This window comes from Triticum dicoccoides, chromosome 4A (assembly GCF_002162155.2).
Source record: "Triticum dicoccoides isolate Atlit2015 ecotype Zavitan chromosome 4A, WEW_v2.0, whole genome shotgun sequence".
Lineage (NCBI taxonomy): Eukaryota > Viridiplantae > Streptophyta > Magnoliopsida > Poales > Poaceae > Triticum > Triticum dicoccoides.
The window spans coordinates 71459437-71530344 of NC_041386.1; the positions used below are offsets into that span (position 1 = coordinate 71459437).

Here is a 70908-nt window from a genome sequence, read left to right on the forward strand (position 1 = left end):
AACACGAACTCCAACTGATCCCCGGCAAGCTGTCGCATTATGATAAGATGGATAAACTTCAGGGATCTGTCAACTATTTTGCTCGGGGCCTCAGAATTACTCCACATGTGCTCAAAGAGAGCCTCATCCTCCCTGAGTTCCTTCGGAGGCAGCAGAATGACGGTACCTGCCAATGGTTCCCCGAGCTTGAGTTTCCCTGATGGTTCCGGTTCGGATACTGCAATCTCTGCTGATGAAACTCAAACTGGTTAGCCTTTTCATGATTTGCTCAGCAGGGACAGAGGTTCACAGATATTGATTCCTTCTTTCTCTTTGAATACGACAGCAGGTGTTCCTTTTAGTCTGTGCACTTATCCCCTGTTATGTTTCAGTAAGTACACTGTATGTTGGAAATTTCCATTACATGAATTGTGAACGAAATGCATGTGTTCGGAACATGATTTCGAATGGTTTGGGCATCATATCGGACGATATGCCTGCAGGTCATGATGGTTGTTATTGAACTTGTTTGTGATACGGATACCACTGCTATGTACTGTTTTCATTGTTGGAATTTAGGGTATCATCATTATGCTCTGAAGTATTTTTTTAGTGGTTGCAGTTTGGTTGTAGATTTTGATCTGGAGCTGATGCTACTATGTTGTTTTTGTCCCATTGTCGAGGTGATTGTTCTATAAGCTGCTCCTAATTTTTGTCTATGGTTACTGTTACATTCAAAGAAAAGCAGAAATGCATATTCTTGATTACATGTTTGGTGATCCATCTTCTATATTTCTGAATTTATGTCTGCTGGGTTATCTTGCTGATGCTTGCATGAAAATTGTCTTGTATCAAAAGATTTTAGGCTTGTTTCCTACAATATGCAAATGAACATAATTATGGTAATATTTACTTATAGCTGAGAAGTGAGAACATAGTTTTATAGCATGTTCAATGACAGTAGCTTAGTGCTGGATTTGGAGAAAGGGCGCTATACATTTGGAAGAGATGCCCAACTATTGAACTTAAATTGTCGCTTACAAATACCATGCATCTTCACACAATTGATGAAGTTACTAGTTACTGTGGAGTGAAACTGTGGCAGTGTTACTTACCATGACTAGTATTCATGCGCTGGAATATGGACTAGTATTCTGTGTTGTAGTGTTGTTAACTGTTGATTATTATTTTTGTCTTTAAGTTCCCCCTCATGGATCAGTCGATCGATGAAAAAATATTTCTCAAGTGGATTTGAACCTTTTTAATGTGCTTTTCCCTCGATGAAAGATTTTAGGCATGTTGTCTGCAATAGGTAAAAAACATTAGTTATAGTAGTATTTACTTGCAACTGAGAACATAGTATTATATTATGTTCAATGATTAGTAGCTTAGTGCTGGATTTGGAGAAAGGTCGCTATACGCCTATACATTTGGAAGTGATGCCCGACTGTTGAACTTAAATTTGCTTACATAATGCCATGCATCTTCAGACCATTTATGTAGTTACTAGTTACAGTGGAGTGAAACTGTGGCAGTGTTACTTACCATGACTAGTATTCATACACCAGAAATATGAAGTTGTTATCTTAAACTATAACTCCTTGGACTCAAATCTGAACACATTTTTGGGAAATGATGATGATGACTTTTAGTATATTGCGCTTGTTTGTGATACCTGCAGGTCATGATGGTTGTTATTGAACTTGTTTGTGATACGGATACCATTGCTATGTACTGTTTTCACTGCTGGAATTTAGGGTATCATAATTATGCTCTGAAGTATTTTTTTAGTGGTTGCAGTTGTAGACTTTGATTTGGAGCCGATGCTACTATGTTGTTTTTGTACCATTGTTGAGGTGATTGTTCTATAAGCTGCTCCTAATTTTTTCTACTGTTAGAGTTACATTCAGAGAAAAGCAGATATGCATCTTCGTGATTACATGCTGGTGATTCATCTTCTATATTTCTGAATTTTTGTCTGGTGAGTTATCTTGCTGATGTTTGCACCAGATTCATTCATGCTTTGTTGGCATCATAGGCGTTGTTGAAAACTGAACACTGTCATGCATGAAAATTGTGTTGTATGAAAAGATTTTAGGCATGTTGACTGCAATAGACAAAAAAACATTAGTTATGGTAGTATTTACTTACAGCTGAGAACATAGGAGTATTATATTGTGTTCAGTGATCAGCAGCTTAGTGCTGGATTTGGAGAAAGATCGCTATACATTTGGAAGTGATGCCCAACTGTTGAACTTAAACTGTTGCTTACATAATGCCATGCATCTTCGCACCATTGATGTAGTTACTAGTTACAGTGGAGCGAAACTGTGGCAGTGTTACATAGTTAGTACAGTATAAAGTTGGGTCATCTATTTTGGAACGGAGGGAGTAGTACCATGAGTCCATGACTAGTATTCATGGACTGGAATATGGTGTTGTTATCTAAAACTATAACTCCTTGCACTCAAATCTGAACATGTTTTGGGAAATGATGATGGAGACTTTTAGTATAGTGTGCGTGTTTTAGAGTCGTTGAGTCGAAATACGAATTTGGCATGATTTAGAGTCGTTGAGTCGAAATATGGATTTGGCATGATTTAGAGTCGTTGAGTCGAAATACGGATTTGGCATGAGGGAAGCTAGAGGCCAACTCTGCCAGCACAGTGCCTGGATGATGTCGAGCTTGGGATTTTGATCTCATGGCTGTGAAGGAAAGCACGGTTGAATTTATATTCTTTTCAGGGGATTTATGTCTTCAATGTGAGTTCGATTTGATGATTTGATCACATGCGGTCGCACGTCTGTGCTGCTAGTGTTTTTAACTCCTGATTATTTTTTTGCCTTCATGTTCCCCCTCATGAATCAGTTGATCAATAATAAATATTTGTCCAATGGAGTTGAACCTTTTTACTGTGCTTTTCCCTCACAAAAAACCTTTTACTTCATGAGAATGGTGCTTTCACTTAAGAAATGAATATTCTTTTGATGATATGTATTGATAAATGGTTCTGAGGACCCATCTGTTAAAAGGATCAAATGGATGCCAATGTTAAGGTATATGTATGAAGAACTAGCGGCTGAAATTTGTTGATGGCAGATGCTAAGGTACAAGGAGATCTAGCTTACACGATGACGTAAGTCGAAACAGTGGTATATTCTCCTTCATGTGAGGTTAAGGGTTTATTTTGACCAAGGAATTTTATTCTCTTGTTTACATCCCCTTTGCCACATATGCCATGTGGTTGGAATTTCTTATCTAATTCGTGAACATGTGTGCTGGAATAGACTAGCCAACAAGGATGTGTTCGTTCTAATAAAATATCGAGGATATATCTTTAGTTGTGACAACACGATTGAAAATGTTTTCTTGATAAATCCCTCTAGAGATCTTCTATTGTCCAGTAGTAACACATATGAAAGCATGTATTCAATTATGATATGTGACGCTGCATTAAAGTTTCACCAGTCGGAATAGAGTTTTTGCTAGCCTTCATGCAAAGTTTTTGACCTTTGTTTCATAAATTTTGCCATTGTTTCTGAACCGCTGTTGTGTCCGACATGCTTCCACAATGCTCCAACAGGCATTCCTCTTCCGTTTCGTATCAACCAAACGACGGTAGGATGACCTAAACGAAAAAATGCCTGACCGCTCATAGTACCATGCCCACCCCAATCGCTAGATGTCATGGTACTGAGCGAAATATTCATAACAACGTCCACATCAATGGGATTCATATGCTGATAAACGGCAGCCTGGCTCCACTGTTTAGATGTATTGTCGATCTATTTCGTGACAAGAACAGGGGAGTTGTCCGAATTCCTTGTTTTGATTCCAAACGTGTCTTGGTTCCCCATCTAGAGGGCCTGCATGAGCAGTCCCCGTTTCAAAACTTCTAGGCCTGCATGAACAACTCACCACACTTGAGATGGTTGGGATCCAAGCTCCGATTCCAGCAAGTCAGAAGATGGGAAGTACTTTGCTTTGAGAATCCACGCACTCAACGATCTCGACTCATGAAGGATCCTCCAACCTTGCTTTTCGAACATGACAAGGTTCAAAATATCCGTATCCAGGAACCACAAACCCCCATGTGTACTTAGGCATGGTCAGATCATTCCAAGACACCCACGTCGTCTTTCTCTTTCCATCTTTACAGCCCCCAATTTTTTTCTTCCAAACCATGGTATTTAGTTGATTGCATAGCCCACGAGGTAGCAAACAACATGACATACAATAAGTCAGGATTGCCGGTGCAATAGACTCTCCTTCCGAGAAGAGGCGATACATCTTTCAATCCAACACTGAACTTTTGACCAAAGCCTATCCAAATATCCGTTATTTACTCTTCTTCATATTTGACGGCAAGCCAATGTATCGTTTATTCAAGGATTTACTGGGGACAGTAAGAACAGCTTTGATACAATTCCTTCACGACTCCGGGCAGCCCTTATAAAAAAATTTACGGAACTTTGATGGGTTAATTTTCTAGTCATAAGCATCACAACACTTTTGCACTGTGTCTCTAATGATTGTAGCAACTTCCTCATCTGCTTTGAACATAAGTAAAGCTATCATCCACAAACAAAGATATGATTAACCGGAAGTGCTGAGGGAAAAAAAATGTTTTAGGATACTCTCATCGGTGTTTTTTTTTTGTGACATGGATACTCTCATTGTTTTTTTAAGAGTACCCAATGGATGCTCTCATTGGGTGGAATCTGACCGTTGGTTGTAGTAGCTTTGACATGCTCTCGATCCAATTTGCAAAGTGGTCGTGGCCAGGCCCAGATGAAAAGGCCCAGAGAAAAAGAGAAAAAACCCAGAAGAGCAGGAACCCTCTAGAATCCCCAATCCGGCAATTCCCGCACGGCAGCGTTTCCATCCCCCCTTTCTTCTTCTTCCAACGGCCGAAAGGGTCGTTTCGCAAGTTCTTGAGCCGAGCGGGTCGAGTCCGCGGCCAGAGAGACCAACGGAAATCAAAGAACAGTTGAGTCCGCTCGCACCCGCCATTCCCGACTCGATTGCGGCTTCACGTACTGGGGTTCCAAGTTCCAACTATCCCTCGCTTGCTCATCCGGATCTGGGGAATTTTTGCAGGTTCGCGAACCCCTCCGACCTCGCCCCCTCCCGTCCCGTCCCATGGCGACGGGGGAGACCGAGCGAGGCTCCTCCGACGGCCTCCCCGAGGACATGATCCCGGAGATCCTCGCCCGCCTGCCGCCCAAGCACCTCCTCCGCTCCCGCGCCGCCTGCAAGGCCTGGCGCGACCTCGCCACCGACCCCGCCTTCATCCGCAGGCACCACTCCTTCCAGCCACGGCAGGCCCTCGTCTTCACCTACGGCGTCGGCGGCTGCCTCCAGGCCGTCGACCTCGCCACCAACAAGCGCTGGACGGTCCTGCGGGTCATCCAGAGGGTGCCCCCGCCCCGCCCCTTCGCCGACGGCGCACTCATGGTCCACGGCTCGTGCGACGGCCTGCTCCTCCTCAGCTTCCACAGGTCCTTCTTCGTCTGCAACCCTGCCACGCGCTAAGGCGCTCGCCTGCCGCTGCTGCTTCAGGATGGCCGAGATGTCCTGGGGTTCTACCAGCACGCCGCTTCCGGGGAGTACCGGGTGCTGTACCACGAGGCTGGGGGCCTGGGCCTCCAGATGTCGCACACCTACTACGTCCTCACGGTGGGATCCCCGCAGCCCAGGAGCATCGACCTTCGCACGTCGTCGGCTGAAGTGGGCGCCGGGCTGATGGGAGGGCTGGAGCGCTCTTGCACATCGCCGCCCGTCCTTCTCCATGGCAGCCTGCACTGGTCGCCGCAACTGAGCCAAGGGGGCCACATACTGGTGTTCGACCAGGCTGCTGAGTCATTCAGGCGGATCTCTCCTCCCGCGCAGGCGATGCTGACCAAGGACGACCACACGCAGCTGTTTGAGATGGAGGGCAAGCTTGCCATGTTCTGCTCGCCCCAATTCGCAAAGAACTTGGCGGTTTGGTTCATGGATGACTACAAGGAGATGCGCTGGGTCTGGAAGTACTGGGTTAAGCTGTCCTTCAAGCTTGCTTATCAACCTATACCGTTGCCACCTTGTCCGATTGTCCTGTACCAGGAGGGGGATATGCTGGTGCCGGAGGAAGTCTCTGACAAGGTGTTGCATTGTGATAAGACGGGTAAATCGCTGGGGCCTGTTGACTGCTCTGCTGGGGGCACCAGAGTTACTCCACATATGCTCAAAGAAAGCCTTGTCCTCCATGACTTCCTTCAGACGCAGCGGAATGATGGTGCCTGTGAATGGTTCTCCGAGGTCGAGTTCGCTGATGGCTCGGATACTGCAATCGCTGGTGATGAAACCCAAACTGATTAGCTTCTTCTGATCAGTTTGACCTATTTGAACAGTTTGCCCCATTCATGATTCGCGCAGCGGTTACAGAGGTTCACAGATATTGATTCCTTCTTTCTCTTTTAATACGACAGCAGGGGTTTCTTGTAGTCTGTGCAATTATCTCGTGTTATGTCTCAGTACAATGTATGTTGGATATTGCATGTTTTCCATAACATGGATTTTGAACGAATTGGATGTGTTCTGAACATGATTTCGAATGGCTTGGGCATCATATCGGATGATATACCTGCATGTCATGATTGTTGTTATCGAACTTGTTTGTGATACGGATACCGTTGCTATGTACTGTTTTCACTGCTGGAATTTAGGGTATCATAATTATGCTCTGAAGTATTTTTTTAGTGGTTGCAGTTGTAGATTTTGATCTGGAGCCGATGCTACTATGTTGTTTTTGTACTATTGTTGAGGTGATTGTTCTATAAGCTGCTCCTAATTGTGTCTACCGTTAGTGTTACATTCGGAGAAAAGCATATATGCACCTTGTTGATTACATGGTGGTTATTCATCTTCTATATTTTTGAATTTTTGTCTGGTGAGTTATCTTGCTGATGTTTGCACCAGATTCATTCATGCTTTGTTGGCATCGTAGGCATTGTTGAAAACTGAACACTGTCATGCATGAAAATTGTGTTGTATGAAAAGATTTTAGGCATGTTGACTGCAATAGACAAAAGAACATTAGTTATGGTACTCCCTCCGTCCGGAAATACTTGTCATCAAAATGGATAAACGGAGATGTATCTAGACATATTTTAGTTCTAGATACATCCCTATTTATACATTTTGATGACAAGTATTTTCGGACGGAGGGAGTAGTATTTACTTACAGCTGAGAACATAGAAGTATTATATTGTGTTCAATGATCAGTAGCTTAGTGCTGGATTTGGAGAAAGATCGCTATACATTTGGAAGTGATGCCCAACTGTTGAACTTAAACTGTTGCTTACATAATGCTGTGCATCTTCGCACCATTGATGTAGTTACTAGTTACAGTGGAGTGGAACTGTGGCAGTGTTACATACCATGAGTCCATGACTAGTATTCATGAACTGGAATATGGGGTTGTTATCTTAAACTATAACTCCTTGGACTCAAATCTTAACACATTTTTGGGAAATGATGATGGTGAGTTCTATTATGCTTCAGTACACTATATGTTGGAAATTACAAAATTTCCATTGCATGAATTGTGAACGAATTGCATGTGGTCTGGACATGGTTTCGAAAGGCTTGTGCATCATATTGGATGGTTGCAGGCCATGATGGCTTTTATTGAACTTGTTTCTGGTATGAAAAGATTTTAGGCATGTTGACTGCAATATCCAAAAGAACATTAGTTATGGTAGTATTTACTTACAGCTGAGAACATAGTAACTATTATATAATCATTATTGCTATGTACTGTTTTCGTTGCCGGAATTTAGGGTATCATCATTATGCTCTGAAGAAAAAAAAATCAGTCGTGCAGTGTTGTTTTTGTCTCATTGTTGAGGTGATTGTCCTATAAGCTGCTCCTAATTTTGTGTACCGTTAGTGTTATATGCAGAGAAAGGCATATACGCTCCTTCTTGACCACATGTTGGTGATTCATCTTCTATAGTTTTGATTTTTTTTTTTGTATGCCGAGTTATCTTGCTGATGTTTGCACCAGATTCATTCATGCATTGTTGGCATCATAGGCATTGTTGAAAACTGAACACTGGCATGCATGAAAGTTGTCTTGTATGAAAAGATTTCAGGCATGTTGACTGCAGTTTGCAAAAGAACAATAGTAATGGTAGTATCTACTTACAGCTGAGAACATAGTACTCCCTCTGTATCAAAATATAAGACGTTTTTTGATACAAAGAGAGTATCAAAAAACGTTTTATATTTTGATACAAAGGGAGTATTATATTGTGTTCAATGATCAGTAGCTTAGTGCTGGATTTGGAGAAATGCCGCTATGCATTTGGAAGTGATGCCCTAACTGTTGAACTTAACTTGTCGCTTCCATAATGCCATGCATCTTCACACCATTGATGTACTCCGTAGTTACTAGTTACAGTGGAGTGAAATTGTGGCAGTGTTACTTACCATGACTAGTATTCATGCACTGGAATATCGAGTTGTTATCTTAAATTGTAACTCCTTGGACTCAAATCTGAACACATTTTCGGATATGTTGATGGAGACTATTAGTATATTGCGTGTGTTTCAGAGTCGTTTGAGTCAAAATACGAATTTGGCATGAGGGAAGCTAGAGGCCAACTCTGCCAGCACAGTGCCTGGACGATGTCGAGCTTTGGATTTTGATCTCATGGCTGTGAAGGAAAGCATGGTTGAATTTTTGTTCTTTTCAGAGGATTTTTGTCTGTAATGTGAGTTTGATTTGATGATTTGATCACATGCCGTAGCTTGTCTGTGCTGCTAGTGTTTTTAACTCTTGATTATTTTTTTGGTCTTCATGTTTTCCATGATGGATCAGTTGATCAATAAAAATATATTTCTACAATGGATTTAAACTTTCTTACTATGCTTTTTTCCCTTGCAAAAACTTTGTACTTCATGAGAATGGTGCTTTCACTTAAGAAATGAATATTCTTTTGCAATATGTAATGATATAAACGGTTGTGAGGGTCCATTTGTTAGAAAGATCAAATGGATGGCCGATGTTAAGGTACATGTATGAAGATCTTGCGGCTGAAATCTGTCGATGGCCTATGCTAAAGTACACGATGTCTATTGAGAACCGAAACAGTGGTACATTCTCCTTCCTGTGAGGTTAAGGGTTTTTCCTAACCAAGGGATTTCTTAACCGAAATAGTGGTAGGATTATTTTTTCTAATTCGTGAACATGTGTGTTGAAATAGATGAAACCAACAAGGATATGTTTAGTTCTAATAAAACAGTGACCATATATATATTTGGAAATGCTAAAAAACTGACGTTAGACTTTTGAGCATGGCAAACAAAATGTTTTTTTATGACAAATTATGTGTCGCGAGCATTTTTAAGCATGAAAAATCAGACGTTTTTTAGGCGGATTACACTCAATTTGCCATAAAAAATGTTTGGTTTGCCATGCTTAATAAGCTGACGTCCTTCATCCGTGCTTCGACGGTGCTTCGGTGGGCTGGCTTGGTGATTTAGCATGACTTAATTTCCATGCCAAAAGCTTATACGCTAAATAATCCGAAGGAGGAGTACATTTCCCCTTTCCCTTTATATATTGACGGTTATTGTGTGTTTGGATTGTGTCCTCGTTGAAAAATGCCTGGCCTGGAGCGTGCCTGAAAAGTGCCTGGCTTGTGTTTGGTTGCTACCCTGGAGAATTCTCTTTTTTAGGAAATTCGCTAGGTTGCTTAAGAAAACAAAGAACTACTCTCCCCACAGCTCCCATCCCTGGTTCCACCGGCCCCGACCTCGACCTCGACCACACTCTTCTGCTTCCCCAGGTCTTCCAATCCACCAGCCTCTCCGCCGCGAAACCCTAGCCCCCCTGAGCCACCCCCCGTCGAGGCCGCTGGCGGATGGCGAAGGCGTGACCGGCGCGGACAGCACCCCGTTCCCGCCCTCAGCCCCGCATCTGATGTTCCTCTCCCGCATCGTCCTGCGCGACCTGGACTCCATCGACTCCCCCGCCTCCATGGCGACCTCCAAGAAGGTGGTGACGCGCGACGAGTGGGAGCGCAAGCTCCGCGACGTCAAGATCCGCAAGGAGGACATGAACCGCCTCGTCATGAACTTCCTCGTCACCGAGGGCTTCGTCGACGCCGCCGACAAGTTCCGCGTCGAGTCCGGCACCCAACGTACCGTCCCACGAGTCGAGAATCATTCATCTCTCGTGATGCTCGGGGTATGTGGACACTGAATCGGCGTTTCTGCGGTTTTGTTTGCAGCGGACATCGACCTGGCCACCATCACGGATCGGATGGAGGTGAAAAAGGCGGTTCAGTCAGGGAATGTCCAGGAGGCAATCGAGAAGATCAACGATCTTAACCCCACGGTTCGGTTCTGTCGCCTCGCAATTTTAGTTTGGATTTGGAAATTGGACTGTCAGGAAAGTTAGGATGGATGAGGACGATAATGGTCCTGCTGTCCTGATATTTCGCTGTATATATGAGGACCTTGTGGTAGCTGACAATGCGAACAATATGGAAATATGCCAGGCAATTTGAATTAACTAATATATTTTGAACTAGAAACTTATTGCTCTTCAGATTACCAGTCTTTGTTTGGATTTTTGGATACAACTAATTGTACAAAGAAGAGAAGGGAGCTTCCAACTGAACGGATTGCACAATTTTCTCATATAACCCTAAAACTGTATGCCAGTTTCATGGTTGGAACTTAGAACCTGGTACTTTAACAACAACAACAACAACAAAGCCTTTAGTCCCAAACAAGTCGGGGTAGGCTAGAGGTGAAACCCACAAGATCTCGCAACCAACTCATGGCTCTGGCACATGGATATCAAGCTTCCACGCACCCCTGTCCATAGCTAGCTCTTTGGTGATACTCCAATCCTTCAGGTCTCTCTTAACGGACTCCTCCCATGTCAAATTCGGTCTACCCCGCCCCCTCTTGACACTTTCCGCACGTTTTAGCCGTCCGCTATGCACTGGAGCTTCTGGAGGCCTGCGCTGAATATGCCCAAACCATCTCAGACGATGTTGGACAAGCTTCTCTTCAATTGGTGCTACCCCAACTCTATCTCGTATATCATCATTCCGGACTCGATCCTTCCTCGTGTGGCCACACATCCATCTCAACATACACATCTCAGCCACACCTAACTGTTAAACATGTCGCCTTTTAGTCGGCTAACACTCAGCGCCAACATTGTGGGTCGAACCGCTGTCCTGTAGAAGTTGCCTTTTAGCTTTTGTGGCACTCTCTTGCCACAGAGAATGCCAAAAGCTTGGCGCCACTTCATCCATCCGGCTTTGATTCGATAGTTGACATCTTCATCAATACCCCCATCCTCCTGCAACATTGACCCCAAATATCAAAAGGTGTCCTTCCGAGGTACCATCTGGCCATTAAGGCTAACCTCCTCCTCCTCACACCTACTAGTACTGAAACCGCACATCATGTACTTGGTTTTAGTTCTACTAAGCCTAAACCCTTTCAATTCCAAGGTTTGTCTCCATAACTCTAACTTCCTATTTACCCCCGTCCGACTATCGTCAACTAGCACCATATCATCCGCAAAGAGCATACACCATGGGATATCTCCTTGTATATCCCTTGTGACCTCATCCATCACCAATGCAAAAAGATAAGGGCTCAAAGCCGACCCCTGATGCAGTCCTATCTTAATCGGGAAGTCATCAGTGTCAACATCATTTGTTCGAACACTTGTCACAACATTATCGTACATGTCCTTATGAGAGTAATGTACTTTGCTAGGACTTTGTGTTTCTCCAAGGCCCACCACATGACATTCTGCGGTATCTTATCATAGGCCTTCTCCAAGTCAATGAACACCATATGCAAGTCCTTCTTTTGCTCCCTATATCTCTCCATAAGTTGTCGTACCAAGAAAATGGCTTCCATGGTCGACCTCCCAGGCATGAAACCAAACTGATTTTTGGTCACGCTTGTCATTCTTCTTAAGAGGTGCCCAATGACTCTCTCCCATAGCTTCATTGTATGGCTCATCAGCTTAATTCCACGGTAATTAGTACAACTCTGAACATCCTCCTTGTTCTTGAAGATTGGTACTAATATACTCCGTCTCCATTCTTCTGGCATCTTGTTTGCCCGAAAAATGAGGTTGAAAAGCTTGGTTAGCCATAGTATCGCTATGTCCCCAAGACCTTTCCACACCTCAATGGGGATACAATCAGGGCCCATCGCCTTGCCTCCTGTCATCCTTTTTAAAGCCTCCTTGACCTCAGACTCCTGGATTCGCCGCACAAAACGCATGCTGGTCTCATCAAAGGAGTCGTCCAGTTCAATGGTAGAACTCTCATTCTCCCCATTGAACAACTTGTCAAAATACTCCCGCCATCTATGCTTAATCTCCTCGTCCTTCACCAAGAGTTGGCCTGCTTCGTCCTTGATGCATTTGACTTGGCCAATATCCCTCGTCTTCCTCTCTCGGATCTTGGCCATCTTATAGATGTCCCTTTCGCCTTCCTTCGTGCCTAACCGTTGTAGAGGTCCTCATATGCCCGACCCCTTGCTTCACTAACAGCTCGCTTTGCGGCCTTCTTTGCCATCTTGTACTTCTCTATGTTGTCTGCACTCTATCCAAGTATAGGCGTCTGAAGCAATCTTTCTTCTCTTTAATCGCCTTGTGGACATCATCATTCCACCACCGAGTATCCTTATCTTCGCTTCTCCTTCCCCTGGACACTCCAAACTCCTCCGAGGCCACCTTACGAATGCAAGTCGCCATCTTCATCCACACATTGTCCGCATCCCCTCCTTCCTCCCAAGGGCCCTCCTTAATGACCCTCTCCTTGAACGCCTGAGCTACCCCCCCACCCCCCCCTTGAGCTTCCACCACTTCGTTCTAGCGACTTTGGCGCGCTTATCCCGCTGGACACGAATCCGAAAGCGGAAGTCAGCAACCACCAACTTATGCTGGGGTACAACACTCTCTCCAGGTATCACCTTACAGTCTAGGCACACACGCCTATTTTCTCTTCTCGAGAGGATGAAATCAATCTGGCTAGAGTGTTGGCCACTACTAAAAGTCACCAGATGTGATTCTCTCTTTCTAAAGGGGGTGTTAGCTACAATCATGTCGTAGGCTAGAGCAAAGCTTAGAACCTGGTACTTTAAGCAGAACAATTGCAATCAGACTAGCATATGGCATGGCATTGATTAGTTGTAAACTTTGGGTTCACCATTGTTTAACCCAATGCTGGTGATTGATGAGGTGGCAGCTGATTTCTCATCTTCTCATAAATACCCTGTAGTACAGTGGAGCAGAGTGTTAACCCAATAATGTGTGAGTTATGAGGTTTCTCTTTGAACCATGTTTGTTTTTCTCATTAGAAGTTAGCTCTTTTGTACCAGAAATTAAATCTTTGGTTGGTAGCTAGAAGACCACTCCTGCTCTGTTTTTTTTATCCAATAGGATGCTATCTTGTGTATACTTCTAAGGGAAGTTCTGTGGTAATATAAAACCGGTGTAGGTTTTTTTTTGAGAAAACCCAAATGGCCTTTGCGTTTCATTGCATTGGAAAGAAAGGGAATTTACATCCTCCTAGGAGGCAGGTTTACACAGTTGTCAGATGATCAGTGGACATCCCAGGATGATGGCAAAACGACCCTGAGCCCTTGAGCCCCGGCCTTTGCCCAACATCGGGCCTCGTCCTTGATCCTGTCGACAAGCTCATTGAGCGATGGGCTCACATGGTCAAAAACGCACGCGTTCCTATGCTTCCAGATCATCCACGGCACCAAAAGCGCCATGGATTTCAGCGCCTTGCGGAGCTCTGGCGGTGTAGGGTTTTTATTGTGCATTTTTCACAATTGGGTGTGGCCGCACCCATGTGTATATTTTGAAGTGATTACTCTATAAAGCTTGCCTTAATTAGATTTTGACTTCTTGTCCTGGTTTCAATTTTGATATGCAGATTCTGGATACAAATCCCGAATTATACTTCCATCTCCAGCAGCAAAAATTAATAGAGTTGATTCGTGCGGGGAAGATAAATGAAGCTTTGGAGTTTGCTCAAGAAGAACTTGCACCAAGAGGCGAAGAAAATGTGAGTTGTAGTGTCTCTATTACTTTAGTTAGGACTCAAGAGTTCAAACCAATCTATATTAATCACTACGCACTAATATTTCTTGGCAATACCACTGATATTAAGACCATGTCGTGACATTATTTTTCGTTATTGAAATGTTGCAGCAAACCTTTCTGGAGGAAATAGAGAAAACTGTAGCACTGTTGGTTTTTGAAGATGTAAAAAATTGCCCATATGGTGAACTGTTGGACGTTTCTCAACGCTTAAAGACGGCAAGTGAAGTTAACGCTGCCATTCTCACAAGCCAAAGTCACGAGAAAGGTCAGTAGCATGAGGATGTGAATGTTGTGTACTTGTGATGCCTAATATTTATCCGTTTGTCTATTTCATGATTTAGTGAGACTGAGGTGTACCTGCATCCATGTGACATATGAACAACTGATATCAAATATCTTATTTTAGAATATGCTGCCTTTTGGTAAAAGAATCTGAAACTAACAAATTGTCAGATGCTTGGGAATTAGGAGCGTTGGGAGTTGATCGTAGGTTGTAGCTGTGCTCTACGGGAGGACGAGGCTTGAAGCCTCGTCGCCCCGTGGCAGGGAAGAGGAGAGGCGCACAAGGCGCAGGGTAACCAAGTTGCGTTTTTTCTTGCTTGATTCGTTCCTCCACAGGGAGGCAATATAAATAGTCAAGTTACATGACGGCTCCTAGTAGAAATAGAAACAGACTCCTACTTGTTTTAGGAACAGTAGGGAAAACCTTCTTTGGGACAAAAAACCCTTCCGTTTCCAAACCTGATACTAATTGATACTAATTTGGACACCCCCTGTCCGCTGGCCTCCTCTCTCTGGTTGTACGTCTCCTATACGTACGCCCCCACATGACATCTCCCCCTCCATTCTGAAACAGCTCGTCCTCGAGCTGGAAGCTTGGATAGCGTTCTTTGAAGGCTGGAACATCCTTCCATGAAGCATCAGACGCCGGTTGGCCCTCCCAATGGATGAGAACCTGTTGCATACCCCTGAACAGTCGTGCACACAGCGCCTTGGTAGGTGTTGGCTGAACACGGCCTTGGAAGATGGCTGGCAGCACCGGTGGAGCATCTGGAGGAGGGCCTTGGTATTTCTTCAGAACACCCACATGGAAAACATCATGGATGCGGGCGCGGGGTGGAAGCTCCAAACGGTAGGCAACGGAATCAATTTTGGCGAGGACTTTGTAGGGACCAAAGTACTTAGGTGCGAGCTTTCCCTTGGCAGCAGATCCAAGGAACGCTGCTGGACGGCGCTGCAAACGCAACCAAGCCCATTCGCCGACCTCAAACGAAAGTTCCCGATGCTTGCCATCATAGTAATGCTTGTAATGTTGCACAGCCGTCAGATGCCAAATTGTCAGATGCTTGGGAATTAGGAGAGTTGGGAGTTGATCGTAGGTTGTAGCTGTGCTCTACGGGAGGACGAGGCTTGAAGCCTCGTCGCCCCGTGGCAGGGAAGAGGAGAGGCGCACAAGGCGCAGGGTAACCAAGTTGTGATTTTTCTTGCTTGATTCGTTCCTCCACAGGGAGGCAATATAAATAGTCAAGTTACATGACGACTCCTAGTAGAAATAGAAACAGACTCCTACTTGTTTTAGGAACAGTAGGGAAAACCTTCTTTGGGACAAAAAACCCTTCCGTTTCCAAACCTGATACTAAAAAGGGCAGCCCAGTGCATGTAGCTCCTGCTTGCGCAGGGTCCGGGGAAGGGTCCGACCACTTTGGGTCTATAGTACGCAGCCTTTCCCTACATTTCTGTAAGAGGCTGTTTCCCTGATACTAATTGATACTAATTTGGACACCCCCTGTCCGCTGGCCTCCTCTCTCTGGTTGTACGTCTCCTATACGTACGCCCCCACATGACATCTCCCCCTCCATTCTGAAACAGCTCGTCCTCGAGCTGGAAGCTTGGATAGCGTTCTTTGAAGGCTGGAACATCCTCCCATGAAGCATCAGACGCCGGTTGGCCCTCCCAATGGATGAGAACCTGTTGCATACCCCTGAACAGTCGTGCACGCAGCGCCTTGGTAGGTGTTGGCTGAACACGGCCTTGGAAGATGGCTGGCAGCACCGGTGGAGCATCTGGAGGAGGGCCTTGGTATTTCTTCAGAACACCCACATGGAAAACATCATGGATGCGGGCGCAGGGTGGAAGCTCCAAACGGTAGGCAACGGAATCAATTTTGGCGAGGACTTTGTAGGGACCAAAGTACTTAGGTGCGAGCTTTCCCTTGGCAGCAGATCCAAGGAACGCTGCTGGACGGCGCTGCAAACGCAACCAAGCCCATTCGCCGACCTCAAACGAAAGTTCCCGATGCTTGCCATCATAGTAATGCTTGTAATGTTGCACAGCCGTCAGATGCCAAATTGTCAGATGCTTGGGAATTAGGAGCGTTGGGAGTTGATCGTAGGTTGTAGCTGTGCTCTACGGGAGGACGAGGCTTGAAGCCTCGTCGCCCCGTGGCAGGGAAGAGGAGAGGCGCACAAGGCGCAGGGTAACCAAGTTGTGTTTTTTCTTGCTTGATTCGTTCCTCCACAGGGAGGCAATATAAATAGTCAAGTTACATGACGACTCCTAGTAGAAATAGAAACAGACTCCTACTTGTTTTAGGAACAGTAGGGAAAACCTTCTTTGGGACAAAAAACCCTTCCGTTTCCAAACCTGATACTAATTGATACTAATTTGGACACCCCCTGTCCGCTGGCCTCCTCTCTCTGGTTGTACGTCTCCTATACGTACGCCCCCACATGACACAAGTGTATACCCTATCTAGAACAATGGATAGAAACATGATGCATTTATTCTCATTTTGTACCTCAAAGCAAAGCTAATACTGAATTTTGCCAGAATGTCACATAACTACATATAAATATAAGCAGACATGGCCATGCTCAATACTGGTAACGCTTAAGCTGATCATATGTGATTGGTGATATAAGTAAGAAATACTGATAAGCATGAGTCAAATTATTGCATAGGGCTGCTGCTTGATAATCATTTTGAGAATGTGCCATTGAAAAAAACATGAATTTCAAGGTTAACAGAATGAAAGTTTTGCCTTTTGTGTCTGCTCTTTCAAACTTGCTTCAATCGAAAGTCCTTGATCCTTATGTTTGTTGCATATAACAGATCCAAAGCTCCCCAGTCTGTTGAAGATGTTGATTTGGACTCAAAACCAGCTGAACGAAAAGGCGGCATATCCTCGAATCAACAACTTATCCACCGCCGCACTGGAAGATCCAGCAATATGAGCTGCTGTCCAAAGTGTTGGAGTGTTGACTATGGAGCTTAGGCACCAGCAGCAGCCATGTCTGCATGTACACTATCTGTCGTAGGTCTGTTGTTCGTTTCATCAATGTTCTAGCTTAATGCAAAAAAAAAAAAACCAGATAGATAATCCTGCTCTCTCCTGTCGTATAGGTTGTTCTTGTCATTTTTTTTTGAAAACAGAGATAAATGTTGCATTTGATTGTTGTTTACAAACTATGTGTTGTTGAATTATTGGCGATAATGTGTTGCACACCATTCATGTGTTCTGCTGGAATGATGCAAAGCAAGGCATCAAGTTCAGCTTGCCTACTGTACAGAAGAATGCTAGTGTTATTAATTTTACTGGTTTCATAGGAATACCATAAGTGAAAAATCATACTAATATTCGAATCTGTACCAAAAACCGTTGAAAGTCAGACGTCGCACATTTTCAAACCGAGGGAGTATCTTATTTGAAGGACCCTGATAAGTGCAACACGTGTGGCATGAAGAAATTTTGACCACGTTTTTTTATGACAAGTTTAGTTACCTGAGGATGACAACTTTAGTTGAAGCACGGCAACTTTTGGTTTTGAATGGCAAGTTTTAGTTTTTTTGGTTTTTTATGACAATTTTAATTCTAAAAACGTCACTTGTGCCATACTTGTGATCCTTATCATTTGGGTATATTTGAAACAAGTTTTGGATAGTTCGTAGGGCGCTGTGCCACACTTGTGACTCTTATCATTTATCATTTGGGTATATTTGAAACAAGTTTTGGACAGTTGGTAGGGCGCTGCGATCCTCACTGCCGTCCTCTACGGAGAGCTAGACGCAACTGCAGTGCAGTCTCGCTGCCGCCACCATGCATGCCGACGCCATTGCCACTACTCATCCATGAGGACCAAGCCCCCGACCTTCTCGGTCACCACCGCGTCGCAGCTCCACGACGCCATCGACCGCCTCCTCCCGCTGCTCCGCGCCGACGCCGCCCACGCCCCGGCCGCGCGCGCGCTCGCCGCGGCCGCCGCCTCGCTCCCGCCCTCCACGCTGCTCTCCAACCGCCTCCTCCACCTCCTCTCCTCCAACGCCGCCTCCCTCCCCGACGCCCTCGCCCTCCTCTCCTCCGCCCCGAGCCCCGACCGCTGCTCCTACAACACCCTCGTCGCCGCGCTCTGCCGCTCGCCGCGCCACCTCGCCTCCGCGCGCGCGCTGTTCGACCGAATGCCCCACAGGGACCACTTCTCCTGGTCCGCCATCGTCTCCGCCTACTCCCGCCACGGCCGGCCCCTCGACGCGCTCGCGCTCTACCGCCGGATGCAGGGGGAGCCCGGGAGCGCCGACGCCGACAACCAGTTCACCGCGTCCAGCGCGCTCGCTGCCGCCACCGCCGCCCGGTGCGCCCGCGCGGGCAGGGAGCTGCACTGCCACGTGGCCAGGAGAGGGATCGGCGCGGGCGATGCCGTCATGTGGAGCGCGCTGGTGGACATGTACGCCAAGTGCGGCCGGTTGGACGATGCCAGGAGGGTGTTCGATGGGATGCTGGTCCGGGACGTCGTCTCCTGGACGGCGATGGTGGAGAGGTACTTTGACGCCGGGCGCGCCGGGGAAGGATTCAGGCTGTTCCTCCAGATGCTGAGAGCCAGAGGTGTTCGACCGAATGAGTTCACGTACGCGGGGGTTCTGCGTGCTTGCGCAGAGCTTGCCGTCGAGAGCCTCGGGAGGCAGGTGCATGGCCGAATGTCAAAGAGCAGCGTCGGCGACTCGTGCTTTGCAGAGAGCGCGCTCCTGCACATGTACTCCAAGTGCGGGGACATGGCCAGTGTGGTGCTTGTATTCGAGGGGATGCCAAAGGCAGACCTGGTGTCGTGGACGGCAATGATCTCTGGCTATGCGCAGAATGGTCAGCCAGAGGAGGCGTTTCGCTACTTCGACATGTTCTTGAGGTCAGGAATTAGGCCTGATCATGTCACGTTCGTTGGTGTTCTCTCTGCTTGTGCTCATGCTGGTCTGGTCGACAAAGGTCTGGAGGTCTTCCATTTGATAAAGGATACGTATGGCATTGCACACACCGCTGATCATTATGCTTGCGTGATCGATCTACTCAGCCGATCAGGTCAGTTTGAACGGGCAGAGGAGATGATCAACAAGATGGCTGTCAAGCCTAACAAGTTCCTGTGGGCATCCTTGCTTGGTGGCTGCAGGATTCACAAGAATGTCCGCTTAGCTAGGCGGGCAGCGGAAGCATTGTTCGAAATAGAACCTGAAAATCCTGCGACCTATGTTACTCTAGCTAATACTTATGCATCGGTCGGTCTGTTTGATGAAGTTGAGGGTGTAAGAAAGATCATGGATGCAAAGGGCATAACGAAAATGCCGGCGTCAAGTTGGATTGAAGTTGGAAGAAGGGTGCACGTATTTCTGGTCGGTGATAAGTCACATCCTCGAACTGAAGAAATCTATGCCCTTCTGAAAAAGCTTTATGGGAAAATGAGGGAAGAAGGGTATGTAGCGGACACCGGATTTGTTCTCCATGATGTTGAAGATGAGCAGAAGGAGCATGACATTGGCTACCACAGCGAACGACTTGCTGTTGCATTTGGGATCATTGCCACTCCTGAGGGTTCCCCTATCAAGGTTTTCAAGAATCTGCGGATATGTGGGGACTGTCACACTGCTATTAAGCTCATATCGCAGATTGCTCAGAGAGAGATCATCGTAAGGGACTCGAATATATTTCATCACTTCAAGAACGGGGTTTGTTCTTGCAGAGACTATTGGTAATCTATGCTGCATATGTGGGTAGGTTTGACTTCTGATATATGGGCAACTATTATCCATTTTTTCATGGCTAAAGTCGATGTGCATCATCTATTGATTTAGCAGCTGGTGTCACATGAGGTTATTTTTTCGAGAAAACCCAAATGGCCTTTACGTTTCATAGCATTGGAAAGAGAGGGAATTTACATCCTCCTAGGAGGCAGGTTTACCTCCTAGGCTCATGAGACTTCTGGTGTCACATGAGGTTATTGCAATCCAGGCTCCAAGACTCCTTATGAAGCTGCTATTAGGAAAATGGCCTCCAAAGTTTGTAGCTCCGATACCTTGGACAATTTTTCTGCTCTGTTCAAAGGCTAAGTTATATACGTACATGTTTGCTTTCTTGTATTATAACATATCTTGTAAAGATGAGCATTTTGTACAACTGGTTTGCTAGAAATGATCAACCAACAATAACCCTGTCTTTGTTTGGCAAATCAGAAGGAAATTATACTTCATAAAGTTGGGTTTAATTTCAGAATTGTGGATGCTCTAAATTTCCGATATGCAAAGTTTCCCTCTTACACGAGCACGCTACCCACAATTATCAGTACATCAGTGAATAACGTGATGCTTTGAAAGGTATAACTCTCATGGTACTCATTTCATACAAAACCGAACCACCAAAGTATAAAAAAATCACTAGAAGAATTGCAAGAGAAACCCAATTGTAAGTCTTTTCTTGAAAACTTGCTGAGGAGGGTAGCTCTCAGTTTAGTCTATACAATGCATTGCCTCCATGAATATGGAATCTGAAAGTGCAGAAAGCTGATTTTTACAGTAACTATAACCATCACGAATTCTTATATTTGTATCTCATTGCGCAACCAATGTAAACCAGCAAATTTACAAAGCTGATCCCTGCCATCAACCAAAAGAACCGGTCAAGATGGCCTTCGTTCAAATTATCCGGGATCCATCCTGCATCTCCTCCTTGAGTTGTAAGGTATGACACCAAGGTCAATATGATTGAGCTTAAATAGCTTCCCACCGTGACCGTAACAAGTGCTAATGCAGCACATAAGCTCCTCATGGCATCTGGGGCCTGACTGTAGAAGAACTCGACTTGACCTATAGCGGTGAAAACCTCGGCAGCACCAGCAAAGCAATACTGTGGTATTTGCCAAAGAATGCTCATTGGAACAGCAACATTCTCATGGATGAGACCCTCAGTCCTGGCAATCTCTAAGCGCTTCAACTCAACAAGAGCTGCAGATACCATTGTCGCAATGGACAGGGCTAATCCAATGCCCATTCGCTGTAGCTCAGAGAAACCCTTTTCCCTTCCAGTGAACTTTCTAGCTATGGGTATGAGGACGCGGTCATAAATTGCAATCCAGATCATGACACTGATTCCGTTGAAAGTAAACAGGGATGCCGGAGGAATATCGAAAGATCCAACCCGTTTGTCAAGAACCATTCCCTGCTCCACGAATACGGAGCTCTGAGCAAATACCGCGCTGAATATGATAGTAGTAGCCCAAACCGGGAACATTCTTACAAGGATCTTCAGTTCTTCCACTTGGGTGACAGTGCATAGCCTCCATGGGTTTGCAGAAAAGTCACTCTTGGCATCAGTAGATGAGATGATGGCAGCCTTGTCAAGGAATCTGTACAAAAGGGAAATCGATTGAATTTTTTAACAGTCATACAGCAAAGTAGTTTTGCACTAACACGAAATCTACCTACAAAAGTAATACACCGGGAGAAAGACAAGTATCACATTGAAAAGCAATAGTCCATCCTTATCCTGAAGTTATATCAGATTGAGCCCTACCACACCAGTAGCACTCATTATACTCCTATTGTATTATGTACCCAGTACCCACCATGAACTAAGGCCATACATTTTGGCATGGACGCCTCCTATCCATATTCCTTTTGTTGCATTTAGGTATTCATTTTCTGCAAACCTCAAATTGAAACCTTACTAAAGGTTGTGTCATACTTCAGTGTCTACATTGGTAGTGTAAGTAACCTGTGTTGTTTCATAAATACATCGACAGATGACACTAAAAGTAAAGCAAAGATGCAGGATAAGGATCATTACTCAAGTTCACTTGTGTGCTCCAGCTTCCGGCTTCCCTCTATTGCTGAATTTTGACTATCAACCTCATACAGAAGAGATGCATCGAGTGGCAACTCGATATGCCACTTACGGAATGCTGCGACAACAACCTGGCACACTCTTGTAATTGGACTCCCACCGGGTTTCTGAAATCTGTACATATTTGAGGCTGAAAAGAAGCTTGCAATAGCCAATGCCATAAATACAGTAGGAATGGCAAATCCTATTCCCCAACCTGAGTTATCTTGTATCCAAACAATAACAGTGCCTGATAAGAGTGCACCGACATTTATGCAGAAATAGAACCAGTTGAAGAAGGAACCCTGCTTTACTCTCTCTGTCGGATCACTGTCATCAAATTGATCCGCTCCAAAGGATGACACACAAGGTTTAATGCCTCCAGTTCCTAGGGCAATCATATAGAGACCCAGGAAAAATGTGCCATTCTGAAGTAGGCTTGGTTCTGGACAGACAGATCCTAAACATGAAGGTGGTTGAAGTGCTGGAAGTGATGCTGAAATCGTTAAACCAGCCAGACCCTTCAGCAAAAAGGGCGACACATGATTAAAATGGATGATTGAAGATATTGAGATGGACGGATAGATGGATCATTAGAATAAACCTGAATATAACAAAACCCACATGCTCATTATAGTTGTTCAAAAGTAAAAGATCTTTTGATTCAAGTACATGGATTCATATACCAGGATGGAGCATTATGGAACAAAGGAAGAAGAGAAAAGTTTGGGTTGCTTTATCTTATACTTACAATGAAATAAATCGATGAGAAAACAGCAATAGTCCAGTACTTTCCCCAATAAGAATCTGCTAGGATGGCTCCAACGAGGGTAGTCAGATAGCATGTCCCTTGCCAAGTGATAACATTTCTTGCAGCTTCAAGATTGCCTTGATGAAGCTTTATTTTCAGATAAGTAACTAGGTTTGTTGCAATTCCATAGTAGGCCAGACGCTCACAACACTCAGTTCCTGTCACCAGACTAGCATCATTGGAAATTGCCAAACATCATGCACAAAAGCCTCAAAAATGTTTTATGCCATATGATCAATAGTTTTTAGGCTAGTTAAAATTGTCTGGTACCATTTAGCTCTAAATAAAGGCTTCTTGAAGCTGCAAGATATAAACTGGCATACTATTATTACTAACAAGCAGTACCCAATAGGTCAAATGTTTAACCATTCATTAAAAATGGATTGAGGGATGTGCTAACTAAGCAAAATAGCTCACCACTACAGTAATGATCTGCTATGAGACTGCAAGGAGCTCTTGAGCAAAATTTGGCGCGATATGGCACTCAATTTGGCACAGAGAAGCACAATTTGGCACTCAATTTGATTTTTTTCTGCAAAACTTTTTGCAAGAATGCAGCTATGGCCAGCCAGTGCCAGCCGAATTGGATGAACCAGCACAAACCGTGTACAGAGGCTCCTATATTGTGTCACCCAATTACGTACCTAGGATGAAGAAGCAGGCTCGCCAGTTGCCCGTGGCGCGCCTCGTCGCAGGACGGCCTTTGATATCGACGGATCCATCCCCTGTGTAAACACTTGCATCCTGCTAATCAAGAAATGGCAGCACTCAGACCAGACCACCCAAGGACATACCGGGTTGCATCCCATAATTTCTCCAACATGTACAGATAGTAGTATCACTGCTGGGCAGTGCCGCGCGTCAGCCTGTCTCCGGTTTCAGTTTGAACCCAGGAGGGTGGAGGATTTGTCAACTTGCTCTCCTCTCATTCCAGAGAAAAGAAGAGGGTGGGTGACCAGCAGGATAGAACTGGCTAGGATGAAGCTGTGGTCTTCCTGTGGCTCTGCGTAACGAAAATTCAGAGAAGAAGAGGAAAAAAGCAGTGGATTTTATACTACCTGGGAAGGAAGGAGGAGCGGCTCGTGATCCCCGTCCCCTTGGACCAGCAGTCTCCTCTCCTCTGCCGCGTCCATGGAGACGGCGGGTCGCCGTCGCGGAGATCGAATCGGCAGGAGCAAATCAGGAAACTGGGTAGAGGGAGGGCAGTATTGTATTTGCCTATTTGGGCTGGGTTTGACCTCCGAGTCCTGCCTGACTCCTCGAGTGCTTGAGGTTAGAGCTACTACTTTTTTTCTTCTGTGAGAGAGCTTAGAGCTACTAGTAGTTTTTGTTTAGATATTTTTTTAGTTTTTTTAGACTATTTTTTAGAATCATTTAGTTTTTTTAATTTTTTGAGACATATTTTGTTTTTTAGTTTTTTTAGACTTTTTTTAGTGAGGTGCCTGGCCTGGCCCTGAACCTGGTACGTTGGTGTTTGTCATGAACCAAGCCAGTAGCTCACCCGAAAAGATTGCCCTTGCATAAAAAGATAACCCAGAGAGATTGTCCTTCTCGTGCTGTTATTAGGGAAATGCCCTCCAAATTTGTACTAGCTGCTATTATTACCTTTGCACAATGTATCTGCTCTTTTGAAAGATTAAATTGTGTGCACGTGTCTTTTCTAGTATTACCATATTACAGAGAGTTTGCAAGAAATGGTAAAGCAACAGCAATAGAGAATTTATACTGTACTAGTATATCTTTGATTTTGGTTCTAGAGCTTCTCGATTTCTCAGTTGCAGTGTTAGCACTTACATGCATGTGCAACGCATAAATTTCAGAAAACAAATCTTTACGGGTCGCTTTAAGGAATAACAGGATGCTTTTGAACAGGAAAGTATTAAATGTGCATGTACAAAATTGTCTTTGTATAACTCTGGTGTTACAAACTTCATACAAAACACACTCACCAAAGTAATAATTTGTCTAAAATATACATCACTAGAAGAATTGAAGTCCTTTTCTTGAGGACTTTCTGAGAAGGGCAGCTCATGTGATGTCTTGGTCTATACAATGAACTGCTCCCATGAATATGGAATCTGAAATCACAAGAACTTATTCCACAGTAGGTATGCCCATCACACATTTTTTTGGAGAAACCATCACACATTCTTATATTTGTATTTCATCGCACAACTGATGTAAACCAGCAAATTCACAAAGCTGATCCCTGCAATCAACCAGAAGAACCGGTCAAGATGGCCTTCATTCAGGTTATCCGGGATCCATCCAGGATCTCCACCTCGAGTTGTAACATACGACACCATGGTCAGTATGAACGAGCTTAAATAGCTCCCCGCTGAGACCGTGACGAGCGCAAATGCAGCACATAAACTCCTCATGGCATCTGGGGCCTGATCATAGAAGAACTCAAGCTGACCTATATTAGTGAAAACCTCGGCAGCACCAACAAAGAAATACTGCGGTATTTGCCAAAGAATGCTCATCGGAACCACAGCCTTCTCATGGATAAGACCTTCAGACGCGGCAATCTCCAAGCGCTTCAACTCAACAAAAGCTGCAGACACCATTGCAATAATGGACAGCACCAATCCAATGCCAATCCGTTGTAGTTCCGAGAAACCCTTTTCTCTTCCAGTGAACTTTCTGGCTATAGGTATGAGAACACGGTCATAAAGTGGAACCCAGATCATGACACTGATCACGTCAAAGCTCGAGAGGGACGCAGGAGGAACATTAAAAGACCCGACCCGCTTGTCGAGAACCATTCCCTGCTCTAGGAACATGGAGGAGTTCTGAGCGTACACCGCATTGAATATGATAGTAGTTGCCCAGACCGGGAACATTCTTACTAGGATCTTCAGTTCTTCCACTTGGGTGACTGTGCATAGCCTCCATGGGTTTGTAAAGAGGTCACTCTTGGCATCAGTAGATGAGATGATGGCAGCCTTGTCAAGGAATCTATACAAGACAGATTGATGAAATGTTATAACAGTCATTATACAACAAAGATAAGAGTTGCCTACAGAAATAATACACTGGATAAAAAAAGTGACAGTCCAGCCCTATCCTGAAATCTTAGTTATATAACGTTAACATTTTTATACTTGTAAATAAAATATCCGGGAAGGACTTATGAACATGTGTTGCACACATTATTGATACCAGCAGTAATAACTCTGCTTCTATTGTATTATGTACCTAGTACCCACGCGGGAACTACTGTGATGCATATAGTATGATTGCTTGGCTCTACTCATACCATTTTTATTGCATATATTTAGTTTGCACAAGCATCAAATTGAAACCTTACTGAAGGACCTTTTCGAAAATAAGTCTTACTGAAGGTTGTGTCGCAATTCAGTGCCTTCATTAATACCGCAAGTACCTTTTGTTGTTGTATTAATACATTGACATAAAAGTAAGGCAATGATGCAGCATAAGGAAGATAATTACTCAAGTTCACTTGTGTGCTCCAGCTTTCTGCTTCCCTCTATTGCTGAATTTTGACCATCAACTTCATATAAAAGAGCAGTGTCATGTGGCAATTCAACATGCCACTTACGGAATGCTGAGACAACGACCTGACACACTCTTGTGAGTGGACTCCCACCAGGTTTCTGAAATCTATACATATCTGAAGCTGAAAAGAAGCTTGCAATAGCCAATGCCATAAATACAGTAGGAATGGCAAATCCTATTCCCCAACCCGAGTTATCTTGTATCCAAACAATAACAGTGCCTGATACGAGTGCACCGATATTTATGCAGAAATAGAACCAGTTGAAGAAGGAACCCTGCTTTACTCTCTCTGTTGGATCACTGTCATCAAATTGATCAGCCCCAAAGGATGACACACATGGTTTAATACCTCCAGTCCCTAGGGCAATCATATAGAGACCTAGGAAAAATGTGCCATTCTGAAGTAAGCTTGCTTCTGGACAAACAGTTCCTAAACATGAAGGTGGTTGAAGTGCTGGAAGTGATGCTGAAAGCATTAAAACAGCCAGGCCCTTCAGGGAAAAAGGAATACATGATTAATATGGGTGATCGAAGACATTGAGATACACGGATCGATGGTTCACTAAAATCAAACTGTATATAACAAGGCCGACATGTTCATTATATTTACTTAAAAGTAAAAATATTTTGGCTTCAAATGTTAAACTACTCAGAAATTACCAAGTTGAATGTGCAACATTGTTCTATGCCAGGATGGAGCCTTATGGAATAAAGGAGGTAGACAAAAGTTTGGTTAACTTTATCTTGTACTTACGATGAAATAAATTGATGAGAAAACAGCAATAGTCCAGTACTTTCCCCAATAAGAATCTGCTAGGATGGCCCCAATGAGGGGAGAGAGATAGCATGTCCCTTGCCAAGTGGTAACATTTCTTGCAGCTTCAAGATTGCCTTGATGAAGCTTTACTTTGAGATAAGTGACTAGGTTTTTTGCAATTCCATAGTAGGCCAGACGCTCACAACACTCATTTCCTGTCACCAGACTAGTATCATTGGAACTTGCCAAAGCTCATTGCTGTATATACAAAATATGCACAAGAGTCCCCAAATGCTTTGTACCACATGGCTAATAGTGTGCTAGGCAAGCTAAAACAGATTCGTACCATATATCTCTAAATAAAGGATCTTCTAATTCCGATAAAATTCAAATTTTTAGAAGCCGGCATGCTATTATACTAACTTACAGGCAGCACCAAATACTTCAAATGTTTAATCGTCCAGAAAAGAACATGTATTGGGGATGTGCATACTAAGGAAAATAGCCCGCTGGTGCAGTAATTATTTGTTATGAAAAAGTAAGGAGTTTCGTCAGTGAACAACTACTTTGCCAAAATTTGTGTGAGACGTCATTCAACATGGATTTTAGCAAACCATGTAAAAGGCCGACATAAGGAAGCAATTTGGCACTCAATTTGATTATTCTTCAAAACTTTTGTAAAACTGCAACTATGGTCAGTGCTAGCTGAAATGGATCAAACAGTCCAAACCGTGTATGAACACCCCTGTATATATATTACCTAGGATGAAGACGCATGCTCGCCAATTGCCTGTGTCGCACCTTGTTGCGGGACGGCCTTTGATGTCAACGGACCCATCACCTGTGTAAAGACTTGCATCCTGCTAATTAAGAAATAGCAGCACTCAGACTCAGTCTTAACCACCTAAGGACATACTGAAAAAGGGGCACCAAGCTGCATCCCTTGATTTACCTAACATGGACAAATAGAAGGGATTATATAGCAATTTCGTACTAAATTCCTGTGAGAAACATTAACTCCAACTAAGGAGTAAAATATTACTACTATGCATACGAAAAAGTACTGTGCATCAGTCAAATTTTCAGCATCAATGAACCAGAGGTCAGGAGATAGCATCCAATCCCATCTTGCTGTCTCCAGTTTCAGTTTGGACCCAACCCAAGAGGAGGAAGGATTGATCAGCTCACTCTTAGTCTCTCAAGCAAAAAGAAGGGGACGACCAGATACATACATAGAAGAAAAGTTGAATTCTACAAGCTACAAGCCTACAACTGCCTTAGGATGAACTGTTGTATGCAGTTTGTGCAGTGGAATTTCAGAAAAGAAGAAGAAAAAAGCAGTACACTTTGCCTGATCCCCATCCTCTTGGAGCAGCAATCTCGTCTCTTGTGCTGCGTCCATGGAGATGGAGGGGGCTCCGTCGCGGAGACCGAATCAGCTATTCAACAAGTATTGTGCTGGGTTGACCGGAGGTGGAGAAGTGAGTGCTTATTGTAGTCTTTCGCTGTCAGGCCCTTGTATTTATTTATTTATTTATGTATCACCGTAGTGGGCGTAGAACACTGGAATGTCTCTGTCAGGTAGTACAGCTACAGCACGCCATCCCCTTCCGCTGCTCCATCTCTGTCCTGTTCTGTAAGGGAGTACATTTGTACAGTCTCAAACTTTGAGGTGTTAACTGGAAGAAATAACCGAGGTTTGTCCAATGCAAAGCAGTAGCATTGTGATAGATATATTTGTACGCTCTCAAACTTTGCATTAGTAGTACTCCCTCCGTTGCTAAATATAAGTCTTTGTAAAGATTCCACTATGAACCACATACGAAGCAAAATGAGTGCATCTATACTATAAAATGCATCTAGATACATCCGCACGTGGTCTATAGTGAAATCTCTACAAAGACTTATATTTAGGAAGGGAGGGAGTATATCTGATGCATGAATGCTGAAAGCCTACTGTTATTATATGCTTTAATCTATTTGATTTGATCGATTGATGAAACCGGGTTCTTTACTTTGTGCCTGCTAACTGAGGCATGTCAATGTCTTCCAATGCATCATTTGCTCATATCTACAATTTGTCCAGTAAGCACAGGTCTACCACTAATGCAAAGCAGTGGCAGCATTGTAATAGTTGTACAATTCATTTTTTTTTAAAAAGGAGGATGACCCTTGGCCTCTGCATCTGGACGATGCATACGGCCACTTTATTAATTATTCTCACAAAACCTTACAAAGTAATACAACAGTAAGCCTAAAGCCGCCGTCTAAGCAACTCTATCCAATTTATGAAGGGGCGCAGAAAGCCTGGGCCTAATACCAAACAGACATCACAGCAAAACCTAACATCTAAGACCTGAGGTCCCATCCAGGACGCCTGCCGGGTATGGGTCTCACCAGTCCGGCGTGCACTCAGAGGCCGCCGTCGCCAACTGCCACCACTCCATCTTCAGAACTGTACTGATGCATCAATCTTGCTTGGTCCAGCTATCGTCGACGCCACCACGGCGCCCAACAGCACCTCCTCCCTGCGCGCAAACAGCTGAGCACGTCGCGGTCGCCACTGATACACCTCAGCACCATGCTGCCAAGTACCACCAGCCGACACAGCTTGAAGTCTTTGAAGATCTGTCGTGCGTAGTACCTGCCGACCAGGCATGACAAGGCGTAGCACCTGTCGGTCAGGCATGACTTGACATCTCCACCGATGCTCCGTGCAAGATGAAGCCGCTCCACCTCCAGCCTCTCTGAACGGGAAGGGAGCACCCCAGGAAGACACGGCGAAGAGTTGAGCACCACAGTCACCACGAGAGCCGGACCAGCCGACTGCCATGGCGAAGCGACACCACTAAAGAGAACCGCCGCCATTAGGAACGCCAAGAATGCGTTGCAGCCGTCCCACCTCCCCGCGGACCCAAAGCGGCGCCTTCAAGAAGATGACGGAGCCGGGCACCGCCGCCGCCCAACCAAAGTTGTGGGTTTTCACCCGAGTGCAGGGGGAGGACGAGGGAGAGGGAGCTGGATCTCGAAGCCGTCTTCAAGAAGGAAACAACGCCTGGAGCGCCGCCGGCATCGTGGCCGCCGCAGCCGGCCAAGAAATTACTCAGATCCAGAGCTCCCAACCCCACATCCGCGCAGTCCGCCACCGGATCCGGCCGGACCGATGAGGAGGAAGCAGCAGCACGGGGGCGCCGTCTTCAGATCTGGCGAAGGAGAGCAGCAGGGGATCCCTCCACGCGACGCCCGTGTCCACCACCAACTCGCCGCCCGCGCGGCCGAGTAGACGCGACCCTCAACTCCGGTGAGCGCCGCCCGCCGCCAGGGCGACGCCGCCCTCACTAGTAGAGGCCGCCGCCTCAAACCCTAGGCCCGAGCCCAAGCGGCGTCGCGGCCGAGGGACTCGCCGCCACCCTCATCGGCGTCCGTGCGGGGGACCCGGCGCCCGTCTCCGACGGTGGCGAGGACAGGAATCGAGAAGGGGAGGAGGCGGACGGGGGGTTGGTCGCCCCCGAGTCGCCCTCGAGAGGGCAACGCAAGGGGAGATTAGTTGTACAATTCATAGTACATAGCGACAGTGCAATCGTCCAACACTTTGCCTGCCTTCTTGCCAAGGCCCACTTACTTGGCCGCCAGACGAGTCAGGCGGTGCTGCAGTCCATCGCCATCATTCGACTCCTTGATGTTCAGCAGCTCGTCACAGATGATCCACGGGAAGCTCCAGAACCGCTTCTTCTCCCGCCGCCGGTGGTCAGGGTGATAGGTCACGCGGTACCACATCAACGCCCTCCTCGACGCCTCTGCCTTCGGGCGAGACATGAACCAGCCCCGCGCCTCCTTGTGCAGGCCCTCGACCGAGTCGATGATGCGGTCCTTCATTTGCCGGATGTTGCCTGCTCCAAGGGGATTTTTTAAGACCAGAAGACAACTTGGAAGCCAAGGGAGCATCAGAGGGGAAGCCCATAGGGCCCACAACACACCAGGGCGAGGCAGAGGCCCCTGGCACGCCCTAATGGGTTGTGGGGCCCACGGGGGTCTCCTCCACTGCCTCTCAGCTCTATAAATATCCAAATATTCTAGAAACCCTAGGGGAGTCAACGAAGCACAATTCCAGCCGCCGCTAGTTCTAGAACCACAAGATCCAATCTAGAGCCCTATTCCGACACTCTGCCGAAGGGGAACACGATTATGGAGGGGTTCATCATCCTCATAGTTGCTCCTCCGATGATGCGTGGGTAGTTCATCATAGACCTCCGGGTCCGTAGGCAGTAGCTAGCTGGCTTCTTCTCTCTTTTTGATTCTCAATACAATGTTCTCCTCGTTGTTATTAGAGATCTTGATGTAGTGATTTTTTGCGGTGTGTTTGTTGGGATCCGATGAAGATTGAGTTTATGATCAGATATATATCCATGAATGTTATTTGAGTTTTCTTTAGTCTCTTATATGCATGATTATTTATAGCCTTGTATTTCTTCTCTGAATCTTTGGTTTAGTTAGGACTACTAGATCGATTTTTCTTGCAATGAGAAGAGGTGCTCTGTGATTGGTTCGATCTTGCGATGTCCTCACCCAGTGACAGAAGGGATAGCGAGTCACGTATGTATCGTTGCTAATAAGGATAAAAAGTTGGGTATATTCCTACATGAATAGATCTTGTCTACATCATGTCATCATTCTTATTGCATTACTACGTTTACCCATGAACATAATACACTAGATGCATGCTGGATAGCGGTTGATACGTCTCCAACGTATCTATAATTTTTTATTGCTCCATGCTATATTATCTATTGTTTTAGACATTACTGGGCTTTATTTTCCACTTTTATATTATTTTTGGGACTAACCTATTAACCGGAGGCCCAGCCCAGAATTGCTGTTTTTTGTCTGTTTTAGGGTTTCGAAGAAAAGGAATATCAAACAGAGTCCAAACGGAATGAAACCTTCGGAAACGTGATTTTCTCATCAGATAAGATCCAGGAGACTTGGACCCCCCATCAAGAAAGCCACGAGGCGCTCACGAGGGTAGGGGCGCGCCCCCCTAGGGCGCGCCCCCTGCCTCGTGGGCCCCTCGAAGCTCCACCAACGTACTTCTTCCTCCTATATATATCCACGTACCCCCAAACGATCGGGGACGGAGCCAAAAACCTAATTCCACCGCCGCAACTTTCTGTATCCACGAGATCCCATCTTGGGGCCTGTTCCGGAGCTCCGCCGGAGGAGGCATCGATCACGGAGGGCTTCTACATCATCATCCAAGCCCCTCCGGTGAAGTGTGAGTAGTTTACTTCAGACCTACGGGTCCATAGCTAGTAGCTAGATGGCTTCTTCTCTCTTTTTGGATCTCAATACAATGTTCTCCCCCTCTCTCGTAGAGATCTATTCGATGTAATCTTCTTTTTACGGTGTGTTTGTTGAGACCGATGAATTGTTGGTTTATGATCAAGTCTATCTATGAATAATATTTGAATCTTCTCTGAATTCTTTTATGTATGATTGGTTATCTTTGCAAGTCTCTTCGAATTATCAATTTGGTTTGGCCTACTAGATTGGTTGTTCTTGCCATGGGAGAAGTGCTTAGCTTTGGGTTCAATCTTGCGGTGTCCTTTCCCAGTGACAGAAGGGGCAGCAAGGCACGTATTGTATTGTTGCCATCGAGGATAATAAGATGGGGTTTTTATCATATTGCATGAAACTATCCCTCTACATCATGTCATCTTGCTTAAGGCGTCACTCTGTTTTTAACTTAATACTCTAGATGCATGCTGGATAGCGGTCGATGAGAGGAGCAATAGTAGTAGATGCAGAATCGTTTCGGTCTACTTGCCTCTGATGTGATGCCTATATACATGATCATACCTAGATATTCTCATAACTATGCTTAATTTTGTCAATTGCTCAACAGTAATTTGTTCACCCACCATAGAATACTTATGCTCTTGAGAGAAGCCACTAGTGAAACCTATGGCCCCCGGGTCTCTTTCTCATCATATCAATCTCCATCACTTTAATATTGCTTTGCTTTTACTTTGCTTTTACTTTATTTACTTTGCATATCTATACCAAAAATACCAAAAAAATTTATTTATCATCTCTATCAGATCTCACTTTCGTAAGTGACCGTGAGGGGATTGACAACCCCTAAGAGCGTTGGTTGCGTTGAGCTATTGTTTTTCTGTAGGTACGAGGGACTCGAGCATAGCATCCTACTGGATTGATACCTTGGTTCTCAAAAACTGAGAGAAATACTTACGCTACTTTGCTGCATCACCCCTTCCTCTTCGGGGAAATCCAACGCAGTGCTCAAGAGGTAGCAAGAAGAATTTCTGGCGCAAGTACCCATCACAATCCCTAAGTATTTTCCTCCCGCTAAGATCATCTCTCTTAGAAATGATATTATGAATTTTAAACAACTTGATCATGAACATGTTGCACATGTTTGGGAGAGAATGAAATTAATGATACGTAATTGCCCTACTCATGGTTTGAATTTGTGGATGATTATACAAATTTTTTATGCCGGATTGAATTTTGCTTCTAGAAATCTTTTAGATTCGGCCGCGGGAGGCGCTTTTATGGAAATCACTTTAGGAGAATCTACTAAACTTCTAGATAATATTATGGTTAATTATTCTCAATGGCATACTGAAAGATCTACTAAAAAGGTGCATGCGATAGAAGAAATTAATGTTTTGAGTGGAAAGATGGATGAACTTATGAAATTATTTGCTAATAAGAGTGTTTCTTCTGATCCTAATGATGTGCCCTTGTCTACTTTGATTGAGAATAATAATGAATCTATGGATGTGAATTTTGTTGGTAGGAACAATTTTGGTAACAACGCGTATAGAAGAAAAACTTGAATTGGAAGTTTCTATCCCTAGAAAACTTCTTGATGAGTGGGAACCAACTATTAAAATTAAAATTAAAAATTATAAGTTTTATGCTTTGTGTGATTTGGGTGCTAGTGTCTCTACTATTCCTAAAACTTTATGTGATTTACTAGATTTTTGTGATTTTGATGATTGCTCTCTAAACTTGCATCTTGCGGATTCAACTATTAAGAAACCTATTGGAATAATTAATGATGTTCTTATTGTTGCAAATAGGAATTATGTGCCCGTAGATTTTATCATTCTTGATATAGATTGCAATCCTTCTTGCCCTATTATTCTTGGTAGACCTTTCCTTAGAACGGTTGGTGCAATTATTGATATGAAGGAAGGGAATATTAGATTTCAATTTCCATTAAAAAAGGGCATGGAACACTTCCCTAGAAAGAAAATAAAATTACCATATGAATCTATCATGAGAGCCACTTATGGATTGCCTACCAAAGATGGCAATACTTAGATCTATTCTTGCTTGTTATGCCTAGCTAGGGGCGTTAAACGATAGCGCTTGTTGGGAGGCAACCCAATTTTATTTTTATTCCTTGCTTTTTGCTCCTGTTTAGTTATAAATAAATTATCTAGCCTCTGTTTTGGTTGTGTTTTTTGTGAATAATTAGTGTTTGTGCCAAGTAGAACCATTGGGAAGACTTGGGGAAAGTCTTGTTGAACTTGCTGTAAAAAACAGAAACTTTAGCGCTCACGAGAACTGCTACCATTTTTATTTGGAAAGTGCTATTTAGTTAATTCGTTTTTCAGATGATTAACAGATAAATTCCTCACGTCCAGCAATTTATTTTAGAATTTTTAGGGTTCCAGATCTTGCTCTAGCTACAGATTACTACAGACTGTTCTGTTTTTGACAGATTCTGTTTTTCGTGTGTTGTTTGCTTATTTTGATGAATCTATGGCTAGTAAAATAGTTTATAATCCATAGATAAGTTGGAATACAGTAGGTTTAACACCCATATAAATAAAGAATGAGTACATTATATTACCTTGAAGTGGTCTTTTGTTTTCTTTCGCTAACAGAGCTCACGAGTTTTCTACCTTAAGTTTTGTGTTGTGAAGTTTTCAAGTTTTGGGTAAAGATTTGATGGATTATGGAACAAGGAGTGGCAAGAGCCTAAGATTGGGGATGCCCATGGCACCCCCAAGATAATCTAAGGACACCTAAAAGCCAAAGCTTAGGGATGCCCCGGAAGGCATCCCCTCTTTTGTCTACTTCTATCGGTAACTTTACTTGGAGCTATATTTTTATTCACCACATGATATGTGTTTTGCTTGGAGCGTCTTTTATGATTTGAGTCTTTGATTATTAGTTTACCACAATAATCCATGCTGTACACACATTTTGAGAGAGCCATACATGATTTGGAATTTGATAGAATACTCTATGTACTTCACTTATATCTTTTGAGCTTTATAGTTTTGCTCTAGTGCTTCACTTATATCTTTTAGAGCACGGTGGTGGATTTGTTTTATAGAAACTATTGATCTCTCATGCTTCACTTATATTATTTTGAGAGTCTTAATAACATGGTAATTTGCTTAAAATCCTAATATGCTTGGTATGCCAGATTAATAGTAAAATTTTCATATGAGTGTGTTGAATACTAAGAAGAAATTGATGCTTGATAATTGTTTTGAGATATGAGGATGGTGATATTAGAGTCATGCTAGTTGAGTAGTTGTGAATTTGAGAAATGCTTGTGTTAAAGTTTGTGATTCCCGTAGCATGCATGTATGGTGAACCATTATGTGATGAAGTCGGAGCATGATTTATTTATTGATTGTCTTCCTTATGAGTGGCGGTCGGGGATGAGCGATGGTCTTTTCCTATCAATCTATCCCCCTAGGAGCATGCGCGTAATACTTTGCTTTGATAACTTCTAGATTTTTGCAATAAATATATTAGTTCTTTATGACTAATGTTGAGTCCATGGATTATACACACTTTCCTTCCTTCCACCATTGCTAGCCTCTCTAATACCGCACACTTTTGGCCGGTATTATACACCCACCAAATACCTTCCTAAAAACAGCCACCATACCTACCTATCATGGCATTTCCATAGCCATTTTGAGATATATTGCCATGCAACTTTCTACCGTTCCATTCATTATGACACTGTGATGACTAAAGTCGGGTTGGCTCGAGGAGTACCCGTGGTTGATTCACAAATTGGGGGTTGGAAGGACATACTTTCCCGACAGCCCTCTATGTGGATCTTTGTGGTGAAGCGACAGGGCAGGTTGATACCACCTAGGAGAGAGGTGGGCCTGGCCTTGGTCGGCGTTCGCGGTTATTTCAAGATAACACGTTTAACGAGATCTTAGTATTTGATCTGAGTCTGGCCACTGGCCTATATGCACTAACCATCTACGCGGGGACAGTTATGGGCACTCGACGTTGTGGTATCAGCCGAAGCCTTCGTGATGTCAGCGACTGAGGGTGCGTGCCGGATTGGACTGGAACGCCTGCTAGGCTAGGTCTGCTTCCGGCCGCGTTCGCAACATGCAGGTGTGCAAAGGGCGATGGGCCCAGACCCCTGCGCCATAGGATTTAGACCGGCGTGCTGACCTCTCTGTTGTGCCTAGGTAGGGCTGCGACGTGTTGATCTACCGAGGCCGGGCATGATCCAGAAAAGTGTGTCCGGCCAAATGGGATCGAGCATGTTGGGTTATGTGGTGCACCCCTGCAGGGAAGTTAATCTATTCGAATAGCCATGATTTTCGGTAACAAGATGACTTGGAGTTGTACCTTGACCTTGTGACAACTAGAACCAGATACTTAATAAAACACACCCTTACAAGTGCCAGATACAACCGGTGATCGCTCTCTCACAGGGCGACGAGGGGAGGATCATCAGTTAGGATTATGCTACACGATGTTACTTGGTGAACTTACCATTTACTCTTTTCTCCTGCTGCAAGATGGAGGTTACCAGAAGCGTAGTCATCGGAAGGATTAGCTATCCCCCTTATTTCGGCATTCTGCAGTTCAGTCCACATATGATACCCTTATTCCATTTGATACCAATGCATACATATGTAGTGTAGCTCCTTGCTTGCGAGTACTTTGGATGAGTACTCACGGTTGCTTTGCTCCCTCTTTTCCCCCTTTCTATACCCGATTGCTGCGACCAAACATTGGAGCCTAGGAGCCAGATGACACTGTCGATGACGACTACTACTACTCGGGAGGTGCTGATGACCCACAAGTATAGGGGATCTATCGTAGTCCTTTCGATAAGTAAGAGTGTCGAACCCAACGAGGAGCATAAGGAAATGATAAGCGGTTTTCAACAAGGTATTCTCTGCAAGTATTGAAATAAGTGGTAACAGATAGTTTTGTGACGAGATAAATTGTAACGAGCAACAAGTAACAAAAGTAAATAAGGTGCAGCAAGGTGGCCCAATCCTTTTTGTAGCAAAGGACAAGCCGGAACAAACTCTTATAATAGGAAAAGTGCTCCCGAGGACACACGGGAATATCATTAAGCTAGTTTCCATCACGTTCATATGATTCGCGTTCGATACTTTGAAAATTTGATATGTGGGTGGACCGGTGCTTGGGTGCTGTTCTTACTTGAACAAGCATCTCACTTATGATTAACCTCTATTGCAAGCATCCGCAACTACAACAAAAGTATTAAGGTAAACCTAACCATAGCATGAAACATATGGATCCAAATCATCCCCTTACGAAGCAACGCATAAACTAGGGTTTAAGCTTCTGTCACTCTAGCAACCCATCATCTACTTATTACTTCCCAATGCCTTCCTCTAGGCCCAAATAATGGTGAAGTGTTATGTAGTCGACGTTCACATAACACCACTAGAGGCTAGACAACATACATCTTATAAAATATCAAACGAATACCAAATTCACATGACTACTAATATCAAGACTTCTCCCTTGTCCTCGGGAACAAACATAATTACTCACAAAGCATATTCATGTTCATAATCAGAGGGGTAATGATATGCATATAGGATCTGAACATATGATCTTCCACCAAATAAACCAACTAGCATCAACTACAAGGAGTAATCAACACTACTAGCAACCTACTAGCACCAATCCCGGACTTTGAGACAAGAATTGGATACAAGAGATGAACTAGGGTTTGGAGATGAGATGGTGCTGGTGAAGATGTTGATGGAGATTGCCCTCTCCCGATGAGAGGAGCGTTGGTGATGACGATGGTGATGATTTCCCCCTCCCGGAGGGAAGTATCATCGGCAGAACAGCTCTGCCGGAGCTCTAGATTGGATCCGCCAAGGTTCCGCCTCATGGCGGCGGAGTCTCGTCCCGAAAAGTTCCTTCCTATTTTTTTCTCATCGAAAGACCTCATATAGGAGAAGATGGACGTCGGAGAGCCACTAGGGGGCCCACGAGGTAGGGGGGCGCGCCCTAGGGGGGGGGGCGCCCCCACCCTCGTGAGCAGGGTGTGGGCCCCCTGGCCTTCATCTTTGGCGAGGATTTTTCTTTATTTATTTTAAGATGTTCCATGGAGTTTCAGGACTTTTGGAGTTGCGCAGAATAGGTCTCTAATATTTGCTCCTTTTCCAGCCCAAAAAAATTCCAGCTGCCGGCATTCTCCCTCCTTATGTAAACCTTGTAAAATAAGAGAGAATAGCCATAAGTATTGTGACATGAAGTGAAATAATAGTCCATAATGCAATAAATATTGATATAAAAGCATGATGCAAAATGGACGTATCAACTCCCCCAAGCGAAAAGCCGATAACAATAAATATGTCCTCATGTTTAGAGGTAGAGGCGTCGATAAAAATAAAATACGGACATGAAGGCATCATGATTATTCTCATAACAGCAACATATATAGATTTTGTCATATGATTACTTATGTTCAAGTGATGATCTATTCACAATGCAAAAGTATAAATCATAAACCTTATTGGGCTCCAACAAACTATAATCTCAGTCATTGAAGCAATTGCAATTTATCATAACATCCGAAAGAGTCTATGTCAGAGCTAAAAAGCAAGTCCACATACTCAACTATCATTTAGTCCTCCATAATTGCTAACACACACGCAATACTTGTGGTTACAGAGTTTTAATCGGACATAGAGAAAGATAGGGGCTTATAGTTTTGCCCCACAACCTTTTACCTCAAGGGTAATGTCAACAATAATGGTTCATGCTCCCCTACATCCAATTAGATATATATCATGTTCTTTCCAACATGCTGAGCTTGCCAAAGGATAAAATGAAAAAGAAAAGGTGAAGATCACCATGACTCTTGCATAAGGTAGAAGATAATAATAAAGGATAGGCCCTTCGCAGAGGGAAGCAGATGTTGCCATGCGCTTTTATGGTTGGATGCATAAAATCTCAATGCAAAAGAATGTCACTTTATATTGCCCCTTGTGATATGAACGTTTATTATGCAGTCCGTCGCTTTTATTACTTCCACATCACAAGATCGTATAAAGCTTATTTCTCCCACACCAATCAATCATACATATTTAGAGCATTTTTTATTGCTTTGCACCAATGACAACTTACTTGAAGGATCTTACTCAATCCATAGGTAGATATGGTGGACTCTCATGGCAAAACTGGTTTAAGGGTATTTGGAAGCACAAGTAGTATTTCTACTTGGTGCTGAGAATTTGGCTAGCATGAGGGGGAAAGGCAAGCTCAACAAGTTAGAGGATCCATGACAACATACTTTATCTCAGATATAAGAAAGGCATAACTCATTACGTTGTCTTCCTTGTCCAACATCAACTCTTTGGCATGTCATATTTTAATGAGTGCTCCCAATCATAAAAGATGTCAATGATAATATATCTATATGTGAAAACCTCTCTTCCCTTATTACTTCCTATTAATTGCAACAATGACCAAAGCTATGTCTGCCAACTCCCAACAACTTTTAATCATCATACTCTTCCTATGTGAAGTCATTACTCTCAATAAGATCAATATGAACTTTTTGTTTCTTTTTATTCTTTTCTTCTTTCTTTTATTCATCCAAGATCATGGCAAAATAATCAAGCCCTTGACTCAATACTAATCTTTATTATATATAGCTCACTGACTCGAGTACAAAGAGAGATCATAAAGCAAAACTCAAAACTAGATCATGCCATAAACTTTATTCTACTAGATCAAGATACTACTAATAGGATCGAACTAAGAAAAAGGTAAAGATAGGAGTTGTGATTGTGATACGATACCGGGGCACCTCCCCCAAGCTTGGCAGTTGCCAAGGGGAGTGCCCATACCCATGTGATTATATCTCCTTCTTTGTTGTCGGTGTAATATTCTTGGCGATGATTCCCCTCAGGATGCGGTTCTCCTCCTCGAGCTTATCGACTTGCTGTTTGAGGTCCATTATTTCCTTACGAAGCTTTCCTGTGACAGCTAAAGCTCCTTGCACCCAAGGGTGTTGCATAGCTGCGGGAGAACAAGTGACACTCCTCTTCATATTTTCATAAGAAAGAAATCTAACATTAGAAGGGATAACCGAGTTTGGAATAGCTGAGCTCTGTAGTTCCCCCATCGTGAACCCAGCTCGGAGGCGAGAGGTGACTTTTCGATCCTCCATGGCATCTACTCTAATCAAGTCAGCCTCCATCTCTTCCTCCGTTGCTGGCCCAAAGTGGTCAGCGTCACTGTTTGCCCTTGGTTCCGGTGCCGAATTAGATACTCGGCTCTCCCCGATTGATTCTTGAGAAGACATCTTGCTCTAATCTGCAGCAGCAATAGCTCGAAAACAAAAACAGAGGATACTTGTGTGATACGGGAGTCAAAACCTTCGGGAGAATATATAATGAATTTTTACTGACCAAAATACGTATCGTGTAAGAAAACGGAGTCCGGAAGGCACACGAGGTGCTCACGAGGTAGGGGGGCGCGCCCAGGGGGGTAGGGCGCGCCCACCACCCTCGTGGGGCCCTCGTGTCCTTCCCGGACTGCTACTTATTTTTCTATTTTTCTAAATATTCCAAAACGGAGAAATATTGCCTTGAAAATTGTTTTGGAGTCGGTTTACTTACCGTACCACATACCTATTCCTTTTCGGAGTCTGAAACATTCCGGAAAGTGTCCTTTATGTATTCCTCCGGGGTTATGGTTTCAATAATATTGGTTTCAACATTTATGGGATTACCTGAGATATGATGTTTAATTCTTTGACCGTTTACCACCTTCGGATTTGTGCCCTCGAAGTTGTTGATTTTTATGGCACCGGAACGATAGACCTCTTCGATAACATAAGGGCCTTCCCATTTAGAGAGAAGTTTCCTTGCAAAAAATCTTAAATGGGAGTTGTATAGCAATACACAATCACCTACATTAAACTCACGCTTTTGTATCCTTTTGTCATGCCATCTTTTAACTTTTTCTTTAAACAACTTGGCATTTTCATATGCTTGGGTTCTCCATTCATCGAGTGAGCTAATATCAAATAACCTCTTCTCACCGGCAAGTTTAAAATCATAGTTGAGCTCTTTAATAGCCCAATACGCCTTATGTTCTAGTTCGAGAGGTAAGTGACATGCTTTTCCATAAACCATTTTATACGGAGACATACCCATAGGATTTTTGTATGTAGTTCTATAAGCCCATAATGCATCATCAAGTTTCTTGGACCAATTCTTTCTAGACCTATTAACAGTCTTTTGCAAAATTAATTTGAGCTCTCTATTGCTCAACTCTACTTGACCACTAGACTGTGGGTGATAAGGAGATGCAATTCTATGATTAACATCATATTTAGCAAGCATTTTACGGAAAGCACCATGAATAAAGTGTGAACCACCATCAGTCATTAAATATCTAGGGACTTGAAACCTCGGGAAAATAACTTCCTTAAGCATTTTAATAGAAGTGTTATGATCATCACTACTAGTTGGAATAGCTTCTACCCACTTAGTAACGTAATCAACACTACTAGGCCGAGAAATTTTTGAAAAGTCCTTAATGAACCTTCTATAAAATCCGGCGTGACCAAGGAAACTTCTTATACCTTTGATGTCCTTGGGACATGGCATCTTTTCAATAGCATCAACCTTGGCTTTATCAACTTCAATACCTCTTTCATAAACTTTATGCCCCAAGACAATACCTTCATTAACCATAAAGTGGCACTTTTCCCAATTCAAGACAAGATTAGTTTCTTCACATCTCTGCAAAACTCGATCAAGATTGCTCAAGCAATCATCAAAATAAGAACCATAGACGGAAAAGTCGTCCATGAAAACCTCACAAATCTTTTCACAAAAGTCAGAGAATATAGCCCTCATGCATCTTTGAAAGGTAGCAGGTGCATTACATAAACCAAAAGGCATACGTCTATAAGCAAAAGTACCAAAAGGGCATGTAAAAGTAGTCTTTGATTGATCTCTAGCCGACACAGGTATTTGAGAGAAACTAGAATAACCATCTAGAAAGCAATAGTGTGTATGTTCGAATAATCTTTCTAGCATTTGATCAATAAAAGGTAAGGGGTAATGATCTTTCTTAGTAGCTTTATTTAATTTGCGGAAATCAATTACCATCCTATAACCTGTGATAATTCTTTGTGGAATCAATTCATCTTTATCATTAGGAACAACAGTAATACCTCCCTTCTTAGGGACACAATGGATAGGACTTACCCACTCGCTATCAGCAACGGGATAGATTATACCTGCCTCCAGAAGCTTGAGTATTTCTTTTCTTACCACTTCTTTCATTTTAGGATTCAGACGTCGTTGAGGATCACAAACTGGTTTGGCATCTGCTTCCAAATTTATTTTATGTTGACATAGAGTGGGACTAATGCCCTTAAGATCATAAAGTGTATATCCAATAGCAGCACAGTGCTTCTTCAGAGTTTTCAATAATCTTTCTTCTTCATGCTCTGAAAGGTTAGCACTAATAATAACAGGATATATCTTCTTTTCATCAAGATAAGCATATTTAAGATTATCAGGCAAAGGTTTAAGCTCAAACACGGGATCACCCTTGGGTGGAGGAGGATCCCCTAAAATTTCAACAGGCAAATTATGTTGCAGAATAGGTTCCTGTTCAAAGAATACTTCATATATTTCCCTTCTTTCATTCATGAACATATCATTTTCATGGTCTAGCAAATAGTGTTCTAAAGGATCACTAGGAGGTACGGCAATAGAAGCAAGACCAATAATTTCATCCTTACTAGGTAATTCTTCCTCACGATGTTGTTTGCTAAATTTAGAGAAATTAAACTCATGAACCATATCATCCAAGCCACCAGTAACACCATTCTTTGTGCAATCTATGGTAGCATTGACAGTATTTAAGAAGGGTCTACCAAACATAATGGGACAAAAGCTATCTTGTGGGGAACCAAGAACAAGAAAATCAGCAGGATATTTAGTTTTCCCACACAAGACTTCAACATCTCTAACAATTCCCATTGGTGAAATAGTATCTCTATTAGCAAGTTTAATAGTAACATCAATTTCTTCTAACTCAACCGGTGCAATGCCATGCATAATTTCTTTGTATAAGTCAATAGGTATTGCACTAGCACTAGCACTCATATCACATAAGCCATGATAATAATGATCTCCTATTTTAACAGAAATAACAGGCACGCCTACCATAGGTCTATATTTATCTTTATCACATGGTTTAGCAATTCTAGCAGTTTCACCTTTGAACTGAATAACATGCCCATCAATATTATCAGATAAGAGATCTTTAACAATAGCAATATTGGGTTCTACTTTAACTTGCTCAGTAGGTGTATAATTTCTAATATTGCTTTTACAAACAACAGTTGAAGCTTTAGCATGATCCTTTATTCTAACAGGGAAATGTGGTTTCTCAACATAAGAAGTAGGAACAATAGGATCATTATAAGTGACAGTCTTTTCTTCAACTTTAATAGGTGCAGCTACTTTTACTTCTATGGGAGGATGATATTTAAACCACTTCTCCTTAGGGAGATCAACATAAGTAGCAAAAGATTCACAGAAAGAAGCAACTATCTCAGAGTCAAGTCCATATTTAGTGCTAAACTTACGGAAAATATCGGTATCCATAAAAGATTTAACACAATCAAACTTAGGTGTCATACCTGACTCCTTACCTTCGTCGAGGTCCCAATCTTTAGAGTTGCGTTTAATTCTATCCAATAAATTCCATCTGAATTCAATAGTCTTCATCATAAAATAGCCAGCACAAGAAGTATCGAGCATGGTGCGATTTGATACGTCTCCGTCGTATCTACTTTTCCAAACACTTTTGCCGTTGTTTTGGACTCTAATTGTATGATTTGAATGGAACTAACCCGGACTAACGCTATTTTCAGCAGAATTGCCATGGTGTTGTTTTATGTGCAGAAAACAAATACTCTTGGAATGACCTGAAACTCCACGGAACATCTTAGAAAAAACAATAAAAAATCCTTACCAAAGATGAAGACCAGGGGACCCACACCCTTCTCATGAGGGTGGGGGGCGTGCCCCCTACCTCGTGGGCCCCTGGAGACCCTCCGACGCCAACTTCAACTCTATATATTAGCTTTCGGAGAGAAAAAAATAGGAGAGAAGAAATCATCGCGTTTTACGATACGGAGCCGCTGCCAAGCCCTAAAACCTCTCGGGAGGGCTGATCTGGAGTCCGTTCGGGGCTCCGGAGAGGGGGATTCGTCGCCGTCGTCATCATCAACCATCCTCCATCACGAATTTCATGATGCTCACCGCCGTGCGTGAGTAATTGCATCGTAGGCTTGCTGGACGGTGATGGGTTGGATGAGATTTGTCAGGTAATCGAGTTAGTTTTGTTAGGGTTTGATCCCTAGTATCCATTATGTTCTGAGATTGATGTTGCTATGACTTTGCTATGCTTAATGCTTGTCACTAGGGCCCGAGTGCCATGATTTCAGATCTGAACCTATTAGGTTTTCATGAATATATGTGAGTTCTTGATCCTATCTTGCAAGTCTATAGTCACCTACTATGTGTTATGATCCGGCAACCCCGAAGTGACAATAATCGGGACCACTCCCGGTGATGACCATAGTTTGAGGAGTTCATGTATTCACTATGTGTTAATGCTTTGTTCCGGTTCTCTATTAAAAGGAGGCCTTAATATCCCTTAGTTTCCAATAGGACCCCGCTGCCACGGGAGGGTAGGACAAAAGATGTCATGCAAGTTCTTTTCCATAAGCACGTATGACTATATACGGAATACATGCCTACATTACATTGATGAATTGGAGCTAGTTCTGTGTCACCCTATGTTATGACTGTTACATGATGAACCGCATCCGGCATAATTCACTGATCCGGTGCCTACGAGTTTTCCATATACTGGTTCTCGCTTATTTACTTTTCCGCTGCTACTGTTACAATCACTACAAAATACCAAAAACATTACTTTCGCTGTCTTTACTTTTGTTGCTGCTATCACCACTATCATATTACTTTGCTACTAAACACTTCGCTGCAGATACTAAGTTTCCAGGTGTGGTTGAATTGACAACTCAGCTGCTAATACTTGAGAATATTCTTTGGCTCCCCTTGTGTCGAATCAATAAATTTGGGTTGAATACTCTACCCTCGAAAGCTGTTGCGATCCCCTATACTTGTGGGTTATCAAGACTAATTTCTGGCGCCGTTGCCAGGGAGCATAGCTCTATTCTTTGAGTCACTTGGGATTTATATCTACTGGACACTATGAAGAACTTGAGAGATCCAAAAACCAAGATCTATCCCTCAACTACGAGGGGAGGTAAGGAACTGCCATCTAGCTCTGCACTTGATTCACCTTCTGTTATGAGTAAGTTTGCGACACCTACGCCTGCTTCTGCTATTCGTTCTGATATGTCGCATGTTATTGATGATGCCACTTCTGCTATGCATGATACTTATGATGAAACTGCTTCTATGCCTGATACCATTGTGCCCCTTGGTGAATTTCTTGATGAACAAATTGCTAGGGCTAGAGAAAAAGAAATTATTGAATCTGAATACGATGATGATAGTGATGATGAAAATATGCCTGTTATTCCTGAGGGTTATCTTTTTGATATTGAATCTTCTGCCGCTATTTTAGCTTGCAAGGATAGATATGAGCTTAAGAGGTTATTAATTAAATGGAACAAAGAATCACTTAGAGATAAAATGAAACCTGACACTGCTTTTGCTACTTCACCTATATGCATTCCTGATAAGGATTATGAATTCTCCGTTGATCCTAATATAGTTACTTTGGTTGAATCTGATCCGTTTTATGGCTATGAATCTGAAACTGTTGTGGCACATCTTACTAAGTTAAATGATATAGCTGCCCTGTTCACTAATGATGAGAGATCGCGTTACTTCTATATACTCAAAATATTTCCATTCTCATTAAAGGGTGATGCTAAGATATGGTTTAATTCTCTTGATCCTGGTTGTGTGCATAGTCCCCAGGATATGATTTATTACTTCTCTGCTAAATATTTCCCTGCTCATAAGAAACAAGCTGCTTTGAGGGAAATATACAACTTTGTGCAAATTAAAGAAGAGAGTCTCCCACAAGCTTGGGGGAGGCTTCTCAAGTTACTTAATGCTTTGCCTGATCATCCTCTTAAGAAACCCGAAATACTTGATATCTTTTATAATGGACTAACCGATGCTTCCATAATTTACCTGGATAGTTGTGCTGGTTCTCTTTTCAGGGAATGAACACCGGATGAAGCTGAAATCCTATTGAATAATATGTTGACAAATCAAAATAATTGGGCACCTGCTGAGCCAGCTCCTGCTCCAATTATTGAGCCTATTCCTAAACCAACTCCGAAGAAGAGAGGTATTCTATTTCTCAGTCCCGAAGATATGCAAGAGGCAAAGAAATCTATGAAAGAAAAAGGTATTAAAGCTGAAGATGTTAAGAATTTACCTCCTATTGAAGAAATACATGGTCTTAATTCACCGCCTGTAGAAGAAACATATGATCTCAATTCTTTATTTACTGAAGAACCTCCTGATCCCGATATCCCGACATAGGTAGTAAAGGTAAATTCTCTCTATATATATGATAAAGCTGAAATTCCTCCTACTAAAATTGCTAGTCGGTGCTTGGATGAGTTTGATAACTTTATGTTTAAGCAAGACGACTTCAATGCTTATTGTGGTAGACAATTAAAAGAAAATGCTTATATGATTAGACGCTTGGGTGATTTATGGCTAATATTAAAGGTGAACTTAAACTTGTTAGCAAACATGCTTCTATGGTTACCACTCAAGTAGAACAAGTACTTAAGGCTCAAAAAGAAGTGCTTGATGAAATGAATAGTAAGGAAAATGATTATGCTGTTAGAGTGGCTACTAGAACTGGTAGAATGACTCATGAACCTTTGTATCCTGAAGGCCACCCTAAGAGAATCGAGCAAGATTCTCAAAGAAATAATATTGATGTTCCTAGTTCTTCTAAAAAGAAGAAGAAGAAAAATGATAGAACTGTGCAAACTTCTAGTGAACCTATTGCTGAACCACCTGATAATCCAAATGATATATCTATGTATGATGCTGAAACACAATCTGGTAATGAACATGAACCTAATGAAAATATTAATGATGATGTTCATGATGATGCTCAACCTAGTAATGACAATGATGTAGAAATCGAACCTGCTGTTGATCTTGATAACCCACAATCAAAGAATCAACGTTATGATAAAAGAGACTTTGTTGCTACGAAACATGGTAAAGAAAGGGAACCTTGGGTTCAGAAACCCATGCCTTTTCCTCCGAAACCATCCAAGAAAAAGGATGATGAGGATTTTGAGCGCTTTGCTGAAATGATTAGGCCTATCTTTTTGCGTATGCGATTAACTGATGTGCTTAAAACAAATCCTTATGCTAAATATATGAAGGATATCATTACTAATAAAAGAAAGATATCGGAAGCTGAAATTTCCACCATGCTTGCTAATTATACTTTTAAGGGTGGAATACCACAGAAACTTGGAGACCCCGGAGTACCTACTATACCTTGCTCCATTAAAAGAAATTATATTAAAACTGCTTTATGTGATCTTGGAGCCGGTGTTAGTGTTACGCCTCTCTCTTTATATCATAGACTTGACTTGAATAAGTTGACACCTACTAAAATATATCTTTGCAAATGGCTGATAAATCAACTGCTATATCTGTCGGTATCTATGAGGATGTGCATGTTGTGGTTGCAAATGTTACTATTTTAACAGACTTTGTTATTCTTGATATTCCCGAGGACGATAGTATGTCTATTATTCTTGCAAGACCTTTTCTTAATACTGCAAGGGCTGTTATTGATTGCAACAAAGGCAATGTCACTTTTCATGTTAATGGTAATGAGCATACGGTACACTTTCCGAGGAAACAACCTCAAGTTCATAGTATCAACTCTATTGGAAAAATTCCATCGATTATATTTGGAGGTTTTGAATTTCCTCTCCCTACTGTCAAGAAGAAATATGATATACTTATTATTGGGGCTGTGCATATCCCCGTTGAGGTAACTTAGTGTTATTCAAAATTTCTCCGGTTTCATGATTATCGGAACGAGTTTGTTAACAAGACTTGATCAACCTTGTTAGTGGATTATTTTTGATGAGCATGAGATGGATGAAACTAGAAGCACAAACTTCTGTACCCCACTTTTACTTTCCGTTATTTATATTAAATAAAGTAAAAATAGTATTTTTCTGTCTGTTTCCTGACTTATCCGTGCAACATAAAAATATCCCGAAAATAAAAGTCCTCAGAATGACATGCCAATTTAATATGATTTTTTGGGAATATTTGAGGATTTACTGTGCAAAAATTACCGTGGGAGGAGCTGCCACCTGGTCACAAGGGTGGTGGGCGCTCCCCCCTAGGGCGCGCCCCCTGCCTTGTGGGCCCACGGTGGCCCTCCTCCACTTATCCGAGCACCCATCTTCTTCCTCTATCTCACACAAACCCGAAAAACCAACTCAGGCACGAGTTCCAGCCACTTTTCCTGTGATTTTCGATCTCCTTGCTCAAAGCACCTCTCGCAAAACTGTTTGGGGAGATTGTTCCTTGGTATGTGACTCCTCCGTTGGTCCAATTAGTTTTTGTTCTAGTGCTTTATTCTTTGCAAATTTGTGTTGCATAGGTGACCATGTTCTTGAGCTTGCATGTCAAATTTATATGGTTCTAAGTAGTTCTAATGCTTGATTTAGGCTCTAGGCACTTGTAGGAGTAGTTACTATCAGTTTTATTGAAGTTGGTTTACTTTTATTTTGAAGTTACTAAAAATTTCAGAATTTTTCAGAGGAAAACAATATGCTTAGGAAGATGTTCCAAGGTGGTTCCTCTAAGAAGCAAGGACCCAGGATTGCTATGCGCGATGCCGACGAGAATCCACCAAGAGACGCTCCAGTACGACCTTGCGAATGGCCGTCAGAACATTTTATGGACCGTGCGGGAATTAAAGAAGAATTCAAAGTGTATTTGCGCAATGCCGGTCTTGAGGATTTTGAGGCTAACAAATGCCCCCAGTATCATGATCTCACAAGTTCATTCATGAGGAGGTTTGAGTATTCATCTTCGCGTAATTCTCCTTCAGTCATGTTTGATCTTTATGACAAATATTATACCATGGACCTAGAGGATTTCACTCTTGCATGCAAACTTCCATCTTGGGGCAGTATTAGGGATCCCCCTAAATCTGAATTTAGAAACTTTCTTGCTAGTATAACCGTGGGGGAATCTAGAGATATAATGCAGGCTACCATAGGGAGCATTCACTTTCCTGCTATACATTATTTTGCTCTCTTCATCGGTAGATGCATAAATGCTAAGGATGAAGCATGTCACATGAAGGAAATATGCCCTAGAGGCAATAATAATGTTATTATTTTATTTCCTTATATCATGATAAATGTTTATTATTCATGCTAGAATTGTATTATCCGGAAACATAATACTTGTGTGAATACATAGGCAAACCAAACATCACTAGTATGCCTCTACTTGACTAGCTCATTAATCAAAGATGGTTATGTTTCCTAACCATAGACATGTGTTGTCATTTGATTAACGAGATCACATTATTAGGAGAATGATGTGATTGACATGACCCATTCCATTAGCTTAGCACCCGATCATTTAGTATGTTGCTATTGCTTTCTTCATGACTTATACATGTTCCTATGACTATGAGATTATGCAACTCCCGTTTGCCGGAGGAACACTTTGTGTGCTACCAAATGTGACAACATAACTGGGTGATTATAAAGGAGCTCTATAGGTGTCTCCAAAGGTACATGTTGGGTTGGCGTATTTCGAGATTAGGATTTGTCACTCCGATTGTCGGAGAGGTATCTCTGGGCCCTCTCGGTAATGCACATCACATAAGCCTTGCAAGCATTTCAACTAATGAGTTAGTTGCGAGATGATGTATTACAAAATGAGTAAAGAGACTTGCCGGTAACGAGATTGAACTAGGTATTGAGATACCGACGATCAAATCTCGGGCAAGTAAAATACCGATGACAAAGGGAACAATGTATGTTGTTATGCGGTCTGACCGATAAAGATCTTCGTAGAATATGTAGGAGCCAATATGAGCATCTAGGTTCCGCTATTGGTTATTGACAGGAGACGTGTCTCGGTCATGTCTACATTGTTCTCGAACCCATAGGGTCCGCACGCTTAAGGTTTCGATGACAGTTATATTATGAGTTTATGAGTTTTGATGTACCGAAGTTAGTTCAGAGTCCCGGATGTGATCACGGACATAATGAGGAGTCTCGAAATGGTCGAGACATAACGATTGATATATTAGACGGCTATATTCGGACACCGGAAAGTGTTCCAGGTGATTTCGGAGAAAACCGAAGAGCCGGAGGGTTACCGGAACCCTACCGGGAGAAGTAATGGGCCATATGGGCCTTAGTGGAGAGAGAGAGAGGGGCAGCCAGGGTGGGCCGCGCGCCTCCTCCCCCCTGGTCCGAATTGGACTAGGAGAGGGGGGGGCGCCCCCCTTTCCTTCTCCCTCCCCACTTCCTTCCCCCTCCTAGTAGGAGTCCTACTCCTACTAGGAGGAGGACTCCTCCTGGCGCGCCAATAGGGGCCGGCCGGCCTCCTCCCCTTGCTCCTTTATATACGGGGGCAGGGGGCACCCCTAGACACACAAGTTGATCCACGTGATCATATTCTTAGCCGTGTGCGGTGCCCCCTTCCACCATAATCCTCGATAATATTGTAGCGGTGCTTAGGCGAAGCCCTGCGATGGTAGTACATCAAGATCGTCACCACGCCGTCGTGCTGACGGAACTCTACCCCGACACTTTGCTGGATCGGAGTCCGGGGATCGTCATCGAGCTGAACGTGTGCTAAAACTCGGAGGTGCTGTAGTTTCGGTGCTTGATCGGTCGGGCCGTGAAGACATACGACTACATCAACCGCGTTGTGCTAACGCTTCCGCTGTCGGTCTACAAGGGTACGTAGATCACACTCTCCCCTCTCGTTGCTATACATCACCATGATCTTGCATGTGCGCAGGAAAATTTTGAAATTACTACGTTCCCCAACAGTGGCATCAGAGCCTAGGTTTTATGTGTTGATGTTATATGCACGAGTAGAACACAAGTGAGTTGTGGGTGATATAAGTCATACTGCTTACCAGCATGTCATACTTTGGTTCGGCAATATTGTTGGACGAAGCGGCCCGGACCGACATTACACGTACGCTTACGCGAGACCGGTTCTCCCGACGTGCTTTGCACAAAGGTGGCTAGCGGGTGACAGTTTCTCCAACTTTAGTTGAACCGAGTGTGGCTACGCCCGGTCCTTGCGAAGGTTAAAACAACACCAACTTGACAAACTATCATTGTGGTTTTGATGCGTAGGTAAGATTGGTTCTTGCTTAAGCCCGTAGCAGCCACGTAATACTTGCAACAACAAAGTAGAGGACGTCTAACTTGTTTTTGCAGGGCATGTTGTGATGTGATATGGTCAAGACATGATGCTAAATTTTATTGTATGAGATGATCATGTTTTGTAACCAAGTTATCGGCAACTGGCAGGAGCCATACGGTTGTCGCTTTATTGTATGCAATGCAATTGCGCTATAATGTTTTACTTTATCACTAAGCGGTAGTGATAGTCGTGGAAGCATAAGATTGGCGAGACGACAACGATGCTACGATGGTGATCAAGGTGTCACGCCGGTGACGATGGTGATCACGACGGTGCTTCGAAGATGGAGATCACAAGCACAAGATGATGATGGCCATATCATATCACTTATATTGATTGCATGTGATGTTTATCTTTTATGCATCTTATCTTGCTTTGATTGACGGTAGCATTTTAAGATGATCTCTCACTAATTATCAAGAAGTGTTCTCCCTGAGTATGCACCGTTGCGAAAGTTCTTCGTGCTGAGACACCACGTGATGATCGGGTGTGATAGGCTCTACGTTCAAATACAACGGGTGCAAAACAATTGCACACGCAGAATACTCAGGTTATACTTGACGAGCCAAGCATATACAAATATGGCCTCAGAACACGGAGACCGAAAGGTCGAGCGTGAATCATATAGTAGATATGATCAACATAGCGATGTTCACCAATGAAACTACTCCATCTCACGTGATGATCGGACATGGTTTAGTTGATTTGGATCACGTAATCACTTAGAGGATTAGAGGGATGTCTATCTAAGTGGGAGTTCTTTAGTAATATGATTAATTGAACCTAAATTTATCATGAACTTAGTACCTGATAGTATCTTGCTTGTTTATGTTTGATTGTAGATAGATGGCCCGTGCTGTTGTTCCGTTGAATTTTAATGCGTTCCTTGAGAAAGCAAAGTTGAAAGATGATGGTAGCAATTACACGGACTGGGTCCGTAACTTGAGGATCATCCTCATTGCTGCACAGAAGAATTACGTCCTGGAAGCACAGCTGGGTGCCAGGCCTGCTGCTGGAGCAACACCAGATGTTATGAATGTCTGGCAGAGCAAAGCTGATGACTACTCGATAGTTCAGTGTGCCATGCTTTACGGCTTAGAATCGGGACTTCAACGATGTTTTGAACGTCATGGAGCATATGAGATGTTCCAGGAGTTGAAGTTAATATTTCAAGCAAATGCCCGGATTGAGAGATATGAAGTCTCCAATAAGTTCTATAGCTGCAAGATGGAGGAGAATAGTTCTGTCAGTGAGCATATACTCGAAATGTCTGGGTATAATAATCACTTGATTCAATTGGGAGTTAATCTTCCAGATGATTGCGTCATTGACAGAATTCTCCAATCACTGCCACCAAGCTACAAGAGCTTCGTGATGAACTATAATATACAAGGGATGAATAAGACTATTCCCGAGCTCTTCGCAATGCTGAAAGCTGCGGAGGTAGAAATCAAGAAGGAGCATCAAGTGTTGATGGTCAATAAGACCACTAGTTTCAAGAAAAAGGGCAAAGGGAAGAAGAAGGGGAACTTCAAAAAGAACAGCAAGCAAGTTGCTACTCAAGAGAAGAAACCCAAACCTGGACCTAAGCCTGAAACTGAGTGCTTCTACTGCAAGCAGACTGGTCACTAGAAGCGGAACTGCCCCAAGTATTTGGCGGATAAGAAGGATGGCAAGGTGAACAAAGGTATATGTGATATACATGTTATTTATGTGTACCTTACCAATGCTCGCAGTAGCACATGGGTATTTGATACTGGTTCTGTTGCTAACATTTGCAACTCGAAACAGGGAATACAGATTAAGCGAAGATTGGCTAAGGACGAGGTGACGATGCGCGTGGGAAATGGTTCCAAAGTCGATGTGATCGCGGTCGGCACGCTACCTCTACATCTACCTTCGGGATTAGTATTAGACCTAAATAATTGTTATTTGGTGCCAGCGTTAAGCATGAACATTATATCTGGATCTTGTTTGATGCGAGACGGTTATTCATTTAAATCAGAGAATAATGGTTGTTCTATTTTTATGAGTAATATCTTTTATGGTCATGCACCCTTAAAGAGTGGTCTATTCTTATTAAATCTCGATAGTAGTGACACACATATTCATAATGTTGAAACCAAAAGATGCAGAGTTGATAATGATAGTGCAACTTATTTGTGGCACTGCCGTTTGGGTCATATCAGTGTAAAGCGCATGAAGAAACTCCATACTGATGGGCTTTTGGAACCACTTGATTATGAATCACTTGGTACTTGCGAACCGTGCCTTATGGGTAAGATGACAAAAACACCGTTCTCCGGTACTATGGAGAGAGCAACAAATTTGTTGGAAATCATACATATAGATGTATGTGGTCCGATGAATGTTGAGGCTCGTGGCGGATATCGTTATTTTCTCACCTTCATAGATGACTTAAGCAGATATGGGTATATCTACTTAATGAAACATAAGTCTGAAACATTTGAAAAGTTCAAAGAATTTCAGAGTGAAGTTGAAAATCATCGTAACAAGAAAATAAAATTCCTGCGATCTAATCATGGAGGAGAATATTTGAGTTACGAGTTTGGTGTACATTTGAAACAATGTAGAATAGTTTCACAACTCACTCCACCCGGAACACCACAGCGTAATGGTGTGTCCGAACGTCGTAATCGTACTTTACTAGATATGGTGCGGTCTATGATGTCTCTTACTGATTTACCGCTATCATTTTGGGGTTATGCTCTAGAGACGGCCGCATTCACGTTAAATAGGGCACCATCAAAATCCGTTGAGACGACGCCTTATGAACTATGGTTTGGCAAGAAACCAAAGTCGTCGTTTCTGAAAGTTTGGGGTTGCGATGCTTATGTGAAAAAGCTTCAACCTGATAAGCTCGAACCCAAATCGGAGAAATGTGTCTTCATAGGATATCCAAAGGAAACTATTGGATACACCTTCTATCACAGATCCGAAGGCAAAACTTTTGTTGCTAAATTTGGAAACTTTCTAGAGAAGGAGTTTCTCTCGAAAGAAGTGAGTGGGAGGAAAGTAGAACTTGATGAGGTAACTGTACCTGCTCCATTATTGGAAAGTAGTACATCACAAAAACCAGTTTCTGTGACACCTACACCAATTAGTGAGGAAGCTAATGATGATGATCATGAAGCTTCAGAACAAGATACTACTGAACCTCGTAGATCAACCAGAGTAAGGTCCGCACCAAAGTGGTACGGTAATCCTGTTCTGGAAGTCATGCTACTAGATCATGATGAACCTACGAACTATGGAGAAGCGATGGTGAGCCCAGATTCCGGAAAATGGCTTGAAGCCATGAAATCTGAGATGGGATCCATGTATGAGAACAAAGTATGGACTTTGGTTGACTTGCCCAATGATCGACAAGCAATTGAGAATAAATGGATCTTTAAGAAGAAGACTGACGCTGACGGTAATGTTACTGTCTACAAAGCTCGACTTGTCGCAAAAAGTTTTTGACAAGTTCAAGGGATTGACTATGATGAGACCTTCTCACCCGTAGCGATGCTTAAGTCTGTCCGAATCTTGTTAGCAATTGCCGCATTTTATGATTATGAAATTTGGCAGATGGATGTCAAAACTGCATTCCTGAATGGATTTCTGCAAGAAGAGTTGTATATGATGAAACCGAAAGGTTTTGTCGATCCAAAGGGAGCTAACAAAGTGTGCAAGCTCCAGCGATCCATTTATGGACTGGTGCAAGCCTCTCGGAGTTGGAATAAACGCTTTGATAGTGTGATCAAAGCATTTGGTTTTGTACAGACTTTTGGAGAAGCCTGTATTTACAAGAAAGTGAGTGGGAGCTCTGTAGCATTTCTGTTATTATATGTAGATGACATATTACTAATCGGAAATGATATAGAATTTCTAGATAGCATAAAGGGATACTTGAATAAGAGTTTTTCAATGAAAGACCTCGGTGAAGCTGCTTACATATTGGGCATTAAGATCTATAGAGACAGATCAAGACGCTTCATTGAACTTTCACAAAGCACATACCTTGACAAAGTTTTGAAAAAGTTCAAAATTGATCAAGCAAAGAAAGGATTCTTGCCTGTGTTACAAGGTGTGAAATTGAGTAAGACTCAATGCCCGACCAATGCAGAAGATAGAGAGAAAATGAAAGATGTTCCCTATGCTTCAGCCATAGGCTCTATCATGTATGCAATGCTGTGTACCAGACCTGATGTGTGTCTTTCTATAAGTCTAGCAGGCAGGTAGCAAAGTAATCCAGGAGTGGATCACTGGACAGCGGTCAAGAACATCCTGAAATACCTGAAAAGGACTAAGGATATGTTTCTCATATATGGAGGTGACAAAGAGCTCATCGTAAATGGTTACGTTGATGCAAGCTTTGACACTGATCCGGACGATTCTAAATCGCAAACCGGATACGTGTTTACATTAAACGGTGGAGCTGTCAGTTGGTGCAGTTCTAAACAAAGCGTTGTGGTGGGATCTACATGTGAAGCGGAGTACATAGCTGCTTCGGAAGCAGCAAACGAAGGAGTCTGGATGAAGGAGTTCATATCCGATCTAGGAGTCATACCTAGTGCATCGGGTCCAATGAAAATGTTTTGTGATAATATTGGTGCAATTGCCTTGGCAAAGTAATCTAGATTTCACAAGAGAACCAAACACATCAAGAGACGCTTCAATTCCATCCGGGATCTAGTCCAGGTGGGAGACATAGAGATTTGCAAGATACATACGGATCTGAATGTAGCAGACCCGTTGACTAAGCCTCTTCCACGAGCAAAACATGATCAGCACCAAAGCTCCATGGGTGTTAGAATCATTACTGTGTAATCTAGATTATTGACTCTAGTGCAAGTGGGAGACTGAAGGAAATATGCCCTAGAGGCAATAATAATGTTATTATTTTATTTCCTTATATCATGATAAATGTTTATTATTCATGCTAGAATTGTATTATCCGGAAACATAATACTTGTGTGAATACATAGGCAAACCAAACGTCACTAGTATGCCTCTACTTGACTAGCTCATTAATCAAAGATGGTTATGTTTCCTAACCATAGACATGTGTTGTCATTTGATTAACAGGATCACATTATTAGGAGAATGATGTGATTGACATGACCCATTCCATTAGCTTAGCACCCGATCGTTTAGTATGTTGCTATTGCTTTCTTCATGACTTATACATGTTCCTATGACTATGAGATTATGCAACTCCCATTTGCCGGAGGAACACTTTGTGTGCTACCAAACGTCACAACGTAACTGGGTGATTATAAAGGAGCTCTACAGGTGTCTCCAAAGGTACATGTTGGGTTGGCGTATTTCGATATTAGGATTTGTCACTCCGATTGTCGGAGAGGTATCTCTAGGCCCTCTCGGTAATGCACATCACATAAGCCTTGCAAGCATTTCAACTAATGAGTTAGTTGCGAGATGATGTATTACGAAACGAGTAAAGAGACTTGCCGGTAACGAGATTGAACTAGGTATTGAGATACCGACGATCGAATCTTGGGTAAGTAAAATACCGATGACAAAGGGAACAACGTATGTTGTTATGCGGTCTGACCGATAAAGATCTTCGTAGAATATGTAGGAGCCAATATGAGCATCCAGGTTCCGCTATTGGTTATTGACCAGAGACGTGTCTCGGTCATGTCTACATTGTTCTCGAACCCGTAGGGTCCGCACGCTTAAGGTTTTGATGACAGTTATATTATGAGTTTATGAGTTTTCATGTACCGAAGTTAGTTCGAAGTCCCAGATGTGATCACGGACATAACGAGGAGTCTCGAAATGGTCGAGACATAAAGATTGATATATTAGACAGCTATATTCGGACACCGGAAGTGTTTCGGGTGATTTCAGAGAAAACCGGAGAGCCGGAGGGTTACCGGAACCCTACCGGGAGAAGTAATGGGCCATATGGGCCTTAGTGGAGAGAGAGGGACAGCCAGGGTGGGCCGCGCGCCTCCTCCCCCTGGTCCGAATTGGACTAGGAGAGGGGGGGGGGACGCCCCCCTTTCCTTCTCCCTCCCCACTTCCTTCCCCTCCTAGTAGGAGTCCTACTCCTACTAGGAGGAGGACTCCTCCTGGCGCGCCAATAGGGGCCGGTCGGCCTCCTCCCCTTGCTCCTTTATATACGGGGGCAGGGGGCACCCCTAGACACACAAGTTGATCCACGTGATCATATTCTTAGCCGTGTGCGGTGCCCCCTTCCACCATAATCCTCGATAATATTGTAGCGGTGCTTAGGCGAAGCCCTGCGACGGTAGTACATCAAGATCGTCACCACGCCGTCGTGCTGACGGAACTCTACCCCGACACTTTGCTGGATCGGAGTCCGGGGATCGTCATCGAGCTGAACGTGTGCTAAAACTAGGAGGTGCCGTAGTTTTGGTGCTTGATCGGTCGGGCCGTGAAGACATACGACTACATCAACCGTGTTGTGCTAACGCTTCCGCTGTCGGTCTACAAGGGTACGTAGATCACACTCTCCCCTCTCGTTGCTATACATCACCATGATCTTGCATGTGCGTAGGAAAATTTTGAAATTACTACGTTCCCCAGCATCACATGTGTGTCCCTGATCTTAGCATTCTTAGGAGTGCTGTGTTAGGAGACCAATCTTATCATATGTGAGCCATTGTAGCTCATAGGTTGCATCATAATAGACATAATGGAGATTTCTTTGGAGGAATTTATGCAACCCGCTTAGCTCATTTTCTTGAGATAGACATTCGTGAGGGTGATATGGAGTTGCCTCCTGCATATTTAGATTATGACTCTGTGGCTTCGCACCAGTTTGTCGAGAGGCCTGAATCACCTCTCTTATATCATTTAATTTTTGATAAACAACGTGTTTTCCGTATTACTCTCCCTGCTCCTGCCTTCTTTGATTCACAGACAAAAATAAGATATGTTATTACCAGAGAAGAGGCAGAAAAGTACGAGAGGAGAGCGGAGGCAGCTCGACTCCATGCTGCAGCACAGCAGGCGATAGCCGCTGCACATCAGTATGATCCTAACTATTCTTCATCGCAGTACGACCCCAGCTACACTTACGGGTATCCACCAGGCTATCCCTGGCAATAGACCAACTTAGGCCAAAATCCTAAGCTTGGGGGAGTACGTATTTCTCACCGACATTACATTTATGTTCACACACACTCATTGCTAGATGTCGGTGCTCATACTTTTTCACTGTAATATCCATGCTAGTTTATTTTCTTTTTCCTGCTTTCTTCTTGTGTGTTTGTTAAACCTTGAGAAAAACCAAAAAAATAGTAGTAGTTTATTTTTTTGCTGTAGTAGTAATAATTAAAAAGAAAACCCAAAAATATTTCCCATTCTTCTTTTGCTTGTTGGGAGCTTTCCCGTGTAAATAGTTTTATTTCTTTTCTTTGGGGGTCAGTAGGAGAAGACCATAATTAAATTGTTGAAGTGGCTCTTATATGCATTATTGTTGATTTAACCCAGAGCCCATATTGCCTTGTCTTCTCCTATTTATTGAATGCCCGCAGATTCCAGCTCAGTCCAATGCACGTGCACTCTTATTATTATTCACACCGTTCGGTCGTGCAAGTGAAAGGCAATTATGATGATATATGATGGACTGACTGAGATGAGAAAAGCTGGTATGAACTCGACCACTTTTGTTTTTGTAAATATGATGAGTCCCTCGTTCTTGATTCAGCTTATTATGAATAAACATGTTTGCAATGACAATTAGAGATCATAGTTGTTTGTGCCATGCTTGATTAGCTATGAGTTATAATGATTTACCTTGTGTGCCAACATGCTATTGAGATGATTATGATGTGGTATGATGGGGGTGGTATCCTCCTTTGAATGATTTAAGTGACTTGACTTGGCACATGTTCACGCATGTAGTTGAAACAAATCAACATAGCCTTCACGATATTTATGTTCATGGTGGATTATATCCTACTCATGCTTGCATCCAATGTTTATTAATTTTAAAGCATGTACATGGCTGTTGTCGCTCTCTAGTTGGTCGCTTCTGAGTCTTTTGCTAGCCTTCCATTGTACTAAGCGGGAATACTGCTTGTGCATCCAATCCCTTAAACCCCAAAGTTATTCCAGATGAGTCCACCATACCTTCCTATATGCGGTATCTACCTACCGTTCCAAGTAAATTTGTATGTGCCAAACTCTAAACCTTCAAATAAACATTCTGTTTTGTATGCTCGGATAGCTCATGTACCAACCAAGGCTGTCCTTATCTTCCATGTTAGGTGGGTTATTCTCAAGATGAGTGGACTCCGTTCCTCACTCACGAGAAAATGGCTGGTCACCGGGATGCCCAGTCCCATGCTTTATGCAAACTAAATCAAAATTAATTGCAAACAAAACTCCCCCTGGGACCTGATGTATGTTGGAGGCACTCGTTGTTTCGAGCAAGCCATGGATTGATGCTTGTTGGTGGAGGGGGAGTATAAACTTTACCATTCTGTTTGGGAACCGCCTATAATGTGTTTAGCATGGAATATATCGCCATCTCTTAGTTGTTACGTTGACAATGAAAGTATACCGCTCAAAATACAATTTATCTCTATTTCAAAACCGAGCTCTAGCACCTCTACAAATCCATGCTTCCCTCTGCGAAGGGCCTATCCATTTACTTTTATGTTGAGTCATCACCCTCTTATTAAAAAGCACTAGCTGGAGAGCACAACTGTTATTTGCATTCATCACTGTTAATTTAGATCTCTTTTACCATGAATTACAATGTCTAGTCAATCCTTGATCTTTAAAGGTGCTCTGCATTTATGTTTTGCGGTCTCAGAAAGAGCTAGCGAGATACCATCTTGTTATATCAAATTATGATTGTTTTAAGAAAGTGTTGTCATCCGAGATTTATTATTATGACTTGCTAGTTGATTATGCTATTGATATGAGTAATCATGAGACCTGAGAATTATTGCAAATGTGGTTAGTTATGATCTATGCCGAAAACTTGAATGCTGGCTTGACATAGTTACAACAACAAGAGCAAACAAAGTTTGTAAAAGTTTTTCTTTCTTTCTTTCAGTTTGTCAACTAAATTGCTTGAGGACAAGCAAGGGTTTAAGCTTGGGGGAGTTGATACGTCTCCGTCATATCTACTTTTCCAAACACTTTTGCCCTTGTTTTGGACTCTAACTTGTATGATTTGAATGGAACTAACCTGGACTGATGCTGTTTTCAGCAGAATTGCCATGGTGTTGTTTTATGTGCAGAAAACAAATATTCTCGGAATGACCTGAAACTCCACAGAACATCTTAGAAAAAACAATAAAAAATCCTCGCCAAAGATGAAGACCAGGGGGCCCACACCCTTCTCATGAGGGTGGGGGGCGCCCCTCCCTAGGGCGCGCCCCCTACCTCGTGGGCCCCCTGGAGACCCTCCGACGCCAACTCCAACTCTATATATTTGCTTTCGGAGAGAAAAAATAGGAGAGAAGAAATCATCGCGTTTTACGATACGGAGCCGCCGCAAGCCCTAAAACCTCTCGGGAGGGCTGATCTGGAGTCCGTTCGGGGCTCTGGAGAGGGGGATTCATCACCGTCGTCATCATCAACCATCCTCCATCACCAATTTCATGATGCTCACCACCGTGCGTGAGTAATTGCATCGTAGGCTTGCTGGACGGTGATGGGTTGGATGAGATTTGTCATGCAATCGAGTTAGTTTTGTTAGGGTTTGATCCCTAGTATCCATTATGTTCTGAGATTGATGTTGCTATGACTTTGCTATGCTTAATGCTTGTCACTAGGGCCCGAGTGCCATGATTTCAGATCTGAACCTATTATGTTTTCATGAATATATGTGAGTTCTTGATCCTATCTTGCAAGTCTATAGTCACCTACTATGTGTTATGATCCGGCAACCCCGAAGTGACAATAATCGGGACCACTCCCGGTGATGACCATAGTTTGAGGAGTTCATGTATTCACTATGTGTTAATGCTTTGTTCCGGTTCTCTATTAAAAGGAGGCCTTAATATCCCTTAGTTTCCAATAGGACCCCGCTGCCACGGGAGGGTAGGACAAAAGATGTCATGCAAGTTCTTTTCCATAAGCACGTATGACTATATACGGAATACATGCCTACATTACATTGATGAATTGGAGCTAGTTCTGTGTCACCCTATGTTATGACTGTTACATGATGAACCGCATCTGGCATAATTATCCATCACTGATCCGGTGCCTACGAGTTTTCCATATACTGGTTCTCACTTATTTACTTTTCCGCTGCTACTGTTACAACCACTACAAAATACCAAAAACATTACTTTCGCTGTCTTTACTTTTGTTGCTGCTATCACCACTATCATATTACATTGCTACTAAACACTTCGCTGCAGATACTAAGTTTCCAGGTGTGGTTGAATTGACAACTCAGCTGCTAATACTTGAGAATATTCTTTGGCTCCCCTTGTGTCGAATCAATAAATTTGAGTTGAATACTCTACCCTCGAAAGTTGTTGCGATCCCCTATACTTGTGGGTTATCACGATTGTTTTCAGAAAGCCGAGCATAAAACTTTGCATAATTATTTCTCTCGAGAGCTCATGATTGGGGCATGAATATAACATTGATTTAAGCCTCCCCCAAGATTGAGTGATGCTTTCTCCTTCGCGAGGACAGAAATTGTATATATAATTGTGATCACGATGAACAAGGTGCATAGGGTAATACATTTGATGAAATTCCAATTTCAATCTTTTATAGTCCCATGATCTCATGTCATCACATAGCCTATACCATATCAATGCGTCTCCCTTCAAAGATAAAGGGAAGACCTTCTTCTTAGCGACATCATTGGGTATACCTGCAAGCTTAAATAATGCACAAACTTCATCCACATATATTAAGTGCTCATCAGGATGCTTTGTTCCACCTCCTGTAAAAGGGTTAGCTAGCAGTTATTCCATCATACCTGAAGGAAATTCAAAAGGAGTTTCATTTTCAATAGGTTCAGTAGGTTGAGGAGCAACTCTTTGCTCTACTGGACAGGGTGAAGATACCCCGAACAAGCCCCTCAGAGAATTACTTTCCATAGTAACAAGTGACAGTAAATTTCAGCACACTAAATAAATTTTTCCTTACCAAATTCCACCTACCAAAGGCGCTACACTCCCCGGCAACGGCGCCAGAAAAGAGTCTTGATGACCCACAAGTATAGGGGATCTATCGTAGTCCTTTCGATAAGTAAGAGTGTCGAACCCAATGAGGAGCAGAAGGAAATGATAAGCGGTTTTCAGCAAGGTATTCTCTGCAAGTACTGAAATAAGTGGTAACAGATAGTTTTGTGACAGGATAAATTGTAACGAGCAACAAGTAACAAAAGTAAATAAGGTGCAGCAAGGTGGCCCAATCCTTTTTGTAGCAAAGGACAAGCTGGAACAAACTCTTATAATAGGAAAAGCGCTCCCGAGGACACATGGGAATATCGTCAAGCTAGTTTTCATCACGTTCATATGATTCACGTTCGATACTTTGATAATTTGATATGTGCGTGGACCGGTGCTTGGGTGCTGTTCTTAATTGAACAAGCATCCCACTTATGATTAACCTCTATTGCAAGCATCCGCAACTACAACAAAAGTATTAAGGTAAACCTAACCATAGCATGAAACATATGGATCCAAATCAGCCCCTTACGAAGCAACGCATAAACTAGGGTTTAAGCTTCTGTCACTCTAGCAACCCATCATCTACTTATTACTTCCCAATGCCTTCCTCTAGGCCCAAATAATGGTGAAGTGTTATGTAGTCGACGTTCACATAACACCACTAGAGGCTAGACAACATACATCTTATCAAAATATCAAACGAGTACCAAATTCACATGACTACTAATAGCAAGACTTCTCCCTTGTCCTCAGGAACAAACGTAATTACTCACAAAGCCTATTCATGTTCATAATCAAAGGGGTAATGATATGCATATATGATCTGAACATATGATCTTCCACCAAATAAACCAACTAGCATCAACTACAAGGAGTAATCAACACTACTAGCAACCTACTAGCACAAATCCCGGACTTTGAGACAAGAATTGGATACAAGAGATGAACTAAGGTTTGGAGATGAGATGGTGCTAGTGAAGATGTTGATGGAGATTTCCCTCTCCTGATGAGAGGAGCGTTGGTGATGACGACGGTGATGATTTCCCCCTCCCAGCGGGAAGTATCCCCGGCAGAACAGCTCTGCCGAAGCTCTAGATTGGATCCGCCAAGGTTCCGCCTCATGGCGGCGGAGTCTCGTCCCGAAAAGTTCCTTCCTATTTTTTTCTCATCAAAAGACCTCATATAGGAGAAGATGGACGTCGGAGAGCCACTAGGGGGCCCACGAGGTAGGGGGGCGCGCCCTAGGGGGGGCGCCCCCACCCTCGTGAGCAGGGTGTGGGCCCCCTGGCCTTCATCTTTGGCGAGGATTTTTCTTTATTTATTTTAAGATGTTCCGTGGAGTTTCAGGACTTTTGGAGTTGCGCAGAATAGGTCTCTAATATTTGCTCCTTTTCCAGCCCAGAATTCCAGCTGCCGGCATTCTCCCTCCTTATGTAAACCTTGTAAAATAAGAGAGAATAGCCATAAGTATTGTGACATAAAGTGAAATAATAGTCCATAATGCAATAAATATCGATATAAAAGCATGATGCAAAATGGACGTATCAGGTGCCTACTACTACGTGCAGCCCGCTGGCGACGACCAGGAGTAGTTTAGGAGGATCCCAGGCAGGAGGCCTGTGCCTCTTTCGATCTGTATCCCAGTTTGTGCTAGCCTTCTTAAGGCAAACTTGTTTAACTTATGTCTGTACTAAGATATTGTTGCTTCCGCTGACATGTCTATGATCGAGCTCTTGTATTCGAGCCCTCGAGGCCCCTGGCTTGTAATATGATGCTTGTATGACTTATTTTTATTTGTAGAGTTGCGTTGTGATATCTTTCCGTGAGTCCCTGATCTTGATCGTACATGTTTGCGTGTATGATTAGTGTACGGTCAAATCGGGGGCGTCACAGACACGCTCCATCATTGTCGTATTGCTAGCATGATCATGTAGTTAACATCGTATTTGTGGCAAAGCCACCGTTCATAATTCTTTCATACATGTCACTCTTGATTCATTGCACATCCCGGTACACCGCTGGAGGCATTCATATAGAGTCATATTTTGTTCTAAGAATCGAGTTGTAATTCATGAGTTGTAAGTAAATAAAAGTGTGATGATCATCATTATTAGAGCATTGTCCCAGTGAGGAAAGGATGATGGAGACTATGATTCCCCCACAAGTCGGGATGAGACTCCGGACGAAAAAAAGAGGCCATAAAAAGAGAGGAGAAAGGCCTAAATAAAAAAAATGAGATAAAAAGAGAGAAGGGACAATGTTACTATACTTTTACCACACTTGTGCTTCAAAGTAGCACCATGATCTTCATGATAGAGAGTCTCTCATTATGTCACTTTCATATACTAGTGGGAATTTTTCATTATAGAACTTGGCTTGTATATTCCAATGATGGGCTTCCTCAAAGTGCCCTGGGTCTTCGTGAGCAAGCGAGTTGGATGCACACCCACTTAGTTTCTTTGAGCTTTCATATACTTATAGCTCTAGTGCATCCGTTGCATGGCAATCCCTACTCACTCACATTGATATCTATTGATGGGCATCTCGATAGCCCGTTAATACGCCTAGTTGATGTGAGACTATCTTCTCCCATTTGTTTCTTCTCCACAACCACCATTCTATTCCACCTATAGTGTTATATCCATGGCTCACGCTCATGTATTGCGTGAAGATCAAAAAAGTTTTGAAAATGTCAAAAGTATGAAACAATTGCTTGGCTTTTCATCGGGGTTGTGCATGATTTAAATACTTTGTGTGGTGAAGATAGAGCATAGCCAGACTATATAACTTTGTAGGGATAGCTTTCTTTGGCCATGATATTTTGAGAAGACGTAATTGCTTTGTTAGTATGCTTGAAGTATTATTATTTTTATATCAATATGAACTTTTGTCTTGAATCTTTCGAATCTGAATATTCATACCACAATTAAGAAGATTTACATTGAAATAATGCCAAGTAGCACTCCACATCAAAAATTCTGTTTTTATCATTTACCTACTCGAGGACGAGCAGGAATTAAGCTTGGGGATGCTTGATATGTCTCCAACGTATCTATAATTTTTGATTGCTCCATGCTATATTATCTACTGTTTTAGACATTATTGGGCTTTATTTTCCACTTTTATATTATTTTTGGGACTAACCTATTAACCGAAGGCCCAACCCAGAATTGCTGTTTTTTGCCTGTTTTAGGGTTTCGAAGAAAAGGAATATCAAACGGAGTCCAAAAGGAATGAAACCTTCGGAAACGTGATTTTCTCATCAGATAAGATCCAGGAGACTTGGACCCCCCATCAAGAAAGCCACGAGGTGCTCACAAGGGTAGGGGGCGCGCCCCTGCCTCATGGGCCCCTCGAAGCTCCACCGACGTACTTCTTCCTCCTATATATATCCACGTACCCCCAAACGATCGGGGACAGAGCCAAAAACCTAATTCCACCGCTGCAACTTTCTGTATCCACGAGATCCCATCTTGGGGCCTGTTCCGGAGCTCCGCCGGAGGAGGCATCGATCACGGAGGGCTTCTACATCATCATCCAAGCCCCTTCGATGAAGTGTGAGTAGTTTACTTCAGACCTACGGGTCCATAGCTAGTAGCTAGATGGCTTCTTCTCTCTTTTTGGATCTCAATACAATGTTCTCCCCCTCTCTCATAGAGATCTATTCGATGTAATCTTCTTTTTGCGGTGTGTTTGTTGAGACCGATGAATTGTGGGTTTATGATCAAGTCTATCTATGAATAATATTTGAATCTTCTCTGAATTCTTTTATGTATGATTGGTTATCTTTGCAAGTCTCTTCGAATTATCAATTTGGTTTGGCCTACTAGATTGGTTGTTCTTGCCATGGGAGAAGTGCTTAGCTTTGGGTTCAATCTTGCGGTGTCCTTTCCCAGTGACAGAAGGGGCAGCAAGGCACGTATTGTATTGTTGCCATCGAGGATAACAAGATGGGGTTTTTATCATATTGCATGAAACTGTCCCTCTACATCATGTCATCTTGCTTAAGGCGTTACTCTGTTTTTAACTTAATACTCTAGATGCATGCTGGATAGCGGTCGATGAGTGGAGTAATAGTAGTAGATGCAGAATCGTTTCGGTCTACTTGTCTCGGACGTGATGCCTATATACATGATGATACCTAGATATTCTTATAACTATGCTCAATTCTGTCAATTGCTCAACAGTAATTTGTTCACCCATCGTAGAATACTTATGCTCTTGAGAGAAGCCACTAGTGAAACCTATGGCCCCCGGGTCTCTTTCTCATCATATCAATCTCCATCACTTCACTATTGCTTTGCTTTTACTTTGCTTTTACTTTATTTACTTTGCATCTCTATACCAAAAATACCAAAAAATATATTATTTATCATCTCTATCAGATCTCACTTTCGTAAGTGACTGTAAAGGGATTGACAACCCCTAAGCGCGTTGGTTGCGTTGAGCTATTGTTTTTGTGTAGGTAAGAGGGACTCGAGCGTAGCCTCCTACTGGATTGATACCTTGGTTCTCAAAAAACTAAGGGAAATACTTACGCTACTTTGCTGCATCACCCCTTCCTCTTCGGGAAAATCCAACGCAGTGCTCAAGAGGTAGCAGCGGTCGATGTGTGAAGTAATAGTAGTAGATGCAGACATGAGTCGGTCTACTAATGTTGGACGTGATGCCTATATACATGATCATTGGCTTGGATATCATCATAATTATTTGATCTTGTATCAATTGCCCAATAGTAATTTGTTTACCCATCGTATGCTATTTTCTCGACAGAAGCCACTAGTGAAATCTACGGCCCGACTATCTTTTATCATATAGTTTTCAGATCTATATTTCCAAAAACCCCAAAATACCTTGTTTATTTACTTGTTTTATTTTATGTACTTGCTAGATCTATTTATCCAATCTCATACAGTTTAATCTATCTTTTTACTGTGGATGAATTGACAACTCCTGTTACGCGTCAGGTTGCAAGTATTTGTTCTTTGTGTGCAGGTACCGTTTACATAGTGTTGCTTGGTTCTCCTACTGGATTGATAACTTGGTTTCATAACTGATGGAAATACCTGTCGTAGCTGTACTGCATCACCCCTTCCTTGTTGAGGAAATACCGACGCAGTTTCAAACCGCATTAGCCGACGCGGCCCTTGTTGACGGTTGTGGCGGCCGAACGAGCCGGAGCAGTGGCTGGAGACGCAGCACGAGCCGCCGGACAGGGCCGAGGGGGCGGAGTGACTTTCTTCTTCTTCATTATCGTCGCTGCTTCAACGAGGGCCGACGTGGCCACCGTTGGCTTCCTAGCACGTTTGGCACCGGCGAGAGTAGTGGGAGGGCGGCCGACCATCGCTGGAGAGGCAGTGGCAACCAGTATGGTGGTCCGGATGGGATTTTTTTCATCCCCAACCTCTTCCTCGGTGCGGGCGGCGGCACATGGGTGGTTTGTGGCGGCGACGCGTCGGTGGCGGTGGCCGGGGGGTGCGGTCATCGACGCTGATGGTGGCACGTGAAGAGGCGGTGGCAGGAACTAGCTATGGCGCGGTGCGAGAGGGAGAAAGAGGTGGGGGAAGTTTACTGGACCGGCTGGGGGATGAGTATATTTTGGTGCTGCAGGTCAGATTTTCGGCGGAGGAGTAAATCTTTTACTCTCTAACCAATTTGAGACTTTGGCTAGGTGCGGTTTAAAAGAGTACTTCCCTACATGTTGTTTTCAGGGGATCGGCTAGAGATGCCCTTATGTCGGTATGATTCCATCGATGAAAACGGAAGAAACAATCCAGTTTTGGAATTGTCACATCCCTGCTTTCCTATTATGCATTAGGGTTGGTTGAACTTGTGCATCATGTTTAAATTTCTTTTAAACTTGAAATGGGGGCTAATCAACCCCAACACCCCCCAGAAAATGCTAAATTGCAACAATTGGAATTTCAATGAACCCAAAATGCCCTTCATAAAAGCCCACCATTTTTGGTTCTGGTTTAAACCTCTGCCAAAAATGGTTCTACAATTTATGGGGCCATTCTGGATTTTTTAACCAAGTCATAAGTATTTAAATTTGGGCATTTTAAATCTTATAAATATTTTAAAGTGCTCAAATAATCTTGGAAGCATTTTTAGGCAGTTGAGAATATTCTCAAATGTGCCTCTGAATATTTCTAGAGTTTTTGGAAATTAAATAGTATTTATTCTATTTCAAAACACAGTACAGAAAATAAATAAAAGAGAAACAGAAAACAGTGCAGAGCACTTGCCTGAGCCCACCTGGCCGGCCCACCTAGCAGCCCAGCCCACGTGTTGTGCCAGCGAGCTGCTTGCTCTCGCCAGCACAGGCAGGCAGGTGCTCGACGACGAGCACATCATGCTTGCCACACAGCTGCCCGCCGCCCAGCCGCTCCCCTCGTCGACCTGTCGCCCTAGGACGAACCCTCTCTCTCTCCCCGAGCTCCCAGACACACTCGCTCTCTCTCTGGTTCCCTCTCTCGCCCTCCCCGACGTCGCCCGAGACGTCACCATCGCCGCCGCTCGCCGCAGCCGCGTCCAACGCCGTCCCCGCGCCCTCTCACCGTGTCCGGACGGTTCGCCGTCGTCGACTACGTCAACGAGCCGAGCTGCATGACGTCGGAGCCCCTGCATCGTCCCCGCCACCGTCGTCTTCAACCTTCGGCCGCCGTCGATCATCGTCATCGATCCGCCGCACCCGAGCTTCCCCGAGCACACTGACCCTTCCTGCGGCTTCCCTGTGAGCTGCTGAACCTCCCCGTGTTTTTCGTTTCACCGCTAGAACACCATAGACGCCGCGCCTCTTGTGCCCGAATGCGCCGCCGCCTGACCACGTCGTCGGCGATGCTCCGGTGACCATTTGGTCACGGGCTTGTCCCGTCATACTCCCCGCGCGGCATAGATGCTGTAGGTGCTTTCGCCGCATCACCTAGGCCACCGCAGCCATGAGCATGAGCACACCCGAGCCTCGGCCTCCGCCGAGCTCGTTGCCGGCGATGCTCCGGCCACTCCCCGGCCAAACCACCACCGTGGTTGGATGCGGGCGAGTCCCAGCTCCACGTAGGTGCTCTCCGCGCGCCAAATGGTGCCCTGTGGGCAAATCCCGTAGCGCGCCGCCGCGTCTGGACTCGTCGGCGGCTAAACGCCGGCAGGCTTCGACCGCTGACCGGCGAGGTTGACCCCGCTGACACGAGTTGACCTCCCTCTCTCTCTCATGACATGTGGGCCCCGCCCGACTAATTAGTCTGGTTAGTGCTAATTAACTAGGTTAGTTTAGTTAGTAGCCACTGACCAGTGGGCCCCACTGGTCAGGTTTGACCAGGACCAGGCACTGTTGACTGCTGACGCAGTGCTGACGCAATTACTCATTTTCTGGATTTAATCTTATATAGGAAATTCCAGAAAATAGCCAAAACTTCTAAAAATCATAGAAAATCAACCATAGCTCCAAATCAAACAAATTATATATGAAAAATGATCAGAAAAATCAATCTATCCATCTATAATGGGTTCATGCATGACAAACCACTTTAACCTTGTTCTTTAGGTGAAACAAGCTAACACACTTATTATGCATAGGAACT

General features: G+C 43.4%; 5 protein-coding genes across 10 annotated transcripts; 3 read left to right on the forward strand and 2 right to left on the reverse strand.

Moving 5' to 3' along the window:
* Nucleotides 1-4846: 4846 nt before the first annotated feature.
* On the forward strand, nucleotides 4847-6548 carry LOC119285045 (putative F-box/LRR-repeat/kelch-repeat protein At1g11620). Its single transcript, XM_037564243.1, has 2 exons — nucleotides 4847-4969; nucleotides 5081-6548. The coding sequence occupies exon 2, from the start codon at nucleotides 5123-5125 to the stop codon at nucleotides 5513-5515; it is 393 nt and encodes a 130-aa protein (XP_037420140.1). The 5' UTR covers nucleotides 4847-4969; nucleotides 5081-5122; the 3' UTR covers nucleotides 5516-6548.
* Nucleotides 6549-9743: 3195 nt separating this feature from the next.
* Nucleotides 9744-17634, forward strand: LOC119285046 (protein GID8 homolog). The gene is made up of 5 exons (XM_037564244.1): nucleotides 9744-10171; nucleotides 10262-10368; nucleotides 13958-14089; nucleotides 14236-14392; nucleotides 17239-17634. Exons 1-5 carry the CDS (start codon nucleotides 9952-9954, stop codon nucleotides 17358-17360), a joined length of 738 nt encoding a protein of 245 aa, XP_037420141.1. The 5' UTR covers nucleotides 9744-9951; the 3' UTR covers nucleotides 17361-17634.
* LOC119283414 (pentatricopeptide repeat-containing protein At4g37170-like) lies at nucleotides 17391-20599 on the forward strand. The gene is made up of 2 exons (XM_037562973.1): nucleotides 17391-17426; nucleotides 18151-20599. The coding sequence occupies exons 1-2, from the start codon at nucleotides 17391-17393 to the stop codon at nucleotides 20140-20142; spliced, it is 2028 nt and encodes a 675-aa protein (XP_037418870.1). The 3' UTR covers nucleotides 20143-20599.
* Nucleotides 20600-20837: 238 nt separating this feature from the next.
* LOC119285047 (protein NRT1/ PTR FAMILY 8.3-like) lies at nucleotides 20838-24321 on the reverse strand. 3 transcript variants are annotated; one of them, XM_037564247.1, is made up of 6 exons: nucleotides 24134-24321; nucleotides 23720-23819; nucleotides 23016-23233; nucleotides 22239-22785; nucleotides 22004-22083; nucleotides 20838-21775 (listed from the first exon to the last, which is right to left on the reverse strand). In XM_037564247.1, exons 1-6 carry the CDS (start codon nucleotides 24206-24208, stop codon nucleotides 20972-20974), a joined length of 1824 nt encoding a protein of 607 aa, XP_037420144.1. In that variant the 5' UTR covers nucleotides 24209-24321; the 3' UTR covers nucleotides 20838-20971. The 3 variants fall into 3 exon arrangements, with proteins under 3 accessions (XP_037420144.1, XP_037420143.1, XP_037420142.1); XM_037564246.1 differs by lacking the exon at nucleotides 22004-22083 and having other exon boundaries at nucleotides 20838-21788; nucleotides 22229-22785; nucleotides 24134-24310; XM_037564245.1 differs by lacking the exon at nucleotides 22004-22083 and having other exon boundaries at nucleotides 20838-21788; nucleotides 22229-22785; nucleotides 23720-23822; nucleotides 24134-24310.
* A 592-nt stretch (nucleotides 24322-24913) lies between these two features.
* On the reverse strand, nucleotides 24914-31230 carry LOC119285048 (protein NRT1/ PTR FAMILY 8.3-like). 4 transcript variants are annotated; one of them, XM_037564248.1, is made up of 8 exons: nucleotides 30977-31230; nucleotides 29811-30101; nucleotides 29011-29146; nucleotides 28271-28306; nucleotides 28115-28214; nucleotides 27352-27569; nucleotides 26532-27088; nucleotides 24914-26036 (listed from the first exon to the last, which is right to left on the reverse strand). In XM_037564248.1, the coding sequence occupies exons 1-8, from the start codon at nucleotides 31228-31230 to the stop codon at nucleotides 25217-25219; spliced, it is 2412 nt and encodes an 803-aa protein (XP_037420145.1). In that variant the 3' UTR covers nucleotides 24914-25216. The 4 variants fall into 4 exon arrangements, with proteins under 4 accessions (XP_037420145.1, XP_037420146.1, XP_037420148.1 ...); XM_037564249.1 differs by lacking the exons at nucleotides 28271-28306; nucleotides 29011-29146; nucleotides 29811-30101; nucleotides 30977-31230 and adding an exon at nucleotides 28706-28820; XM_037564251.1 differs by lacking the exons at nucleotides 28271-28306; nucleotides 29011-29146; nucleotides 29811-30101; nucleotides 30977-31230 and adding an exon at nucleotides 28699-28820.
* Between the last annotated feature and the right edge of the window lie 39678 nt (nucleotides 31231-70908).

Bases quoted from the DNA above. Each gene is read 5' to 3' on its own strand.
- LOC119285045 (XM_037564243.1), top strand. From the start codon at position 5,123: ATGGCGACGGGGGAGACCGAGCGAGGCTCCTCCGACGGCCTCCCCGAG.
- LOC119285047 (XM_037564247.1), bottom strand. From the start codon at position 24,208: ATGGACGCGGCAGAGGAGAGGAGACTGCTGGTCCAAGGGGACGGGGAT. The intron at 23,820-24,133 runs GTAGTATAAAAT...CTTGATTAGCAG, and splicing joins CGCTCCTCCTTCCTTCCCAG to GATGCAAGTGTTTACACAGG. The intron at 22,786-23,015 runs GTAAGTATAAGA...TTTTTGCTGAAG, and splicing joins TCTCATCGATTTATTTCATT to GGTCTGGCTGGTTTAACGAT.
- LOC119285048 (XM_037564248.1), bottom strand. From the start codon at position 31,230: ATGAAGGACCGCATCATCGACTCGGTCGAGGGCCTGCACAAGGAGGCG. The intron at 30,102-30,976 runs GTAAGTGGGCCT...CTTCCCGTTCAG, and splicing joins CTGACTCGTCTGGCGGCCAA to AGAGGCTGGAGGTGGAGCGG. The intron at 28,307-29,010 runs GTACAAATGTAC...TGTCCATGTTAG, and splicing joins ACACCTCAAAGTTTGAGACT to GTAAATCAAGGGATGCAGCT.
- LOC119283414 (XM_037562973.1), top strand. From the start codon at position 17,391: ATGGAGCTTAGGCACCAGCAGCAGCCATGTCTGCAT. The intron at 17,427-18,150 runs GTACACTATCTG...GACAGTTGGTAG, and splicing joins AGCAGCAGCCATGTCTGCAT to GGCGCTGCGATCCTCACTGC.
- LOC119285046 (XM_037564244.1), top strand. From the start codon at position 9,952: ATGTTCCTCTCCCGCATCGTCCTGCGCGACCTGGACTCCATCGACTCC. The intron at 10,172-10,261 runs GTACCGTCCCAC...TTTTGTTTGCAG, and splicing joins CGTCGAGTCCGGCACCCAAC to CGGACATCGACCTGGCCACC. The intron at 14,090-14,235 runs GTGAGTTGTAGT...GAAATGTTGCAG, and splicing joins CACCAAGAGGCGAAGAAAAT to CAAACCTTTCTGGAGGAAAT.